A 72089-nucleotide genomic window follows, 5' to 3' on the forward strand; every position below is an offset into this window, starting at 1 on the left:
GTGTATTTGAAGGAAGACTGTTGAGGACATATAAGTGAAAATAGATGCACATTGCAGTGCTTTTCTTTATTTTCAGCAATTCTATGATTTTTATTTTAATATTTCTTCTTCTGATAAAATTACAAGTAGATAAAATGCGCACATTATCAAATTGGAAGTCAGTGGATCAGAGATAATAAGTGAGTGCTTTAACGAAATGTCACTTAAAGCTGAAATATAAAAAAATAATAATAAAATAAGTGTAAATTATACTTGTGATAACTTAAAGTTTTATTTTAATTAAGGTTTACGCTAGTTCAACAGAACAAGTAAACAAAAAAAGAAACATTTTTTATAAAATAAAATCTGCAGTAAAGTACATTTAGTGAAGATCAGTTGATAAGTTTGTTCTAAGTTATAATATTTCAGGCATCATGCCAAATAAAGAGCACGTATATTATCAGCGAAATAAAAAAATAATAATAGAAAATAATAAACATCTATAAGCTGGAAAGCATGATGAATAATAATAATAATAATAACAAGAATACAGAAACAAAATTAAGAACCAGAATAAATTTTTATCACATGCGTAATACTTTTGCTAATTGTCATAATAGTGTTCGTCTCTCTCTCTTGAAATCCAGTTATGACGAAAATTGAAATACCTTTGTGGCTTGTAGCATTTCCTATACCATTTTACTCTAAAAACCTTTTATACACTTTCCTGATTGTAGTACACATTCTCAAACTAAAAGCAAATACGCTTTTCAAAGCTTCAACTGCAGCTAGAAATTCCGAAGCGACCTCTGGTGTATAATCTTTGTATATACGAAAATATCTCACATTATAAACTCTTCTAGGTCAATAAATTAGGCTGTAAAAATCACATATTCCTAATTATTTTGACCTTCATGTTGCGTGTGCAGTTTTATAAAATCGCACAAAACGAAAGAAAGGAATAAGGAGAAGATTCTATTGTCGAAGTTTACTAAAAAACCTATAATTTATCTTCCTTTTCGTTGGACAATCGACGAACACAAGCCTTCTATTTCAGCAATAAATAAAATGTAAAAGAACGAAATGTATGAATAGTACGCATTTATAATTTCCCCCATGTCTATATAAAGTGGCACTAAGAAAGTGAGATTTGCCAGAAAAATACACTTTTACATCTACATAAATAAATGAACATGTATACAGATACACATATACTGCACTTGTTTATATTCTACATATATATATTTAATATATATGCATAGGCCCAGAGATTACTGCGTTTGCATTACCACAGACTGATAATCCGGATAATGAATAAGGATAAATATACAGTTATATCTAAATAAGAGAAATTTAAAACCACATTCAACGAGATTACGGTTGGTAGCTTCAGGAGCAATTGAAATTAGAAGCTTTCTCCAATTTTAGTAAGGGAAGTCCTGAACTGACAGGATACGAGATTCATCCACTTTTTGTGACAGCCCATACTGAAAGCGTAAATAAGAAAAACTGATAAATATTTTATTATCATAAGCAACTAGTTAATATATTTATGCATTACAGTAAAAAAGTTACTTGCAACAATTTGTTCTAAGCAGATAAAATAATACGTTTATAGCCACATGCAGTGATTGCATTGGCTACATCTCGAAACTTTTTAAATTTTATTAATGGACGTAATGTATAAATATTTTGTACACCTTGCATGCAAAATATTTACATACTACACCTTTTAGCAGTCCTCACGAGTAGCACAGTGGATATAAACGCTATCCTCCACATACCGAGTTGAAGAGGCCCGGATTCGAATCCTATCAATGATGTAAGGAACTTTTATGGGCTTTTTTCATTCCATGGGTGAGTTAATCGGTGTCTGGCGTGGAGATGGGCAGGTAAGATAGCTCTTGGGTAGCCCTAGTATGATTTTTTTTACATTCTTGAGCATTACAAAGAAATTTAAGAAAGTGTAACATAGTAAACATAAAATGAAAAGAAGTTAATTTTTATTTCACCTTCGTGTATTCATTATTCAAAACCCAAATGCATTGCCAAATCCTGGTCTTATTTCAATGTGGAATTACTGAACATTGGGATAAAGTATTATTTATCCTGCGATATCCTTTTTATCCTTCAAATATAAAATATAGAATAGTTCTAAATATATTTATCAGTTTTAAGAAGTACATGATATTTTTAAGCTTCTACTTTTTGATTGTTCTAAGAGGGATTGGAACATAAGCCTTTTCTACACAGCATAGAAGGATTAACCTCTGTCCTGAGATGATTAAATGAACTCAAAAAAGTTGAATGTAGACAATAGATATGTTTTAACAACTAACAAACTATTTGAGATTTGAAACAGCTAACAGAATATTTATTTGAGACTATTTGAAAAGAAAAAGAATAGATGACCACTAACTTAAGCAATATCTAACAACGCAACAACACGTCGTGTAACCTATAGAAATAATACATATTTAAAAAAAATAATAATAATCTTTGTTACACGACGTGTTGTTGGATATTATGCTCAGAATAATCGCCCGAGAGGGCATAAATTCAAATCGAGGAAAGACAGTTGTACGATAGATGTGCAGAAGTTTGCTTTTAGCCAGCGTGTGGTTGATTGCTGGAACAAATTTCCATCTGTCGTTGTAGAAGTTGATAGCTTAAATAGATTCAAGGCAGAACTGGACACACATTTGGAGCGAGTGGATGGGTGAAATGAGAAGGGTCTGTGTGTGTGTTTTTTTTTGGCTGATGCTATATAAGCTTTCTTTCTTGCATCATGTGCCCTTGCTAATGCTAATGCTAACATTGCTAGTATTGCGCTGCTCATACTGCCCTCCATATTCTGTTTTTATTTTCTGTTATCAATTTCATTCCTTCTTTGTTTGGCTGTAGTCTAGTCTAGCAGTGAGTGGTTAAACTTTTCTGTTCTTACTGTTGCTGCATTAGGGTCTCCGTGATGTGATTTTATTGCTTCGGCGAGCTGACGCTTTACTTTAGTTAATGTCTGTCTTCGTCAGTTGCAGTAATTTGCACCACGTTTGAAATTCAGTAATTTTCACGACTCTTGTATCCAGGGCCCTCTGACGAGATTGGATGCAACGGTCGTCTGTGCTTGTTCCTTGCTGTTGAGTTTAACGACACATAGGCTGCTAGGGCCATATTGTGTCTTTCTAATGGTGAATATGAAATAATAACTATATTTTATGATATATTCCTATCCGATTTAGGAAAGGTTCCTTGCTGTGTTTATCTTATATCTATTTTCTTTTGTGGTTGGTTTCTTGTTCCATTTTAGTGATATTATTAGTGACACATATATATGTGTGTGTATTTATATATATCTAATAACGTATGGATGTAAATGTGCATTAATTAACGATGGCCATAAACAAATGATAAGTAATTGATTATTTGGATAATCGAAATAATTGATAATCAAAAACAATATGTTAAAAAATGAGAATGGAATAAATAACGTCAGTTTTAATCCTTCCACTATCATTTTCTTTATATACGTATATAAACAATGTGTATACTGTACGTTTATATACTTTATATACTGTATATAAACAAAAAACATATATTCTGTTTGTTTGCTGTAGAATTTTAGAGCATAAGCAACTTAGGCCATATTGTGCTGTATATATTATGTCTGTAAATTGCGTGTGTTTTGTGGTTAGTTTTCTCTTTGCTAGACGAAAAACCGAGTTTCCCAAAGATAAAGCCACACTACTCTCGCCCAAAACTTGGCCATGTTGTGAAAAAGCTCATAAAAATTCCTAAAGTTATCCACGAGATTCGAACTTTTCCTGCCCGATGTGGGGTGGAAATCGAGTACTAACTGTGCTACCCGCGAGGGCCATGTATCTTCTAGCTCTTCTGAAAGTAATAAACAGTCAACGTTAGAAACACATATCTATTAAGCAATAAAGGAGAATATAAGTTTTGAAAGTAATCGAAATAAATATTTTTAATTTGCATTTGTTTTTATTTATTTGTGAATAATTGAACATAGGATAATCTTTCTACTGTTATCTTCCACTCAAATTATGATTTCGATTATTATTATTATTATTTTCAAATTATTATTTTCAAATCTTGAGACTCGAACATACAGAGGAATTGATAAATATATCGAGAAACTGCATCTAGTATTTCTTTAAATAATTAAGGAACATTAGCAAATGATATTAGATGCAGGATAACACATTAAACTGTTCTCGACTAAATTCTCCTATGCTCTTTTGTTTAAGACACTTACCAATTATTACGACTATTACCACTAATCCTATTCCAATCATTATGGCCAACATCTGAAAAATAAAAGACAAAATATTATGGACAAAATTACACTTATGAATTACACTTTTTCTATAACTAGTAAGCAAATATTGATAAAAATTAAATGCTTTCAATAATAAAAAATACATTAAAATTATTGCTAGGTGATGTGTGTGTGTGTGTTAAGTGCCAAAGCGAGTAAGGCTATAAGGCGTCAGTATATTGTGTTTGTAATTGCGTATATTCTTAGGATAGTTTGCGTGTCAGTTTCGGATTAGAGTTAATTTTATTTTATTTCTTAAGGGGACTTACAGGCGAAAGCTTGTGTTCTTTATGTTTTATCTACATTTTCACGATTACAACTTTTATGATATTCGTTCAGAGCAGAAACATGTAAAGCTTTAATATCAATATAATTATTTGTGCAGTGAATTGATCCACAAATTAAGGTGAGCGAGTGCTTTTTCAGTTTTCAGAGTACTTTTATTTAAAAAAATCATAACAGAATATATTGGTGAATATTAGACATATATTGATCAAACCATGGTTAGGTTTGATCAATATATTCAAGTGGACATCTATAGGCATTCAACGTTAGTCGGGAAAAATAATGGACATAATAAGTTTAGATTGTAGCTCGATAAAAGCAATTTTTCATTAGACAGCCCAAAGACTAGAACAGTGGCCACGACTGCTTGTCTGTGGAGGAGGGCTGTATCAGTTTCTTTCTCCTGGAAAATCGGGTTATTTATTCCATAAAACAGGTAGGAATTGTGACCACTGTTCTATCCTGATTTGACTATTCTTCCATTAGGATGTTTGTCAGCTGTTGTATGGGGGTCGGTAGAGAACTGCGAAGCCGAACTGTCTTTTCCAACATATACAGACATTCCCAACTGGATTCAGATCAGGAGAATTAGGCGAGAAGGATAGATGTTGGAAATCTCGGGAATGTTTCTCGAACCATTCAGATGCAATGTTTGTACAGTCGCGTTCTCATCTTGAAAGAATCCATCGCAATCCGGATAAAAGTGAAGCATTGCAAAGTAAAGTTGGTTCGATACGACAGAAATATATATTTTATTTTTTGTTTTTATTTTTATGATTTACGTTTTTATTTTATTAAACCGCCTTCTTCAATAATGCTTTTGTTAAAGAAGGCGATCCCAGTCAGCTTTCCTGCCAACCTCACCTAACCATCTTTTGCAATACTATACAGGTAATTTATAGCAACATATACTACCACTAGTTGGTTATCATTCCTGGCAAATGGACATTGCCAAGGATCGTTCGCCAGCGAACGGATGATATCAAATGCAGCATCAACCGTCTGCCAGCGTTGATAACATCATATACAGCATCAACGTAATACCTCCAATTTTGAGGATATATCAGTTCAATACGATATATCAGTTCGACTTTGCATTCACTACATAAAATCACAATCAGGAAAAGTCAAGAACTTTGTAACCACAACAACATATGCAACTGTTGTAACCAGCATACAGCAATGTTGAAGTGTATATATATACTGTAGGTAACACGACCTTCTTACAATATGAATAGGCCAAGTCCGTACCTACAGAACATGTCCCATGCCATGATGTCTTCCCATTCCAGTAGGCTGAGTGGTCGTTACCAGACAGTCTGGATGCATTATTTCAAGAAATTCAAGCCGCACTTTCCCCATACTATTGTTGAAAAAAGGTGTAAATCGAGACTTGTTAGACCGCATGATCTTTTTTCACTGTTCCACAGTACAATCGTGCCGTAGACGAGAAAAACTTTCTTATAGGTGCTCTTGAACTCCTGCTGCATAGTTCAGGAGTTTAAGTTTTTCAGTCTGCTGCACACTGGACCTTCTATTCTGAAGCATAATTCGCTTTAAATTCGTACGGTATCGTTTTTCGAGTGCCGACTCTTTCCTGTATTTTTTCCTCTTTGAGCTGCATTTACCTTTTGTTTTCCACTCATTGTATGATTTTGATATGGCTTCTTTCGACACACCAGTAATTCCTTTGTTTTCTTAATTGTGTTCCTGTTAAACGTGCTCCAACAATATTACCTTTGTGAAAATTGGAAAGATCGCTTGTCTTCCACACCGGTTCGACTAAGAAGCCTCAGTATTTATCTGACACCAAGAAATTTATGATCATACCATGTGGCAACTTACATTTGCGTACTGTACGTTTAATTATTCTTTATAATTTGTTTAAAATGATAATGGTATGCATTATTATCCAAAGTTAATCACTTGATTGAACAGCTGTTAGCTCATAACTGGAGAATTGCTCTTAATCTGAGGTGAATGATGTTACTCTGGAAATTAAGAATTAAATGAATTAAAAACTCGCTATCACTTGAGCAAAATAAGCAGTAATATTGCCACAGGGAATATCCATGATGAATGATCATATTTTAGAAAGCCAAACGTCAGAAGACAGCACCAAGGAATCTTGACAATTTTAGCCTATAATGATGAGCATCGTAGTGTTGCTCATCATTATTCGAGTGACCTAAAATGGATGACCCGGAAAAAGGATAAGAAAAAAGAATATCTTAACGTACCTTGCAGTTCTTCCACCAAAATTTTCTTTTCAGTTTCCCAGTTTTCTTTCCAAATTCGGATGCTTCTTCTTCTAAGGCTTCTGCAGAAGATAGAGAGATATTAAGTAAGCATACTAAAGGGCAGATGGAAGCAGAAATTCATTAGAAACGCTAAAATTTACAGAAAAATACATCTGTATCTTGGAAATTACAGAGAACATATTGACATAAGTCGTGTAAATCAAAGAAAGCGTATTAAATTAAAGTACAAAATACAATAAGGAAAGCTATTGAAAGAATACAATAATACGAGAAATAAAAAAAAAAAATTAATAATAATTACTTTTTATTATCATCTCTTTTTTTATTCTCTTTAATTCGCCTGACCAACAGTTCCTGACAGTTGTATTATATTTAAGATTTAATGTGTAAGAAGAATTCTTTAATTTTAAAGTCTATTCAAAAAGAACAAAAAAACTGGCACATTTTAAAAGCCTTCTTGAACGCGTATTCTTTATATACAAGCTATGCTGACACATTACGATTTGAGCTACCTTAGTGCTAACCAAACAATATTCAACTCTGCAAATGGTTATAGCTTGACCAGTTGCAGGTTACTACTCCTAAAGGAGTCAATGAAACTTCCTATTCATCAAAATTAAATAGAATGTGATGACAACAAACCAACAGATATTTATTTATAAAAATCAAATGTACACAAAGGAGAAAACCCCATACAGAAAGAATGATCAGCAAACACGACAATGCAAGAATCTGATATAAATAAAAGCAATGCAACTACTGCAAAAGCTAAAAGAAATCAATCAGAAGAAGACTCTTTTCAGTCGGATGTGAAAGCCTCAACTGAAGAGGAAGCGAAATGAATGACCTATTAGCTGTCTTGTTAGAGATGAATTTTCTTGAGGAGCAAAAAAAAGGCCTTAAAGAGACCTGTTGAAAGGTCAAGCTGATACTGGATGACAAAAGATGGATTGGTTAATAAAGAAGAATATTTTGACATCTAATTTAGTAGCCGGAATGCGAAACTTAAGCATTTGTTTGGTGAATAAAGAGGAACACGAAAGGCCAGTAGGTCAAGAAGTTGAGGGCCATTGAGGCCATTGAGGTTTGGCTAGCAATGATCTTGTTGAGAAATTTTAAATCAAACATTGATCGATGGTAGTGAAAATGTTTGCAAAGCTGATGGTAAAATATAGTTCTGTGGAACATAGGCTTTTTGAAGTTGACAACTTTATGAAATTTTTCAACGCAGGAAAGCATATTGCTGGACGTTTTTTTTTTTTATGTAAAACAAGAAATCCTGGTAATACTGTATAAGACAACAACAAAACTAGAAATGCAAACATACTAATAAAGCGAAACATTGGAAGAAAAAAATAAATAAAGATGGATAAAAAAAGTCAATAGATAAATATATAACAAATAAAAGTTAAAAATTTAAATAAGAATGAATGAAAGTGTCAGCGTCCATAAAGGGAACCAAGACCAGATCGTTAATAAGAGTCAATATTGTAATAAGAGGATTAAATATACTCTAGTTAGTTCTAAAAGAGATGAAAAAGATCCTAGAGACAAGGCTGTCTGTTAGGAACGTGTAAAGGGATAAGGAAAATAATTGTATTGGGGTTAAAGAAGACGCCTAGATCTTTAAATCTAATAACCCTTGAAATTTAACAACTATTAATAGTGTATAGTTAAGATGTGAAGTACAAAAACATGAAAAAGACTCACATAGCATTTTGAATACTGACTGAGAATTTATTGTTGCAGCCATGCACTAAAAGAAGTCGAGATCTAGGTTGTAGAACTGAACCGTTTAAAATTTGAGCCATCCTATAACATTTTAATTCCTGAAAACACTAAAGATTTTGCCTCGAGGCTATTGAGCAACAATGTTGAATCACTAATATATAGAGTAAACAAGAGTGGGCCAAGTGAGGAGCCTAGAGGAACTCCACCTTTGATATGAAAGAGGGAGAATCCGAACTGTTTTTTTTTTAGGACTCTGCAAGATTATTAAGAAATATAACTGCGAATCCATTTTCACGTGGTTTAAGTCTTTCTTAGTATCATTATAATCTTTTAATGAAACCAATTTCATTGTTTTTATTATGCGATGGTTTTATTAGTAATTAGATTTATTTTTTAAGATTGTAACCTTTCTATTTTAATACTGAAGTACTAAAGGCAAGTTTTTTGCTTCTGTTGTTTTTATCTACCGTACCCTATCATGGAAGAAAATAAAACGTATTCTCCACTTTACTCATGGCGTATACAACCAGAAAAATTCGCCAAATGCACATACACACGCAATCTTACAGACTCAATAAATATAGAACGCTGGCAAATGGAGAAATTCGCAAATACTCAACAGTAAGAAACAAATATTATAATTAAAAAAAAAGAACTTTTAAGAGGTTCTTTATTGCAGAAGAAGGAAACCAATAACAGGATGACTTTACCGTAGTACTACTAAAAATACACATTGGGTATGCTGCTATAATAAGAACACGAACAAAGGAACCGAAGAAGCACTTGAGAATTATCGAAGCGAATAGCGTAGGACGTATTGACAGATACTTGAAAGCGCTCTGTGTCGAAGTGATTTATGTACAGTAAACATGGTATTTTAAAGGCAATCATAAGACATTTCTCAGAAAGAGCTGAAATCCCAGCGAAGTCCTAAGCATATTACGTCCAAAGATATTTGAAGAAGACGGATGGGTTGTCATCTTTCAGATAAAAATATTCTGATGCCAAAAATAAAATTTTATATACGAAGGTTCAGCTAAAAGCCAACAAACTTGACTTTCATTTTGCTTTGTAATGAAACAGTTAAGAGTGGGAAATAATGAAATGCATAATTTACGAGATATTTTGGGCAGTCATTGGGGGATAATATTCAAAGTTAGTGCTATTAAGTTGAGAAATACTTCCCTCGAAGACGGTAGAAGCTTTCATGGGCTCCATTTTCACACGGACTGAGTTGGTCATCTCCAGCGAGGGTTGCGTGAGTTTTTAGTCTGGAAATTCGGGTTTTTATCCCTCAAAACAGTAAATTGGACAATAGAATACACGCATACTTATTCTTCATATCGGTAGTTGCTTGGGCGTAAAATATCAAACGACAACTCTGATTTTTCACACCACAGATATCAAAAACGATTGGTGAACACCCACAATTCCAACTTAGGAGGGCGAGGTGTATGATGAATCTAACGCAGCTTCTGAAGCAAGGCAGAAATGGATATTTGTGTATCAAAAATCATTAGATAATTAGGCTAGCGAGCCGACAGTAGCAAAAAAGATTAATAATTTGCACTCGGTAGTGACCGAACGTGTCGCTGTTGGACTGAAGAGAGGGAATGTTATCGATGGAACACATTAGCACGACAAAGCGGTAAACATGTCAAACATAACGTGACATACAAACTGTCGCCGTAGTTCAATGTGATAAGCATTTATCATTGATGAATTGGACTTCGATCTTTCTAGGTTCCTAGTTGGATGATGGATTGGGTTTTCAAAGGTGATGGAGTGTGTCCCTGCGGCTACTCATATATCACTGTGTTGAAATATATTTAGTCACAGTGACCAAAGCTTCTGCTGCGTGAAAGATAAAACCATATCTCGAGAAAGAGAGGCTGATTTACAGTCTTTTCATATACTTCAAAATAGACTATATGAACACAGCTTCGAAGTGTTAAAGTGAACTAGTATTACAAGAAATATTTCAGTCAAGCGTGTTTCTAGAGTGTAATAGAACACGTTTTTCCGTTACATTGTAACACAACAGTCGGAATGGAGGAAAAAAGTCATTAAAGAAAACTTTGATTTCATTGGTATGTATAGGTCAGTTTCTAAATTAATCAATTGTCTTTCTTTTCTAAGTCTATATACATATGTTTTTTTTGTATGAAAACCCCAAACACGAGAGGTATTAGAACCTATAGTACTTAGTACCGTGCATGGGTTGCAGGTTGAGAAGACAAAAGAAGATATTTGTTGATATTAGACTTGAACTTCGGTACACTGTAATTTTCAGGAAATACATATGAAGGAAGGTTGTTCTAGAAAACGGCAGTTGAATGAATAAACGAGGAAGATGAAAAGTTGGTTCTGTGGGTTTGAAGTTGGACAGTAAATGGATGTTGGCTGGTGGCGGCACGTGTTCGGACTGTTTTGAAAGAGAGAGCGGGAATTATAGAAGTTAATTCAGAAGAACAATACCCATGGAAGTATCTGTAGAAAAGGCATGCAGCAGAAACAGTACGTGTATGAGACAGCGAGTGGAGAGACTCTGTTAGAGATGAATCATCAATTAACCTAACTGCTCTCTTCCGAATGGAATCTAGAAGCCTGGGAGAGGTTTTGTGGGCACTACCCCAATTCTGGGAACAATATTCCATGGTAGGGCAGATTTGCGATTTGTACAGAGTGAGCAGCTGTTTGGAAGAAAAGTAACGCCCAGAGCAAAAGAGAAAACCAAAACCAAGTTTTTTAGATGCAGAGGAAGCAATATTTGTAATGTGCTTGTACCAAGAGAGATTAGAAGTCAGGGTAATCCCCAAAACAGATATACCTCATTCTGTCAAATTCATCTGTGGTCTCTACCGTTCTCCCAACTCCACTAATCACTTGGAACACTTTGACTTCCCTTCTTTGTAACTTAACTTTCTCAAGACCAACTTTCCTAACAGTAAAGTAATTTTCCTTGGTTATTTTAATGTTCACAACTCCAGTTGGCTTCTGTTTTCCAGTCACACAGAATCAGCTTGTCGAAATGCTGTGGCTTTGCAATTACTAATGATCTCGCACAGATTGTTCATTTACCTACCAAACTACCGGCCAATTCTAACCATACGGCCAACAAACACATTTGATATTTTTCTCACAAACAACCATTCTAAGTACACGGTCGAAGTGAGTGGTCCTTTAGGCACCTCAGATCACAACTTGGTGATTGTCTCTTCTCCAATGGAGCCTATATCTCATGGCTATTCCCAACCTCGTGTTGTTTGGCATTACAAGAATGCAAAATGGAATGACCTGCGAGATTTCTTTTCCTTGGTCGGATTACTGTTTCAAAACTTTTGACGTCAACATTTGCTCCGATCGTGTCAGTAAAATTATTCTTGTAGGAATGGAATCCTTTATTCCACATTCCACCTTAAAATCTCGTCCTTTATCTAAACCTTGGTTTCCAATAAATATTCCAATATTTATAGCAATGGTGATGGTTTGTGTTAAGTGCCAAAGCCACTAAGGCAGTGGGCATTAATTTTTCATGTGTGTAATTGAGGGTGTTCTTCGGTCAGTTGCTGGATGAAAAAACCAAATTTATGGAAGTAATAAACCACGCAGTCTTGCCTGAGGCCTACTAGCTCAGCTACATTGTGTAAAAAGACTATAAAAATTCCTTGCGTCGTTGATAGGATTCTAAGGCTTTCTTCCACCCGTGTGAGGAGGACGGTGATTATAACCATTAGTGCCCTATGAGGGTTATATTTATGAACCATAGAGGTAAATTATACGGGAGATCAGTCAATAAATAAAATAAATTTCACTGCCAAAATTATATCAAAATTATAGTTTGGACATAAATTTGGTAAAAAATTATTATATCCAGTAATTATAGTCAAAAGTTGGTTAAATAGCGTTTAGTCAACTTTTGGCTATAATTACTGTTTCAATCGTCCTGGAAGTCTTTCCACTAATTTTTGGTTTAAAGACGGTAGTATTGTCTCACAACTTTTAAAGATTTTTGTGAACTCCATCAATGAAGAGGACCGTATTGGTCCTCTTCATTGATGGAGTTTACCATAATTTTGCATTCCAGTTCATTCCAGAGATGCTCAGTTGGGTTGAGGTCGCAGATCTGTGCCGGTCATTGTTACACATACACAGTTCTCGCTTAACCCGTTGACCGGACACAGAAGAAATGGACTCTCGTACGCTTCACTGATGAATCCAGATACGGTCTTCAACCGAATTCTTGATGCACTTCTGTCGGAAGGGAACAGGAACTCAGATTCCAAGCCACTATCATTGCGTGAACAGAAACGTCTGGAGTGGTAAAACAGCACGATCTGCAATCACTGTCAATGACGTGTAGATTTCAATGTTTCCAAGTTCTAGAGAAACCTCACAGAGTTGTAAGATATCGAGATTTGATCCTTGAACCTTATGTTCATTCGTTGCAGTAGTAATTGGTCCAGACTTTCTTTTCGTGGAAGATAAATCATGTTTCCACAGCATTCTCATAGCGAACCCTTACCTTTAAAACGACAGTATAGCTGGTATGGATTGGCTAGCCACATCCCTGGACTTCAGTCCAGTAGTGAATTCCTAATGTCTTCTACTGAGGGGATGAAGATTCAATCACTGACCCTGTCCAAAATCTCCATTGCTTCAGCCCTTACTCAAGAATGGGAATTGATATCTCCAGTCTCGTTCTCAGCACGAGTAATCTATTGACCGAAGGTTATAATTTTGGATTGCAATTCGTCCAGTCTATGCGCATTGTTAAGGTACTTTAAAACGAATGAGTTATGAATTTTGACATAAACTAATAAACGATGTTTATTTGAAAATACACATTTGCGTATTTGCGTTTGTTTCTTAACTTTTTAGCACTAGTGTACGTACAGTTAAAATCAAATATCGGGAAAACTTTAATAAAGGCCAATAAAAAAAAAAAACAGTTGAAAGAGAAGTCAGAGATTAATTTAATGGTAAATTAATCTTAAAACTAAAGTTCCAAATATTCATAACTAATTAAAAATCGAATAATCCTCGTGAGGACATTGACATAATTTTTTACCAGGTTTTATTCATTTCATGCTTCTCTAAAATATACTATGGAAATGGGGGGAAAAAAATCACATACGCAGGAAATTATTTAAATAATGATAGAAATCAGTCTTTTACAACCAAGAATTAAATACTTTTCTCTACAAGTCCAAAAATACTTAGATGGAGAACTTGAGCTCATATAAAACATGTTTATAAAAAAACGTAAATATCTTGGAACTTTAATTCATGGCACTATCAAATAAGTGGAGAACAGAATTACCTTAATGTGTTTTAGGTTACTCATTGTCAATTCGCTGGCTAGTTGCCAAAGATTTCTAGGAACAGAGATATCATCTTAAACGTTTACTTCATATGAAAGTTTAGGAGTTATGTTAAAAAGAATCAAGTTAGTTAATGTACGCAGTGCGTTAAATTTCGGTCACTTTAAGAAATAGTAATAATCCATGATTTATTACTACTTACAAACCGAGAACATTTCGTTTCTACGCATCCATCATTTTGTCCATCCATTCCGCCAACCAACTCATGGCAACAAACAATATGTGGTGCTCCAACTACAACGTGAGGTGTGGATGAAATATAATAAAAAAAGTAATAATAACAGCCGGATTTCTGTTGGTCCGATTTTAATAAAATTTGGGGTGGCTCGATAAATCTTTCTAAAAGGCCCAAATATAAAATTTAATGAAAATCCACCTACTGGGAGTCGAATTTTAACATGTGGACCATGGTGAAGATAATAAGCACATTATGCATATACAGGGTGATTCAGGAGGAATAGTAAATATTTTGGGAGGTTATAGTCGCGATTATTCTGAGTGAAAAAGTTCATGTAAACATGTGTCCAATTCTCAATGGATACGGAGATACAGCTGTTTGAAACTGGCGCGCACAGCTCCCTGAATCAGATGTGACCAAGAAGCAGTTATCCTCATGCTGTTTGGTGTTAGAAGTGTTGTTAAGAATGCCGCACATCTTCACACATGTTGAATATGCCGGTATGTTGTTTGTCTACGGTTTTTGGGATCGAAGTGCTACTGCTGCTTGTAGAGAATACCATCGACGGTTTCCTAACCGCAGATTACCGGATTCAAGAGCTTTTACACCAAACTGCGTGAGACTGGTACAGTTCCCAGTGCTCATATTTCTGAACGTGCAAATGAACAAAATGTGGATGAAATATAACACATTCTTCAGTCGGTAGAACGTAGTCCTATTAGCACGGCTTGTAGCCATTCTACATACAACTAATCGAATATTAATTCCATTAATACAGTTCAGCGATGAAACTACTTTCACCCATGACGGTAACAACAACATCCAATAGGTGGTCAGACAAAAATCCACATGTCACTGTAGAAACAAATTTTCAACATCGCTTCTTTGAGGTGCCGTCGATAATCAGTTCATTGGGTCTGTTGTGTTACAAAATCGTCTTACAGGGCCGCAAAACGAACTTCCACTACTAGTATTAGCATTAGCAAAGGTACATGATGCAAGAAAGCAAGCTTATATAGCATCAGCCAAAAAAAAAAAAAAAAAAAACCAACCCTTATTTCACCCATCCGCTCGCTCCAAATGTTTGTCAGGTTCTGCCTTGAATCTATTTAAGCTATCAACTTCTACAACGACAGATGGAAGTTTGTTCCAGCAATCAACCACCCGCTAGCTAAAGGCAAACTTCCGCACATCTATCCTACATCTGTCTTTCCTCAATTTGAATTTATGCCCTCTCAGGTGATTATTATGCGCAAGAGGAAGACTTCCATCCTCATTGAGCATGCCCAGACCATTCAAGACTTTATACACCTCAATCAGATCACCTCGCAGGTGCCTAGCCTCTAGACACTGTAATTTGCAAAATTTAAGCCTTTCTTCGTAAGAGCAACCCTTTGTTCCATTCACTAATCTTGTTGCACTTCTCTGTACTCGTTCCAACAGCTCTACATACTTCTTGAAATGAGGCCTCCAGACCTGCATACAGTACTCAAAATGTGGCCTGACAATTGCCTTTTCAAGGGGATAATCACCTCCTTATTATTGCTAGAAAAATTCCTGTATATCATTGAAAAGACACCATGAGCTACCCTTGAAGAACGTCTGCACTGCTCAGAAAACTTCATATCTGGCTACACAATTACTCCCAGGTCCTTTTTATTCTCTACTACTGTCAGTGTTGTACCACAGAGTTGATACGGTACTCTGGGATTACTGCTTCCCATATGTAGTACTTTACATTTGTCAATGCTAAACTTCATTTGTCACCTCTCAGCCCATCTGCTGAACTTTTCTAGATCCTGTTGCAGCAGTGTACTGTCATTAGTGTCATTAACAACCCTGCCAATCTTCGTATCGTCTGCAAACTTGGACATTAAGCCTGATATACCATCATAAATATCATTTATAAATACAGAAAACAGCAATGGACCCAATACTGAACCCTGAGGGACTCCACTAATAACATTAGTCCACGAAGATCAGTGTCCATTGATTACTACTCTCTGTCTTCTCCCACTCAACCATCCCTTTATCCATAGCAGCAGTTTGCCTCCAATGCCACACTGCTCCAATTTGTTTAGCAGTCTTCCATGTGGAACAATATCAAAGTCCTTTCTAAGATCCAAATATATGATATCAAAGTTATTCTTTGCAACCAGTTCCTTTGTGACTACATCATAGTATCCAATCAAATTTGTCAGACAAGACTTTCTCTTAACAAACCCATGCTGTGTCCGAGCTATAACTGAAGTCTTGTCTAGATGATTCTTTAACCAGTGCCTCCATTAATTTTCCTGGAACAGAAGTTAAACTCACAGGTCTGTAATTACTTGTGTCAGCCTTTGATCCTCCTTTGTGGATTGGGGTCACATACAGGCCTGACGTAGCCCAGTGGTCAGGAGCGAGAGTGCATAGCACGCGTTCCTTGAGTGGACCGGGGTTCAAGCCCGTGACTACTAAATACGATAAATATTTGTATTGACGATTTATTGTAAACTCCACTGACTTGGTTGTCGTGCCGGAGTATAAACAGAAAATTTGCACATCTCCAATCAATGAGTACCTCCACTGAGTACAGGGAAGCTCTCATAATTATGGCTAAGGGTTTGCTTACTTCCTTTGCCACCTCTTTTAATATAACTGGATAGATTCCATCCACCCTAGGTGCCTTTTGTTATGTTTATCTTCAACAATTTCTCCTCAACTTTACTCTCAGTTATTACAAGATTATCTAGCTTACTGCCAGAGTTTAATTTACCTCTGGCATTCCCCTCCCTGAATAACTCCTCATGTGTGAATGTTGATTTAAAATACTCGTTTAGTTTGTTAGCTACCTGAGCAGGATCATCAACAGTTGAACCATCGATATCAAGTGGACCAATCAGATTCATCCCCTTCCTTCTAGAGTTTACATAAGTAAAGAACTCTTTGCTGTTTTTCTTCGCATCCCTTGCCAAAGGTTTTTCGCAATCTGCTTTCGCCTGCGTAACCTCCTTTGTAACTTGGTTACAGATCAACTTGTATCTATCATAGGCTTCTGTGTCACATGTTAATTTATATGTATCCCATGCATTTTCCTTCTCTGTCACATGTCTAATTAAACATACCAACAAAAAATATTGTTCAGAGGCTGAACAATATTTCTTTGTTGGTATGTAAAGCTTCCAAGATTAACTCTTTGGATGCTTCCCATTTTGAATTTGCTGTTGGTAACATCATCATTTGGTCCCACAGTATAGAATTTAAATGCTGTCTCAGACCACCGTAATCGCCTTTGCTTTCGTAAAGGCAAAAAATCGCCTTCATCAGGGGTAAAGCCCTTCCCTTTACCCCTGATGGTAGTTACCTCTTTGAGTAAATCCCACTTCAGCACACTGTGATCACTGCCACCTAGTGGTTCCTTTATCTGCAGATTCTTAATGCATGAAGAATCACTACTGATAATCAGATCAAGAGTATTACTCCCTCTAGTTGCCTCCCGAACATGCTGATGTAGAAAACAATCATCCAATAAATCCACAAAATCCTTCCGAGTGTGCAAGTGACCAACCCACAAATTCCAGTCAATATCCGGGAAATTAAAATCCCTCATTATAAGACACTCCGATTTACTGGCCCATTCTATTTCACTGTACAGTTTCTTATTATACTCATCAGAGTCATTAGGCCTATAGCACACTCCTGCTCTCATTTTTCCTTTCCCAGTGCTTATGTCACACCAAACAGACTCAACATTGCATTGTCCACCCACATCAATTGGATGCACTTCCTTAGATTTTATGTTTTTCTTAACTAACAGCATAACCCCTCCTCCTTTCCTATCCTCTCTATCCTTCCTATATATATTGTACTCCCCAAATTCCAACTCTGCACTGCCTATATTTGTGTGACACCACGTCTCTGGTATCACAACAATATCTGCCTTTGATGTCTTGACTAGCACTTCAAGCTCATCGAATTTATTAACTATACTCCTAGCATTGGTGTACATGCAAGTATACATGCACCTGTTTCTACTCTTAGTTACCCTAACACAGCCCATGTATTTACTTGTTCCACTACGACTCCCAGCAGTCATGGAAATTCCCATTGCTTTGCTTTCCAGGCTGCTGCTGAATTGCATTTCAATAGAAGTTTCAATACTATTGGACGATGTTCCCTTGGCTACAAGGATTGGTATGTACTTTCAGCATGACGGAGCTCCTGCGCATTACACCCGTCTGATGATACAATATCTAAATCTAACTTTCCATGAACGATGGATCGGCCGCGTTGGTCCTGTTCATTAGCCACCAAGGTCTCCAGACCTCACCCAGTTAGATTTTTGTTTGTGGAGCTGGATGAAAAGAGCAGTATACAAAGAAAAGGAAAACACAAGAGACGAATTGCTCTCTAGAATTTTGGATACTGCTGCCCTCATAAAGGAACGCCAATACGACCTCAGAAGAACAACACGTCATATTGTCATATTACCACAAGAGTTCCAAATTGCATTGAGGTTGGCGATGGAATTTTCGAACATTTATTGTGAATTGTAAAAAAAAAGTCAATTATTTGTGTTTTGTATCATTCAAAACTATAATTATATGTATCACCTGAATGATTCATCCATTCAGGTGATACATATATATTTAATTCAGTTCGATTTAAATATATTCAGTAGATGTTAAAGATAACTGAAAAATATTTTACTCTCATTTATTAATGAAAACACGTACACTTTACAATATAGCTGCCAAAGGGAGCAGCTTTAACATTTTTTGAAGAAACAGAAACGACAGAGTAAGGAATATCACGACGTTTCATTTATTATAGATTAGTAATGCTCTGAAAATGATGGAAAATGGAAAATCCATATTGAGTCATAAAGTAGCTGTTCGTTTTCAACAGTACCTTGCCTTTTTTATCAGAAACTTGCTGGAACGAGGTGATATTCGCGGAAAATATCGTCACGAAAACGATATAGCACTATCTCCTGAAAAAGATTTGATGACAATTTCGGCTGTGTAAGATAGTTGGAGAAAAATCTGGTAAATTTATCTTTTTATCAGCAGCGCAGTTCCTTGCGAGACTGTCGAATTATCTGATGGAATTTCGTACATACCAGTTTCAGTGATGTTCTTTTTCCAATTACGAAACGGGTGATATCTTTTTAGCCTTCTATAGAAACTGAAAGAATAGATTAAATACAAAGAATAAAGTGTGGTCTCTTATCTGTTCAGAACCTATACGAGTTAACGAATCAGAGACCCAAAGTTGTTCATATAATTTGGCCTTTTCATCCATATAAACATAGGAGAAGGATTAAGGGCTTGATTGGATAAAAAATTTTGATCCCAGAGAAAATTTTGATTACGATTTAGTGTTATTCAAAAAAAGTGATTAGGATTTTAGTTTTTTCTAAACATTATCATGAGAATTCCATTTATTGCAGCAGTTTTTAACTTTCTATAGAAACTATAAGATAATTTGTTAAAGATAAATCTTTCGTATATATTAATAAAACTGAAATGAACTCCATAATATATTTAACTTCCAGCAGCCACCCAATAAAAATTATTCTATCCACGTGTAATTTCTTGGAGTAACCTGACTACACGTTTTATTAACCCTGGAATCGTTGAGGCTGCCGTCACTTCCATCATGCATGAGATCATGGAACAATGGAGTCTGTACAAAAGATGCAAACTACTAGAAAGTCTTTACATTAAGCTCCTAATACATAATCTCATAAAAGCCTAGTAATATTGTTCGCGGCGGTGGGTAAAGGGTTCATAAACTTATAACAAAGGAAAAGGTGAAATAGTGGTGTGGCAGAAAAAAGATCTGTGAATACAGAAGCACGCGAGGAATTTCGGCTTTGGCCAGTAAAGTCAGCAGTTTCGTATCCCAGATGCTGTAAATATTGCTCAAGTAGTTGGGCTTAACTTTTATACATTACAGTATTATTTGATTAAAGAGAAACACACGTTAAAGTAGATTTTTGATTTCTATGGACCTTTATGTCCTGTTTAACTCCAACGATTACTTATGTTGACTGTTCAAAGAAAGCCACTTTTAATTCTGTTCACTCCTAGAATTTAATCTTAGGTATAAAACATGTTAGTTTTGTTAAGTACTATCAAACATACTATTTTTAAGTTGAAAATTAAAGTGGGTTTTAAGATTACCTGCTCGATCATCTAGATCAGAAAGTTTTTCATCCCTCTGTAGCACTTTATCCACATTGGTACGCATTATATTAACCACCTGCAATTAGATATGAGCAGCAACACAAAAAGTAATGTAATCGATTATTAAATATTTAAAAGGAATATTTTTGAACACAAAAATCAGCTTGTTTGGGAAATATTCTGTTATAAGAGTAAGTAGATAAATAAGGTGAATATCGTTTAGCCTAAAAATGTAGTACATTAATTCAAAAATTTCTGATTTTAAATCTAACCATCTCACATCTATAAAAATTTGTCAGAGATTCACAAATTTCTGATTCTCGGAGAAGAAAGTATAAAGAGTGTACCCTGCCAAAATAAGAAGGAAAAAGCGTGTAGGAAAGATGTGGTAAGATCTCGAATTTCAATTATTGAATAGATTTCGGGGATGGTCTGTGGTTGGGCAAGCATTATTCTTCATCCAGATGACACCTCTTTTGAGAGAGTTTTGTCAGTGAGAAATGAATATTCACCTTATTTTATGAATCGCCCTTATACAGACATTACTTAGGAATATTTTAATGTACAATAATAATGACAACACATGCGCAGTTCAATCTCATTAGAACTGTTTCATCCTATTAACAAGTTCTGCATTATTTACACAGATTAGAAATAGTAATTTTAAAATTCCACCATTTAGAATATAATATACTGGTATGCAAAACTTAAGGACCAATACTATTTCTAAAGGTTACAACCACAAAATATTTACTGATGAGAGTAGATTCAGTCTCAGCAGTGATTCTGGACGTCAGCTAATCTGGCAAGAGGTTGGCACACGGATCACCTCTCAAACATCACTGGAAGGGATCGATATGGCGGTCGAGGTGTTCTCGTCTGGGGAGGCGTTATCTTGGATGAACGTACACAACTCCAGATACTGGAAGGCGGTACTGTAACCGGTGCACGCTACTGTACTGAGGTAATCCTTCCCCATGTGCATCTGTTCCGAGGTGCCATTGGCCCCGAGTTCGTGTTTATGGATGATAACGCCACGCCCCATCGCACTGCAGCTATCGATATGCTTTTGGAAAGTGAGGACATTATTCGTATGGATTGGCCTGCCCGTTCAGCCGACCGATCTAAATCCCATCGAACGCACATGGGGCGCTCTGGGGAAACACTAGCGGCACGTCCACACCCACCAGAAAATGTTCACCAGCTGAAGATGGCGCTGACAGAGGAATGGACGATGTCACCGCAAGAACTTATCAACAACATTGTTCTAAGTATGGACAGGCACTGCAAAACCTGCATCGACATTAGGGGTGGCCATATCTCCTACTGAGGGCCACCTCTTTCTTTTATTCCATCTTTGGCAGTGATGCATCTGTATCATGGCAGCCAGTGCTATGTCCCTCTGTACCTACCGTTTTGTTTCCGTTGTTGTTTCCTTCATCATTTTGTACCTCACTAGGTTTTTTGGTATGCTTTTCCCATATCCAGGCCACTCCTAGGAGAAGCTACAGGTGAAAACTTTACTGGTCCTTAAATTTTGCACACCAGTGTAACCTTTAACTCAGTGAATATTTGTACTGAATTAAATCTCAATTTTAGAAATTATGTACGAAATATTTTCTTTTATTAAACACAGATTTTAATGGCTTTCTTAAATAAAGGTAATGGTCTTTTATGTATCTATTATACCTATTTTACTGTTGCCAGCCAGACTTCCTAATTACAGCTCTTCATTAAAGAAGCATAGATAAGAGGGGATTAAAGCACGATTAGTGAAGTAGAGCAAGATTTCAACGGTTTTTTAGTATATTGTAAAGTTTGTTTTAATACGTTTTTTCCCCGTAATAGTTTGATTTATTTTTTATATTATAAATATCATTTTTTGAAAGTTTCTTTTATTAATAATTAGTAAATTTGATGATGGTTATTCGTCAAAGGGTACCATGACTCATACGGAAATAGCCGATGGCGATTTCTGGGTGAGTTATGATTTTATCCTTTGCAGAACCTGTGGCATGTATTCCAAGGTCAACCTAGTGGATAATCCTAGCTCAATTGGAGATTATTTTCTTTGTCACCATTGTAAGAATTGCACCGATCTTAAGTTACAATTTGGTGAATTGCTAGAACAATTTGAGTCACTGAAAAAACGGGTGCTTGCCCTCGAGAATAATGGAAATGGGAGCTCGTCAGCGACTCAAGACTTTAGCAACCTACCAAGTGATGCACTCCCGATTCGGGCCCCAGTACAAGTGCAAACTACTCTGGTTCAGAAGGACGTAGTTCTATTAGGAGACTCCATTGTCAGGGAAACGGGAAATATTTTTTTTTTAATAAGGATAGGTGGACTAGAACCAGGGTATGTCTCTGCCGGGAGCAACTATTAATGATGTCACCAACAGACTGTCAGATTTTAAGGGGGGGAAAGAGAATATTATTATTCATGCGGGGACTAATGGCATTAAGCTTACACGATCTGACGATTTGTTAGACAAATATAGGACCATGCTGAAGAAATGCCGCGAATTAGGTCACAATGTATATGTGTGTGCAATTTTCCAGACCTGATCATGACCCATGAACCAGATGACATAATAGGCTGACAGTACAGAACCAGTAGCAGGAAGTGATCACGGAGTTCTACGGTGGACGACGAAGGGAGAGGTAGCAGCAGTGAAAGGCAAAGGAATTTCAGGAAAGGAAATTACGACGACTTAAGACGTTGTATGGCCTCTATTATCTGGGTAGATATCTCACAGGGAGCGAATACAATTGAACTATGGTATACCTTTAAAACATTAATCACAGAAGCCGCGAATGCTTATATACCATTAAAAAAATACTCCACGAGGACGATTCCAAGTTGGATGAATAATAAAGTTTCCAAATTACATGAGCAGACAAAGACGGCATGGAAAAGTTAGAGAGAAATAGAAAGTACCGAAGCCTATAACAGCTACAAATCGATCTATAATAGTGCCACAGAAAAGGTTAGGCTGGCAAAGGCAGATTATGAGAAATCGCTGGCAAAAAGATCACGGGGATGGAATAAGGAATTCTTCACATATATAAATGCAAGAAGAGAAGAACAAACCAGATCGGACGCTTATGTAATAGATGTGGGATAGTATTAGATACCCCAGCTGAAGTTGCAGATGAACTCAACAGTTACTTTGCATCGATATTTACAGAAGAAAACCCCTTTATGTCAATGAGAAATTATGGAAGTTAAGTTGAAAAAAAATGGAATTAATGATGTCGGAATTTCACATGTTTATTTAATGAAAAAGCTTTCCAGCCTACAGGACGGTAAGGCTCCTAGGGTTGATGGCATATACCCTATAATCTTATAGGAGGCGGCAAGTGAGTGCATTGAACCATTGAGGCTAATTATGCCAGCATCACTAGACTCGGGAGTGATTACGTTGGATTGGAAAAGTGCTAGTGTATCTCCAATACATAAGGACAGTTCTAAGAGTGAAGTGGGAAATTACCGGCCCCTTAGTCCATCAGTAGTAGGGAAAATCATGGAGACAATGATCAAAGTTGGAATTCAGGATCATTTCGATAGAAATGGTATTCTGAAGGATACTCAGCATGCTTTTGTAAAGAGAAAATCATGTTTAACTAATCTGGTCAGCTATTTCGACAGGGTCACTCAAGAGCTGGACTTTGGGAATAATTTCGACGTTGTTTATTTGGATTTCAGCAAAATGTTTGACTCAATCCCACATGAGTGGTTACTTTATAAGTTGGAACAGGTTGGAATCACAGGGAAAATCCTTAGATGGATAGCTGGATGGCTTCAGGGCAGGAGGCAGAGGATTGTGATAAATGGTTATTCCTCAGATAGGGTTGATGTAAGAATTGGGATTCCCCAAGGATCAGTATTAGGACCACTGTTGTTTTCGATTTTCATATTTGACATCGATGAAGGGGTAGAGCGCGCGATGTCTAAATTTGCAGATGATGTAAAGATTGGTAGGGTAGTTAATGATTGCCGCCAAGCAGCGCTTCTTCAGAATGACCTAGATAGATTTCAGAGATGGTCAGAAATATGGCAGCTATGCTTTAATACAGCAAAGTGTAAGGTATTGCACCTGGAGAACAATAACCCCAAAATAACTTATACACGTGGAGGAGTTGAACTAAAGCCGGTAGTGGAAGAAAGGGGCTTGGGTGTTACGATACGGTCAGATATCAAGTTCTCTGAGCATTGCAGACTGGTTGCAAAAAAAAAGCCCACTAAAGGTTCTCGATGACGCGAGAACCTTTAGTGGACTTTTTTCACTCCGTGGTTGGATTAGTCGGTCTCAGGCGTAGATAGCAAGGTTTTTCCCTCAGAAACTGGGATTTTTTTCGTCCAACAAAATCGGCAAATCGACCAGAGAACACACGCAATTTACAGACACGAATACGGGTTTATGTAATCATTTACGCGTAACCCTAATATAATATATATTTTTTTTGGTTGCAAAAGAGGGCCCATAGTGTCCTATCCATGGTTTATCGAACAATCGCTAGTCGACATAAGGATGTCAGAATCCCATTATACAAGGCTATTAGACCACACTTGGAACACTGCGTTCAAGCATGGAGACCGCACCTAAAGAAAGACATTGTTCTTCTTGAAAGGGTCCAAAGAAGGGTAATTTGCCTGGTGAGGTCAGTAAAAGGGCGTCCATATGAGAAAAGACTGATTATATGGGTTGCAGAGCTTGGAAACTAGGCACCTTAGAGGAGACTTGATTGAGGTGTTTAAGGCTCTGAGAGGCGTAAGCAAAATGAATAAGGACGAAATTCTCACAGTTATAAATGATTATAGAACTAGTGGCCATAATTTCAAGTTACGAGAGGAGTTGCTTAGACTGGATTGCAGGAAGTTTTATTTTAGCCAGCGAGTTGTAAATTACTGGGATAAGTTCCCTACATGTGTGGTAGAGGCTGACAGTCTGGGGAAATTCAAAGGTCAGATAGATAATTACCTAAAGGAGGAGGGAAATGCATAGGTTTTCCATTTCCTTTTCTCTTATTAATTCATTTTTCTTTCTTATTATTATATTATTTTATTTTATTATTATTATTTTTTTGTTATTTTTATTTTTTTGGCTGGTGCAGCATAAGCACCATGTGGCTTCCTTGCACCATGTGGCCATTGCTAATACTAATACTGTTTATTTAATTGTTTTATTTCAATTTTTCTTTTCTCAGAGATCTTTGAAAGGTCTCCTTTTTAAATCTAATTTCTAAATATTCTAAATATAAATTCTAAATATTGCAAACTATTTATAAAAATATTATTTTTTTGCCCTTTTAACATTATCCTGGGTTTCCTTATTTTTAATTAGGCCTGATGATAGGATTTAACATGGAATCCGCAAACGTCTCCAGTTATTAATTAATACTAGTTTAGCTGACTAATAATAAAGATAATAATACAGAATAGTAAACTGTATTCCACTGCAAGAAATAAAATTCACTTTATAAAAATTCAAAATGCTCTTTCCAGCATATCCGACACAATCTCAATAGGATTGAGGTCGGGTGAATATACGCACCAGGAAAAACGATGAAAATCCTTGCATGTTTTATGTTCTCCGAACCATTCTTAGACGTAGATAGCAAGGTTGTTGCATTGTCATCCATAAAGTGGCCATCACCTTATGTGTAACATTACATGGCGCAGTATATCTGATACAAAATTTAGGTACTCCGTGGATGATATTCGACCTTCCACCGGTATCAACGGACACAGGCGTGTCAACAAAACATGCCCCATACCACGATACCACCTCAAGATGCTTTAGTGTCTTAACAAGGCAGCAGGGTCCATCGCTACGTGAGGACCGGAGGACGCTACGTGAGGATCCATCTACACCTTTGAGATGTGGAGATACCGCTTGCTTTCCATTCATTAGAAACATTAGAGATGGATGCTTTTGAGAAACCAGATGTGTCTCTCGTTTCTTGAATCGTGGCCACTGCTAAACGTACACCCACGATAAGATCTTTTTCAAAGTAGTAGTAGTAGTAGTAGTAGTGGCACATGATGCAAGAAAGCAAGTGTAGGAGCTTATGCAGCATCAGCCAAAAAAAAAAAAAAAAAAAAAAAAAAAAAAAAAATCACACCATTCCCTCCAAATGCCTGTCCAGTTCCTCCTTAAATTTATTTAACCTATCAACTTCTACAACGACAGATGGAAGTTTGTTCCAGCAATTAACCACCCGCTGGCTAAAGGCAAATTTCCGCACATCTATTCTACATCTGTCCTTTCTTAATTTGAACTTATGTCCCCGTAGGTTGGTAATCTGACCAAGTGGAAGGATCCCATCAGAATTCAGCGTGCTCAACCCATTCAAGGCCTTATAGACCTCAATCAGATCACCGCGCAGGTGCCTAGTCTCCAGCCACTGCAATTTGCAGAACTTAAGCCTCTCTTGGTAAGAGAATCCCTTCATTCCCCTCACCAATCGTGTTGCTCTTCTCTGTACACGCTCAAGCAAATCTACATCCTTCCTAAAATGAGGCCTCCAGACCTGTACGCAGTACTCAAGGCGTGGCCTGACCATTGCCTTATACAGAGGGACAATCACCTCCTTTTCCCTGCTAGCAAAATTCCTATATATCATTGACAAAACCCCATGACCCGCCCTAGCAGCCTGTCTGCACTGCTCAGAAAACTTCATATCTGACTGCACAATTACTCCCAGGTCTTTTTCATTTTCTACCACCTTAAGTGTAATACCACACAGTTGGTACGTTTCTCTGGGGTTATTTCTACCCATATGCAGTACTTTGCATTTGTCAAGGTTAAACTTCAGTTGCCACTTCTTAGCCCATCTGCCCAAATTATCTAGATCCTGTTGCAGTAGCACACTGCCATTACTGTCATTAACAACCCTGCCAACCTTTGTGTCATCTGCAAACTTCGACATTAAGCCTGATATACCTTCATCAATATCATTGATAAATATACAAAACAACAGTGGACCCAACACCGAACCCTGTGGGACTCCACTAATAACATTAGTCCACGAAGAGCAGCACCCATTGATTACCACCCTCTGTCTTCTCCCACTTAACCATCCTTTTATCCATTGTAGCAACTTACCCTTAATACCATTCTGCTCCAATTTGTACAGTAGTCTTCCATGCGCAACAGTGTCAAAAGCTTTCCTGAAATCCAAGTATATGATATCAAAATTATTTTTTGCATCCAGTTCCTTTGTGACCACATCATAATAACCAATCAAATTTGTCAGACAAGACTTTCCCTTAACAAACCCATGCTGTGTTTGAGTTATCGCTGCAGTCTTGTCTAGATGATCCTGCAATGCATCTTTAACCAGCAACTCCATTATTTTACCCGGAACAGAAGTTAAACTAACTGGTCTGTAATTACTCGTGTCACCCTTCGATCCACCTTTGTGAATTGGGGACACATTTGCACATCTCCAGTCCGTGGGAACCTCCCCTGAGTCCAAGGATGCTCTCATAATTATGGCTAAGGGTTTGCTTAGTTGCTTTGCCGCCTCCTTTAAAATAACTGGATAGATCCCATCCACCCCAGGTGCCTTTCTTATGTTTAACTTCAACAATTTCTCCTCCACTTTGCTCTCAGTTATTACAAAATCATTAAGCACACTGCTACAATTTGATAACCTTCTTCCATTTTCAATCTGTAATAATTCCTCACGTGTGAATGTAGATGCAAAATACTCATTCAGTTTGTTTGCTATCTGAGCAGGATCATCAACAGTCGAACCATCGATGTCAAGTGGTCCAATCATATTCATCCCCTTCCTTTTAGAGTTTATATAAGTAAAGAAATCCTTGCTGTTTTTCTTAGCATCTTTTGCCAAAGATTTCTCGTAATCCGCCTTCGCCTGCCGAACCTCCTTTGTGACCTGATTACAGACTAGCTTATATCTGCCACAGGCTTCTGCGTCACCTGATAATTTATATGCATCCCATGCATTTTTCTTCTCTGTCACGAGTCTCATTAGTTCATTTGATAACCATTTAGGCCTAAACCTTGAACAATATTTCTTAATAGGTATGAAAAGTCTAGTAGCTTCCACGATTAATTCTTTGAATGCTTCCCACTTAGAATTTACTGTTTGTAACATCGTCAGTCGATCCCACTGTACAGAATTTAAAAACTGTCTGAGACCACTGTACTCCCCTTTACGGAAGCAAAAACCCTTTCCTTTACCCCTGACGGTAGTTACCTCTTTGAGTAAATCCCACTTCAGCACACTGTGATCACTGCCACCTAGTGGTTCCTTTATCTACAAATTCTTAATACACGAATGATCACTGCTGATAACCAGATCAAGAGTGTTACTTTCTCTGGTTGCCTCTCGAACATGCTGCTGCAGAAAACAATCATCCAATAAATCCACAAAAGTTTGACTGGTGTGTGAGTGACCAACCCACAAGTTCCAGTCAATATCTGGGAAGTTAAAATCCCCCATTATAAGACATTCTGATTTACTGGCCCACTCTATTTCTCTGTACAATTGTTCATTGTACTCATTCGAGTCATTAGGCCTATAACACACTCCTACTCTTATTTTTCCTTTCGCAGTGCTTATCTCACACCAAACTGACTCAAGAGTGCACTGTTCATCTATATTAACTGGGTGCACTTCCTTTGATTTTATGTTTTTCTTAATTAACAGCATAACACCCCCTCCCTTTCTGTCCTGTCTATCCTTTCTGTACACATTGTACTCCCCAAATTCCAGTTCTGCATTCCTTATATCTTTGTGACACCACGTCTCTGCTATCCCAACAATATCCGCCTTTGATGTTTTGACCAACACTTCAAATTCATCAAATTTATTTACTATACTTCTAGCATTGGTATACATGCAAGCATACATGCTCCTATGCCTATTCCCTGTTACCCTGATATATGAAACGTTTTCCCCATTCTGCCTTCAGATTACGTCAGTAAAACAGCCTGTGCAGTCTTTATACTCGATGAGGCAACACGTCACAGTTCTCTTTGCATATATTTGAATTTCTTCTGTCTGTGACTGTCTTAATACAAAGGTTCGTATGCATATAATTTTTTATGCATCTCATATCATATTTGTTTAAGAGAGATATTTCCTTTACAACAAAGCAGACATAATCATTATTAAGAATATCAAAATTTTCGTCAACTCATATATGGTGCTAAAGTACTATAAGGGGTGGATAAAATAATGGGAACACCTATGATAAAAGTTACAATTATTCACTAATATGGCGTTGGACCATCCTTTGCTTTTAAAGAGCGTGCATTTTACGTGGAATAGAGTCCAATAAATCTTGAACAATTTAAAGAAGGGCCATTGAACTGTTTTAATACTGGACCATTCTTCATGGAGGAACGCTCTTTTTGTGATGAAGGTAGAGGAAATCTGCTTCTCACTTTCCTCTCCAAATATGCCCACAGAGGCTCCATAATGTTTAAGCCTGATGTTTATTTAGGCTATGGGAGATTCATTAGCCTTAGTTCCATGTTCCTTAATAAACCAAGATGGACACATCTGGCTATGCGTATTGGAGCATTATCATCTTGAAACATGGAATCGTTTGTGGGAAACAATTTTTGTGCCATGGGATGAACCTGGTCACTCAGAATATTATGGTTAATCAGTGGCAGTACTTTGTCCTTTCGGGGTGATGATATGATCTAAAGAATATCAAAATATTGCTGCCCAACACATTGTTGATCCTCCTCCATATTTAACGGTTGACACAAGACAGTCAGGCTGGTGCAATTCTTTTGGCATTCGGCAAAGGTAAAGTCTCCGTTATGTTGGGATCTCCGCGATCTCTCAAAGTGAATGATGATTCGTCTGAAAATACGACGTTTCCAACCATAAAGTGTCGAGCTTTTTTGTGCTCCTTACACTATTGCATCCTCTTTCAGTAACGAGTGGCTTGGCAATAATGGTTCTTCAATAAATTTCAGCTTTATGACGTTCTCACCCAACTGTTTTTCTAGAAAATGGATTGCAGAGACTTTACATTACATTAATTTATTACATTAAGTTCTGCAGTTATGTTTGAGGCAGTAGTTTTATGTTTTCGGGCTATAATCCCTTTTCAGTGTGTGTGTGGTAGTCTCTTTCAGTCAGCTTCGGTTTCCTGCCATTCCATTATTTTGTCTACCCCTTGTGTCTATTTAGTGTCACCATAAAAATAACTTTACAATTTTTATTTCTTAAATCGATTCCCACTATGAAAAGAGGAAATGTGTCCTCATCATGAAATTTACTCACTTTTCCTTGACAAAAAAAGGAAGCCAACTTAATGCAAAAAAGGTCCAATCCCTTAAAATGGTTTTGCAACCCTTTTAGTATTAGTATTAGTAATGGCCGCATGGTGCAAGAAAGCCTATGGCTTATGCTGCACCAGCCAAAAAAAAAAAAAAAAACAAAACAAAACCCGCGAATAGAACAATGATAAAAAATAAATAAATATATAAATAATAATAATTAATAAAAGAAAAGGAAATTAAACCAATCATCCTATGCGCTTCCCTGACCCGAAGGTACTATCCAGATGACATTTGAATTTCCCCAAACTGTCAGCCTCTACCACCCATGTAGGCAACTTATTCCAGTAATTTATAACTCGCTGGCTAAAATAAAACTTCCTGCAGTCCAATCTAAACATTTCCCCCGTTACTTGAATTTATGTCACCTAGTTCATTTAAAGATCATTTATAATCTTGAAAATTTTGTCCTCATTCATTTTACTGATGCCTCTCAGAGCCTTAAACACCTCAATCAAATCTCCTCTAAAGTGTCTAGCTTCCAAACTCTGCAACACACATATTCGAAGTCTTTCTTCATATGGACGCCCTTTTGCAGATCTCACCAGGCGAGTTACCCTTCTTTGCACCCTTTCAAGAAGCTCGATGTCTTTCTTTAGGTGCGGTCTCCATACTTGAACACAGGATTCCAAGTATGGTCTAACATAAGCCGTGATAATGGGATTATCACGTCCCTATCTCTACTTTCAAAAGTTCGATAGATCATCGATAGGACACCATGGGCCTTCCTTGCAACCTGTTTACAATGCTCAGAGAATTTCATGTCTGACCGTATCGTAACACCCAAGTCCCTTTCCTCCAGTACTGGGTTTAGTTGAACTCCACCAAGTGAATACGTTTTTTTTGGGATTACTGTTTCCCAGGTGTAATACCTTACACTTTGTTGGATTAAAGCATAGCTGCCATTTTTCTGACATTCCTGAAGTCTATCTAGGTCTCTCTGAAGAAGCTCAGCTTGACAGTGATCATTAACTACTCTACCAATTTTAACATCATCTGCAAATTTAGACATCACGCCCTCTATCCCTTCATCGATGTCGTTTATGAAAATTAAAAACAACAGTGGTCCTAATACCGATCCTTGGGGAACCCCACTTCTTACATCAACCCAATCTGAGGAATAGCCATTTATCACAACCCTCTGCCTCCTGCCCTGAAGCCATCCTGCTATCCATCCAAGGATTTTCCCAGTGATTCCAACCTGTTCCACCTTATAAAGCAACCGCTCATGTGGGACTGAGTCAAAAGCTTTGCTGAAATCTAAATAAACAATGTCGAAATTATTCCCTAAATCCAGCTCGTGAGTGACCCTTTCGAAATAGCGAACCAGATTTGTTAAACATGATTTTCCCTTTACAAAACCATGCGGAGTATCCTTGAGAATTTCGATCCAAATGATCCTGAATTCCACCCTTGATCATTGCCTCCATGATTTTCCCTACCGCTGAAGTCAGACTGACAGGTCGATAATTTTCCACTTCACTCTTAGAGCCACCCTTATGTACGGAAGATACATGGGCACTTTTCCAATCCAAGGGAGTCTCCCCAGAGTCTAGTGATGCTCGCATAATTAGCCTCAATGGTTCAATGCACTCGCTTGCCGCCTCTCTTAAGAGTATTGGGTATATTCCATCAACTCCAGGAGCCTTACTGGTCTGTAGGCTCGAAAGTTTTTTCATTAAATAATCTTGCGAAATTTCAACATCCTGAATTACACATTTTTCAACTTCGCTCCCACAATTTCCCATCGCCACAAAAGGCTTTTCATTTGTAAATATCGATGCAAAGTAACTGTTGAGTTCATCTGCAACGGCAGCTGATGTATTTATTACTATCCCCTTTCCCTTACGTAAAGGTCCGATCTGGTTTGTCCTGCTCCTCTTGGCATTTATATATGTGAAGAATTCCTTATCCCCCCTCTTTGCTCTGTTTGCTAGTGCTTTCTCATAAACTGCCTTTGCCTGTCGAACCTTTTCTGTGGCTCTATTACACATCACCTTGTAGCTGTTATAGGCGTCAGTACTTTTTATTGCTCTGTAACCTTTCCAGGCCACCTTTTTCTGCTCAAGTAATGTGGCAACTTCTCTATTCAACCAACTTGGAACCCTCCTCGTGGAGTATTTTTTAATGGTATATACGCATTCAAGGCATCTGTGATTAATGTTTTAAAAGCGTACCACAGTTCAATTGTATTCATTCTCTGCGCGATGTCTACCCAGTTAATAGAGGCCATGTACTACCTTAAGGCATCGTAATTTCCTTTTCTGAAATTAAAACCCATTCCTTTGCCTTTTACTTCTGCTACCTCTCTCATCATCATCATCCACCGTAGAACTCCGTGATCACTTTCTGCTACCGGTTCCTCTACTGTCAGTCCTGTTATGTCTTCTGATTCATGTGTGATGATGAGGTCTAGGATATTCTTTTCTCTAGTGACATGTTGATAGAAATAACAGTCATCTAGTTGATTTAAAAATTTTGTTCCCCATGTCGAGTTTCCTTCCCATTTACTCCAATAAATTAGAGGCAAATTGAAATCATAATAATAATCACAATAATTTTAAGGCATTAAGCACCCTAATCAGATCCTCATGTGCAAGTCTAGTTTTCAAACCCTGCAGCCTACACAACTGGATTCTCTTCTCGTAAGAATATCTCCTTTTATCCACAACTAGACTTCTTGCCTTTTCTACCAAGCTGATTGATATCGTTCCTGAAATAAGTCTTCCATACTGTATACAGTATTAATAATATTATAAGCACCATCCTCTCAATTATAAATCTTATGCTTACAGTTCGATTTAAAAAAAAATTGATTTGCAGTATCTATGAGCACAGGAGTATTTTATAGCACAAATAATGAAATTAACTCATTTAATATCCATGTTATTTCAAACTGGAATAATTCTGGGAGCATATTTTACAGCTAAAATAGAAAAACATTCCCATAAAATGTGCTTCGAAGGTATTTATTTTCGAGATATCAAATATTAATCATAAATTACGAAACCGTGTAAAAATAGCAATGGTCAAATGGACATTTAATGGTCAAATTTATGTCATAAAAATATGACAGTGTAAAACTGGCTTTAAAGAATATAAAGTTCCAACACCAGCTTTAAACAATATAAAGTTCCAATCCCGGCTTTAAACAATATAAAGTTCCAATCCCGGCTTTAAACAATATAAAGTTCCAACACCGACATGAATAATATTGTTCTACTGCATGAATCGTACAATTACTGTCTTGTGCTGTGATTCTACGCGTATTATGACCCAAATCGAGTTGAGAAATCATATTTTGGAGGAACTTTCCTTTCTTAATTTTAGCTGTAGAATATGCTCTTGCATTTTTCAGTGCAATTTTGAAAGGCCCTTGCATGGATATCTTTCGCTGAAGTTCTAACGTGCCTACCTGCTCAACTTGGGCCTGCTGTTGTTGAAACCTTTTATGCGCGGTTTGATGTTGAGGGTTGGGTTCCTGTGGTTGGAGTTGAGCATCTTCTCCCTCTGACGCTGACCTGGAAAGTAAAAGAAAAGCAAGTTAATAATGCCACCCTTAGAAATGGCTATTTGTTTAAACTGCTTTCATTGCGTATTTCAACTGCTCTTTTAAGATTATAGAATTTATAAAAAGAATTTAGACCTCAAAAAAAAGGAGATCGTGGATATTTTTCCTGAGGAGGGAGCGTAAAATAATTTCCCACGATACAAATTTAATCTTTTATACTGAAATTGGCTGATTTCATCAAGGACATGAACTGTCCTTGAGAGACCGAAAACATTAATTACAAAATCGGCTTTAGAAATCCGTCTTTCATCTAAAGTTTGATTTTCCAACAAACATTCGAGACCGGCTCTTCGGTACAAGGATATATACACTATCTAACATAAGTATTTTCATCAGTTTCGTACTCAATCACAAAAGAGATTGCAAACGGTTTTTTAATAAATATAAAATTGAGTTTGAAAAGTTTAACAGAGGAAACTCTCCTCTTACTTTAATGATAAGGTCAGATGGCATCTTACTGGTTTTACTGCGACTACTTCTAAAGTAATAGAAAAATCCATCGAATGTGAACTTGTAAACTATTCTAAAAATTTCCTGTTTCTCAGTGATTAATGGTCGTCCAACCATCCTTTTAAAACGGTAAATTATGATAAGGACGTGGGTTATAATATGAAAAATCCATCATGCTATCCTAAAATGTCATCTAATAGTTTTAATTGGTACAAAATATAGCTTCATTTCACGAGAGCGTGAATGTGACGAATTTAAACTTCTGCATCTCTCAAATATATCTTTAAGTGGTCCAAACATGCAAAAAATCAAGCAGTGTTAAGAATTTTATAACATACATAGTAAGGGTTTTAAGTTTTAATTCCTAAATGCTTCGTTGCCAGCCTAGCAATAAGATCTCTTTTAATGCGGAATTATTCCTGCTGTTAGACAGCCACCCCTTCTTGACCTCATTTCTGGTTGATATGCAATTGATCATAAACTGATAAATATTGGTGTTGCTCCTAGAGGTCCTATTGCAACAATTCGAATAACATTTGCCCTTCAACGGCGATACAATTTGAAAGAGTCGCTGCCATCTTAAAAAGTGATAACACAAATATTGATTTATTTGGATATCTACAAATGACTTACACAGAAGAGTAATGTTCTTGAAGAGACCTTAAAGCGATCCAAACAGCTGGTTTCGGAAGAACAGCATCGCATCCCCCAAATACCCCATTAAGTATAAAACCAGGAGTATATTTATATTTTTAAAAATGAAAATGAATCCTCTTCACTTAAAAACTTTCTCAAAAAACTCGAAAGATGTCATTTTTAGTTTTAAAGACTTCTCTATTTAATACATCATTTAATGCGTTGTTCCTTGTTAGCTTTTGCCTTTAACTAGTTTGGTCAGAGAAGCTCCGGACGCTCGTGCGATACAATAGAGGCACTTATCATCCCCTTTAAGTATTGTACGGAATTTTCTTACAGTTCGCTTGACGTCAGAAACCATCATTAAATTTGGTGGCGACTTTCTTAATCAAGAGCTTCTTTCTGACTCTATCGGTAAATGTGGATCATTTTGGAAGAGAGAAAACAAGATTGATGTTGCATCGGCTGCAGTCTGGTCGTTATCCACCATTGGCTGACCGTGTTCGGATCATCGTCTGCTAGAGGCATTCTTTTCTGTCTTTCTTTTTTATTTCTTTTTGTACCTTTGATTTAAGTCCCTTCAGTCGATTTTTTTATTCTGAAATATTGATTGAACAGTCAATAAAATTGTTTTCTGCATTAATGCGCTTAAGCCCAGTGAACATTTAAAATATATTCATATTTTAAATGTGAACTTTTTTTATCGAACTATTAACTTATTAATAATGGAATAAATCCCTTGGATGTATTGAATGCGATGTTAAATATTGCCTGTAAAGTAGTGCACCAGTGACTTATAGAGAGCATGATGACTCATAGATGGGATTTCAAGATTTAGCTAGAAAAGTTAGAAATAGTCAGAATGAGAGAGAAAGAAAGAGACAGAGAGAAAAGGAGAAAGAGCATATGGGCTAGCGAGCGAGAGAGAGGCAGTTGCAGAGGGAGAGAGAAAGACAGATAGAGAAAAAAGTGAGATGGATGGAAAAAGAGAATGGAAACGTGAGATAGAAAGAAACAGGATAAAATAAAACAGGGAAATAGATGGAGAGCGAAGCTGAAAGAGAAATATATGGAGAGAGAGAAAAGAGACAGAGAAAGCAAGAAGAGAAATAGATAGATAGAGAGAGAGAGACAGGGATAAAGACATTGAGAGAGAGCGCTGCAAGGATAAAGAGATGGAGAAAGAGGAAGAGAAAGAAAACAAGAGAAATAGATGGAGAGATAAAAATAAAGAGATATAGATAGAAAGGGGATGAGACGGGATTGGCATAAATTCTAAAATTAATATCAGCAAATAAAGATTTAGGAAGTTTAGTACTAAATTTGCAGTACTAATGGCTAAATGATAACTGGTAAATAAAGAAAATATGAAATACCACCAGAACAGTATAATTAATAAGAAATCTTACCAACTGTCTGCATTAAGAAGAATGGAGAATGTGGATGAAACAGAATAACAATAGATAATCGATCCAGCGTACCGTCAAACAATATGTCTATGACTAACTGGCAAAATCCTGTTGGTTACCACCTTCATTCAATCACAGAATTTTTCCGTTTTGAAGTATAACTCAAATCGTACATAACAACGATGATCTTAACTAAACTCAGATAATTAATACTAATTAAAATCTTACAGCGTGTTCATTAATTATTCCAGTAATGACGTCAAACTCAACTCGCTATCTATTAGCAACATATGGAAACTTGTTAAGCGTGTATCAACACAAACTGACAGGAAAAACTATTTCGTTCTTTCTCTCCGCCCTAAACATAAAAGGAAGCGAAAGACAGAAGATGCACTTAAATGTCACGCTGGGGTATCGTCTGCTAGAAACCACCGTGGAACACCCTCACGGCACCTTATCCGTGGCCAAGCAGCTGTCAATGCTGAAACCATAAACAAATCAGTGGAAAGAGTAAACCGGTCTAGCGAGTAACTTCACCATCACTTTGTCAGCGACCAATACCTTCAAACAAAAACAATCCGAAAAGCGTATCACAAAGCGAAAAAATGTGAACATTACTTACATTTTGTGCAAAAATCTACTTGTCTTCTGAAGGTCACAGTGTATCGACGAGACGTCACGGACGGTGGTGGTGTGCGTAGGAGGGCCGCAGCTACGTTTGCTCGTGCGCACAATAGTAACTGTAGCACGCTGGATGGTGCTATTTACTTGGCCTCACATGGTTATAAGAGATGGCGGTTTTGGATTGCTCCTCGATACGCGGACGTTGATCTGAAGCCGAACAATTGTAGCTTCGATCCGAATTGGCTATGAAAGACATTTTTTTTTCGTTTACTGAATTTGTTTTAAATTTTAGAGAAGGTTATCTTCAGCTGTTTTGCACAAAACATGCAACAGTTGACTTTTATTCTAAACAGTAGATTCGTTGCCCCTTGAAATGTTGCTTCTTTGCATAGCAGCAGAGCCTTACACGTTTTTTTGAGCTTCACAATTGTATGGATATAATGAGAAAATCAATATCTACTGCATGAATAATTAATTCGACAAATTGCTAAACGCAGCTGTTATGGAATACGAGTTTCTATTGTTCTCCTAATATAACTGAGCAGGTGCAGATAGCTTAATATTAGCTTCCCATTCGGTATTCCAACCAACGTTAGGTATTCGTTGGTTGGAATAGCCAGGGAATAGCCAGTTGCATATGGATCATGACATTATAGTTACTGATAAAGCGTGTTCAGAGCATCATTTTATTGTAATGGGCGTTTATGTTTCGTTAAAGTTAGCATCTGCTTAAAGTAATCTATCACCGACTGCGCGAGCTACGTTTATTCTAATGTAGTATGCGGACATCTGTTAAATGAAGTGAAATGTTCAGGCTGAATATATTAAGGTTAATACCACGAGGCATTAAAATTCTGTGTGTTAAACTACCGAGTACCGAACAGTTCTATTTTATCATTCGTCACGTGCATCACATGGTTTTTTTTCTGTTATATACACTGCCCAGAAAAAAGTACAAGATTTATATAGGGTTATCGATTAATAATACATCGTATTTGAGAAGTAAAGCAGCATATATTAGTGCGGTGTGTAATATGGATTTTTCTCGAAGAGAAGGCGTATGCAGACAACTCACATATTCTGTATGAAGTGAACAAAACACTGAGCTGCATTCGACCACAGATGAATCCATCCATTCTTAATTGAGTTGCGCCAAATAGGTTACAAAGAGTAATATGAGAAAGGTTGACACTTTGAGCACATTCCCTAACATTTTTAATTAACTTCTTTGTTCATTTTAGTATTACAAATTGGGCACATTTTGACTGGATTAGTACAAATGGGTTGCATTAAATTTTCACTGGGTTATTGCAAGCTGGATTGCATTTTAACTGGATTATTGAAAATTATGTTACATTTTGATTTGATTACAGCAAACTAGGTTTCATTTTAAATAGATTACCGAAAACTGGGTGGTATTTTAATTCTATTATTGCAAACGGTGTTACATTGATTGAATTGTTGCTCTTGCGGTATAGGAGCATCAGCGACTAAGGACAGTATATACAGAGCAATAGCTCTGTATATACTGTCCTCAACTTTCTGGATGAAAAACTCCAGTTTCCGGGAGAAAAAAAACCACGCTAGCCTCGCCTGACACCGACTAACTCAGTCACGATGTGAAAAAGGCCCATAAAAAGTTCCTCACATCATCGACGGGACTCGAACTAAGGTCCTTTCCTCGGGAGGTGGAATGGACAGCGATTCTACCAACTCTTCTACTCACGAGGACATTGGATTGTTGTAAAGTAAGTTGCAATTTAATTGGATCATCACAAAACCGCTGGTATTTTATTTGTATAACTCTGAGCAATGCATTTTTGTAAGATGTTGAGGTCATATGGCTTAAGATAGGTTTTGATGTATTGAAAATTGTCGTAAGGGTACATATCCAGTTCCTGATTGTTGACATTATATACAACAAATTATAATCATTCTTAATAGATACTAACAGAGAAAAGCCCAATCGTGTTTTCCAAGTTCTTAACCTTCAATCCATCCCTACGGTTTTCCAACAGACTTTGAAATTACCATAATGAATGAGGGCAATTTTACAACAGTTTTATTTTGATCACTACTGCAGCTCCATCTTTGGAGGCTTTGTAAACTTTGATGAGGCTTTGTGATTAATTGTGCATAAATCTCGAAGACTAAATAAATGAAAAAAAATTCCACAATTCTGCTTTATCCTAGAAAAATCATATTTAAGTGTAAAGAATCTATTTAGATATAAAAATGAAGTTTGAATCTTGCGGAAAAGAATGCCTTAAAGATGTACATTATTTTCTAGTTCAAATTTAAGAGAACAGATAATACAGAAGAGGTAATAATACAGAACAGGAATATATAGAGAGCGACAGCCTGAGGGGCAATTCTTAGTCGTCTGAAAATTAAAGGAAAACCATGTTTCCTATTCCTGATATGACAATGTCATATCTGCATAAGATTCAATAAAGATAAGGCACGTCTTCCAAGAAAGAGTATTTGAAACGCATTTAGTTTGGGTTAAGGCACACTAGGGAACTACAGAGGCTATTTATATTAAGAGGAGACGTTATGAAAGTACCTTGAGGAGAATAAAAAGAAAACTGTTATCTACAATGTACGGTTTGACAAATGATGATGCATTCGTGGATGTTTTTTTTTTCTTAAGAAAGAAGGAAGTTTAGAAAATTAATAATCGCTATATATTTTTCTGCAGCGAGTGATCTCTGTACATTAGCAATAAGTGCTTACAGCATGAATTACTTTTCTATTTCAGATTTTTATAATCGAATTCCATCTTCTCCTTCTTTAAATTACATGTTTCTTTCTCTGGATCTAAATATCTTCAACCTCTGCAAGAGTAGGAAGGAGTTTATTCTAGCAGTCAATCACTCTTTGACTAAAGGAAAATTTTCGAACATCTAGTGTACAGTTATCCCATCTTAATTTAAAGATGGGATAACTGTACACTATCCTGAAAAGACCTGCGTTCGAATCTCATTAATGACGCGAAGAATTTTTATGAACCTTTTCTCCACGTGGCTGAGTTAGCCGGTCTCAGGCGACGAGGGTAGCATGGTTTTTGTTCCCTAATGTCTAAGTCTTTTTGAAGTAGCACACCACGATTAGTAATTAACCACCCTGCCCATCTACATCAACATCATTAATGAATATGTAGGGCCTTGCAAATGGGGGGAGGGTACATTGGATGCCCCGCACCACGGCCCCTGATATAGAGGGACTCCAATCGAGGGAGCCATCAAAGTCTCCACATAAATAAACGAGGCCCATTAACCCCTTTTGCATCTGTGCTCTCAGGTACCTTTGCAAGGCCCTGTGAATATGCCAAGAAATCAGCCCCGTGAGATCCCACACGTAACATTAGTATATGAAGTTCAGAACTACTGTCTTCTATCACTAAAACATCCCTTTATGCACAGTTTAAGTTGCCCATAATGCCACATTGCTGTGTTTCATGATTTTAAAGTTATTCTTTATGATAAGTTCTTTTCTGATAACCTCATAGCAGTCAATTTGGTAAACTAAACACGGACTATCCTTAAAGCCATGCTGTGACTCCATTATAATTCCACATCTGTGCAGGATGATCTTGTATTGTACCACTAAAAAAAGGACTCCATAATGTTTTCTGCTTTGTTTTCTGTTCCTCTGGAATAGAAAACAAGTTTGTAGGTCTGTAGTTGAGATCATTTCGCCCTTTGAGCTAACTTTGTGAATAGGAGAGATGTTTGCACATCTCCAGTCTATAGGGAGATTGCCTGAATGCAAGGATGCTTTCATTATAACAATTAAAGATTTGTTTATATAATTTGCTGCTTTCTTCAGTATAAATGGACAGATGCCACAGACTCCAGGTTGCCTTGTCCAATTTTAATTGTAATAATTTTGTTTCTAGTATTTTTGCTGTTATCGTAAAATCATTCTACTTACAATTAATACTTGTAGATTACTTGTATCCTCAACTATGAAACTTACTGACATCTGAATATACACTGAGTGATCACTGAATTATGACCACCCACCCCTATGAAAACTGAATGTGACCCGCTGAACACGTGAGATACGAGAGGGCGGAGTTAGTCGACCTACATAGCATAGATAAGGCGTCGGTGGTTCAGTAGGTAGTAAAATTCCGAGTGTGATGGTAAAAGGAAGGATTTATCGGACTTTGATAAAGGATAGATTGTGGGTGCTCGACGAGCTGGTAATTCGATTTCCCAAACGGCTGAACTGGTGGGGTGTTCGAGAGCAGCCGTATTTAAAGTGTACCAGGACTGGCATCAAAATGGTTAAACAACGACCCGACGGCAAATCTGCAAAGGTCAGCGAAAGGTTGATGTTAGAGGTGAGCAGGGGGTCCGATGACTAGTACAGGCGAACGAACGTAGCGCTGTTCAAGAGTTGACTATCCAATACAACATGGGCATACCCAGAACAATATCTGGCATTACCATGCGTCGCACGCACGCACGCACGTATGGGCTATACCAGCAGACGACCCCAACGGCATCCTATCATAACCAAGGTTCATCGGCGTAAAAGACTCGCCTGGTACAAAGAGCATGCAAGTTGGACGTTAGAAGACTGGAAGAGGTGTTCTGATCGGATGAGCCACGTTATTTACTCCACGCCGTGGATCGTGTACGGATTTGGCGTCAACAACATGAGGATCTTCATTCATCATGCATGGTATCAAAAGTGCAGGCCGATGGAGGCGGTTGTATGGTGTGGGGCATGTTTCACTGGCAGGAACTTGGACCCCTGGTGCATGTGGAACAACGTATCAGTGGTCTCCGCTATCGTCAACTGCTTGCTGACTGTGTACACCCCGTTATTTTACACTTTTTCCCGAATGGCGATGGTGTCTTCCAAGATGACAATGCGCCGAGCCATCGCGAATGATTTGAGGAACACAATTCTGGCTTCTAACATATCGATTGGCCTCCCAATTCCGCTCGATATCAATCCCATAGAGCACTTGTGGGACACTATGGAAAGGCATATCAGGCGTCTGGATACACTAATCACCTCTATATCTGCATTGCTGACCGCATTACAGCAAGCATGGTTGGCCATCTCTCCCGAACGCGTCCGACATTTTGTTGAATCAATGCCACTTCGGATAGCTGCTGTACTGAGGGCAAAAGGAGGACCTACGAAATATTAGGTAGGTGGTCATAATTTAGTGATCACTCATGTATACTGCCCAGTCAAAACATTCTGAGCAACTCCCCAGTATTTTAACAATCGACTGTTCCTCCCCGCCTAGTGGCACAAGTATCGGGGTGAGGACCAGTAAAATGATACAGCAGATGAGATGCGTGCTGACCATGGAACTTAAACATGGGACGACTAGCAGTGTTTCCAAGTCAACTATCCAAAGAACCCTCCTCCTTGACTGGGAGGCTATTCTTGAGGAGCAGGCACCCAGTCAAAGTACCATTCTTACGGCCACCCATCGCAAACGACGCCTAAAGTTTGAATCTGAACGACATCATTGGGCTATTGAGGACTGGAAAAAAGTTGCCTTTTCCAATGAATAACGTTTCCTACTGTGCCTTGTAGACGAATGACAAACTGTGGAGAGTAATAACTCCCCTCCGCAGTTTGAGCCTTCATACCCCTAAACCTCATTATGAATACTAAAAACTACCTGTTCATTGTGGCTGACTATCTTCCCGTATGGCACAGGTTGTTTCAACAGGATGCGCCTTTCCATGTTTCTGGGTATTGTTTGGGAGTGGTTAGCCGAAAACGAAATTGATTTCCAGAGCCTTTATCCCCAAATTGACCGGTTATGAATCCCATAGAAGGTCTTCGGGATTGTGTGGATCAACGGAGCCGGCGTTTGGATCTTGCACGGACTATTGCAGATCTACCCATAGAGCCTTGGTTGTTTGGTTGGTATATGGTTTTAGCGGCATGAGCAACTTATGCCATATTGTCTGTAAATTTTGCGTGTTGTCTGGTCGATTTTCTGTCTGCTGGACGAAAGACCAGAGTTTCAGGGAGATAAATCCATGCTATCCTCGCTTGAATCGACCACATTTGGAATTTTGTGTTCGATATGGAGACTCATCTGAAAAAAATACATTGGGATTCTTGAAAGGGTACAAAGACAGGCAAGTCGCATGGTGAGATCGGGAAAAGGGCGACCATATGAAGAAAGACTCCATATATGTAGGCTACAGAGCTTGGCAATGAGGCACCTCATAGGTGACCTGATTGAGGTTTATAAGTCTCTGAGGGGAGGGGAGGGTTAGTAAAATGAATGAAGGTGAAAATTCCACTGTTATAAAGAATTTCAGAATTAGGGGCCATAGATTTAAATTACACGGGATGAGGTTTAGACTAGATTGTAGGAAGTTTTCTTTTAGTCACAGTTGTTGATTGATGGAACAAGTTGCCTTCACAGGTAGCTGAGGCTGACAGTTTGAATGAATTCAAAGGCCAACTTGCACTGTATGGCGAATACTATTACTATAAATCAACCACGTTGGGAAAAGAACCCATAAAAATTCTCTGTAATAAAGATAGATGGAACAGAATCAGCGTATGTCTGTCGGATGCAAAAATTGATGATGGACTAAGCAGTTATTAGTTTTCTAGGATACTAAAGGGTGTACAGTGTAATATATTTTAAGTTATCAGTGCTACGTGAGCACTCATAACTTAAAACATAAATCAGGTGATTTAGCCAAGAAATATAAGGTCATTTTGTAAAAAATGTCAGGAAATGACAAAAAATGTTCTTGTGGAAAGAACCGTAGTTCTTTCCACAAGAACAGTAGGATTCCACAGGATCCACATGATTTTGCAGAGAAGATTGTGGACAAGGCGTTGAACTGCACAGGATTCATTCTAAGGTCCGAGGGTTTGCAGAAACACCCCAGATGTCAGGCCAATCCATTTGGCTACATAGCAATTGGGCCACAGTGTGTAGATTCCCCTCTTTGACGATGGTTCCCAGGATTACATGCTAAGGTTTGCACAGAGCACGCTCCTAGAGATGATGAAAGGGTAGCCCATCTCAGGAGCTAATATTTAACCCGCAGAAATCTCTTTAGTTGAGTAGAGGAGACGCCTGACCAGATTGCTGAAGCGTAGAGCGTTAGGGGTGTTAAATTTCTTCGGGTGTATTTCAAAAGGAACTCTCGAGGCCTAAGACCGACGAACTCCTGCCGGTTGCCCAGAACGCCTCAAACGTTTTTAGCCTCGCCATCTTGAGGTGGTCTTTGAAAGTAAGCCCGTCATCCCACTTCAACCCCAAATCCGTGTGGGAGCGAACCTTTTTAATGGCGGTCCCATTTATTATTATTATTGTTGCTCTGTTATTATTTCTCCCTGATTCGGGGATTTCACTCCGTGACGGGTATTGCTACCAAGTACACAGGGTGGTTGCAATGTCTGGTGTTACTGTTGGTTGAGGAACTCTCTGACTATCCTACAGGTGTTCAGAATTGCGATTTTCTGGAGTTCCTTGCAGGTGTTCTCTGGGAGACCTATTGCTACTAGGCTACTATGTAGGGTCTTTGGCACCATATCGGTGGTTGACACGATGATGGAGATAGTCGTTACTTCTTGCATATGCCACAACTCCTTGACCTCATGTCTCAGGTTCGTGTAATTCCTAATTTTTTCCTCATGGGTTTTGTGGACATTGCTAGTGTTCGGCACCGCTATGTCAATCAGGTAGGAAGACTTTTCCATCTTGTCCACAAGGGTTATGTCCGGTCTGTTGTGGGGGATGGTCTTATCCGTTATCTTATCCGTTTGGGATCTCTGGTACTGCCTGGGGTTCGTACTTGTAGTATGGTACACTTTCTTTGGTCAACTTGTATTTCCTCACTAGCTTCTGATGTATTATCCTGGGTACCTGGTCGTGTCTATGAGTGTACTCAGTCTGGGTGATCACCTTGAATTCCACTGTGATGTGATGGATCATTTCTGAGGCCAGGTGGCATCGTCGACATGTGTCATCTGACATTCCGGGCTCCTTTGCGATGTATTTTTTTAGAGTTTCTGGTGTTGATTACCTGGTCTTGGATGACCAGCATGAATCCTTCGGTCTTGGGGGAAGAGAGTCCCGCTTATGAGCTATGCATTGGAAGCAATGTTATCGATGTGATCATGATGGAGGTCATTATACTGTCTGCAATGGAGTGTCTTCTTTGCTCATCTTTCTAGCTTCGCTTCTTGTGCCGTCTGGGCGGAAGGGGACTCCTCGCTTAGGTTGAGTGGGGGTATACCACTTATCCATCTTCCTTATGGCCTGGTGGAGTGGTGCTGTGTTGTTCTCGAAGTAATCCTTCAGGTTAACTATTGCTGTTTTCTGTTGCCCCATCAGGTCCATCAGGCCCCTTCCTCCTTGTTTCCGAGCTATTGTTAGTCTCTCCACTGCTGACTTCGGGTGGTATTGGCGACTCTTGGTCATCATTGTCCTTGTCTTTCATATGATATCCTCTAGCTCGGTGTTAGTCCAATCTATGACCCAAAGGAGTATGTTAGTACTGGAGCTGCATAGGTGTTTATGGCCTTAACTGTGTTCCTTCCATTCAATTTTGCTTTCAGCAGGCTTCTGAGTCTCTGATGATATTTTTCTGTCAGGCACTTCTTGAAAATCCTTCTGCTGTAATTGCTGAGCCTGCATCATCCCTAGGTATTTGTAGGTCTCTCCTTCTGTCATCGCTTCGATCTCTTTACCAGTCAACAGCCGGTAGTTCCGACTGACTAATTTTCCCTGTTTCAGTGTGTGGGTCTTACATTTGTCTAGACCAAATTCCATCCTGATGTCCTTGCTGAATTCTTGGGTGATCCGGAGTAGTTACTGGAGCTTTTCGGTTGCCGCGTAGAGCTTGATGTCATCCATGCACATCAGGTGGGTGAGGGTGTACGGGTTCTTTCTTTCTTCTTTGAGGTTATGTCCATATTTGCTGCCGTTAAGCATGGTGGATTGCGGGTTGAGTGCTTGACAGAACGACCGTGGGCTCACAGCATCTCCCTGAAAGATTACTCTTCTGATGGGGATTGGTCTGGTTGTAATGTTCTCGACCTTAATGGTGGTACTCAGATTCGCCATTGTTGTTCTAGGAAGTTTGTCACTATCGGATTGACCCTGTAGATCTTCAGGGTCTCTATTAGCTAGCTATGAGGTACGGAGTCGAAGGCCTTGCGGTAATCGATGTAGGCCGTATATAGGTTGCAGTGCTTCTTGTAGGCTTGTTCCATAACTGTGGCATCTATGGTTAATTGCTCCTTGCATCCTTTTGCTCCTCCACTTGCATCATTTCTGCTGTTCGGCCATTATGTTCTAACTCTCTAAATGGTCTGATATCTTCTTGGTTACGCAGCTGGTCAGGATCTTGTACATCGTTGGGAGGCAGGTTATTGGCCTGTATTTCGCCGAGTTTCATGTATCTTCGTCTTTAGGCCTCAGATATCTGACTTCTTCAGTGAGAAACTTTGGGATTGTCTCCGGTTACCCTTATCATTCGAGTGAACTGCTCTGCTAGGTGCTTGTGTGTGCAGGTGAGCTTATTGTACCAGTAGTTGTGGATGTTATCAATTCCTGGGGTTCGCCAGTTGTCGATGTTCATGATCGACTGTTTTACTTCTTCTTCTAGAATTTCACACTCTCTCATCTCTTGCACGTTCTTGGTTTTCTTCCTTTCTACTTCTATCAAAGGGTGCTCTGCTATTATGTCTTACTTCACTGCTCCAGATATTTCCCCAGAACTCCTCGATCATCTTCTTCTCGGGTGGTCCGTTTCCGGTTTTCTCATCTTCTCCCAGTTTCCTGTAGAAGGCGCTTTGGTTTTCATCGAAGATTCGGTGGTTTAGTTTCCTCTGGGAGCTCTCTTTGTACCGGCGTAGTCTCTTGCTGAGTGCAAGGTGGTTCTGCTTCAGTTTGTCCAAGTATTCTCCTATTCTCGATTTCTGATCTCATGTTTGCTGTGGACACTATCTGTCTGCGTGGGCAGCACAGTGGTATCGACGCCGTCCTCCCCACACCGGGTGGAAAAGGCCCGGGTTCGAATCCCGTCGATGACGCGAGGAACTTTAGTGGGCTTTTTTCACTCCGTGGCTGAGTTAGTCGGTCTCAGACGTAGATAGCAAGGTTTTTACCCCCAAGAAACTGGGGTTTTTCGTCCAGCAAGAGAGAGAGAGAGAGAGAGATATCCAGCTCGTGAGCATAATCTCATTAACAGTACTTCTTTTTGTGAAAGTCATCTGAGCTGCTTTCTGAGGATTAAATTTAAGTCGCAGACGTCGTAGATAATCCTGGAGTTCAAACAGTACTATATGATTTTCATAGGCGATTGCCTCAGCTTTTGCTGGATCATCGGATGTGACCAGCATCTTAAGATCATCAGCATATCAAATGAAGTTTGGGTGTTTCGCAAGGAAGGGCTCTAGTGCTGCTGCAAAAAACCATGATGAAAGAGAACTTCCCCTTGTAGGATGCCGACAGAGATCGTGGTGGTCCTCTCTAATCTATGGCCATATTTAATAAAGATTTGCCTGTTGATGAGGAGTTGATGGAGGATAGTGAGACGATTACCTTCGATTCTGAAATAATGCTTCAAAATTTTAACTAGCTCTGTTGTGCTGAATGTGTCAGAAGCTGCTTGTATGTTTAGGAATAAGATTTCAAGTTGTTTCTTAGAGTTAAGGGCTTTTTTGGATTGCCCAGCTGGTCATTAATAGATTTGAAAGCGTAGACCTCCTAGGAATAACAGTATGAAGATGGTGTGGACGCCCATTGAAGCAGTGATCGACTAAGATGGACTATCGCTTTTTAGAACACCTTTAGTAGTCCACAGGAAATAGAGATTGCTCTGTAGCCTCTCGGATCTTTTGGTTTATTAGTTTTTGGAACCGGTAAAGCATGGTAGACATTCCAAATTGTCAGTGTGATACCAGTCTCGAGGATACGGTTGATGGTGTGCTGTAACAGGTCAATCACATGGAAGCTGCATATTTTGAGAATAAAGAGGGGAAATCCGTCGGGACCAACTGTAGATTTATTGGAAAGGCTGCTTATTGCTTTCATAATCATTTCCCTTGAGATCTTAACATGCGCAAGCTCGGTCCTGGCCTTATCTGTGATGGCCGCTACAGGGAGGAGCGGATGTTTTTCCTGGTCAGGGTGGAAGGTTGACTGTGTCCACAGTTTTATCCTATCTTCATCCATTTGCACCTGATGACCAACCACGTGTGGAAACAATACGCTTGGAATGTCTAAGTCTTCTCTGGATATACTTACGATGTGCCTTCTTCTGAACACGCAGGAAATTCGCTCTTTGTTTGTTGTAAGCGACGTGATCTAGCATGGAGCTAGACTTTTTCCAGGTTCTGTAGGCTTTTTGCTTTAGATTAAAAGCCTGTTTTGTTTCGGAGTTGAACCACCACTTGGTGTTTGAGGAGATTTTAATTGTCTTCGATGCACCAATGAGAGCAGTGTGTTTCAATTCATTAGAAATGGCATTAATTACCTCTTCCACTGGTTTGAAGCAGAAATTATTCCAATTAAATGCTTTAAGTTCAGTGAGGATAACATTTGGCCTGACTAGGTCGGTTGAAAACGTGGTTACTGTATGCACCAGGTCCGCATATTTGGTACGGGCGACTGAGGTTGCAGGTGCCTGTGCAATTTAAAACACTACTGGGAGGTGGTCCTACACGAATTTGGAGTTATAGGGAATGATTTGTATTTGTTCCAAATTGTGGTAGACGCTGTCCAGAACTTGATTTCCTCTGTTCGGTGGTGTATTCAGTGGGATGAGCCCCCAGGTCTGCATGGTATCTTCCATGTCTTGCTTTGCATCCTTGTACCTTGGCAGAGGCAGGTTGAAATCTCCTAAAATGGTTGTTTGGATATCGGGGCGTAGATGAGCAGACATCCGTGAGATAAGATCCTTTACAATTTATGGAGTGTGTCCTGGTGGGAGACACACAAGGCAGATTTGAATCCTTTTTTTCATTCTTAGTGAAAATTGCAGTGATTGCTTCATAGTTTGGTGTTTTACTGCTGTAGACATGTATCTGCCTGAAAGAGGTCTTGTAAAAGATGACAATACCACCTCCTCTCTTATTCTTCCTGGAATCTGCAATATATTGATAATGAGTGGGCGAGAGGAGCAATCCAAGTTGTTTTCCCTCATCAACCCATGTGGGATACCTGGCCCCCACACATACCCCATAGACCGCGAACTGTCAGCTGCATCTGCCAATCACCAAACCGGTTAACTAAAACAGGGATTGGCGATTTCTGTGTTCTGTGGTCGTTTTCTGTTTGCTAGACAAAAAATCCGAGTTTCCGGGAGAAAAAATCATGCCTCCTTCACATGAGACCGACAAATTCAGCCACGTTGTGAAAAAGGCTCATAACAATTCCTCATGTAATCAACAGAACTCGAACAACTGAGGTCTTTTCAAACCGGTGTGTGGGTGGAGGGGAAGACGGTGATTCTACCAACTGTGCTATCCACTAGGGCTGTGGTAAAGGAAAGACGACGGTTGGAGCACGTTTCAGACCAGACAGTTCTGATGAATATGATAAAAGTCTTTCTTGAAACAAATTGAATGGGCAACTAAGTGTGATTTTCTCATTATAAGCGATTTCAACCTGACTGTATATTTAAAATTGTGAACTGACAGTATGTCATGGGAAAGCACATATTTGAATCGTCTGGATGATTGTTATTTATTACGATATACTGTATTAGAAAAAGTATGAGAAGCTCTAATACCATCGATTTTGATCCTCACAGAGGATCCAAACCACATCCAGAATTTCACATTGCAGGAAATAATAACGAGCAGTGACAACAATGTCATAAATGTCCAAAGAGATTTCTGTGGTTTGAAGAAAAGGTGGAGCTTCAATTTCAAGAGAAGGGACTATAGTGGATTGAAATATTTCTTTCATTCAATTGTGGACTGGCAATACACCATGGGAAAGTAATAAATGACGATTATCCAGACGGCTCAAACATGTGCTTTCAATTACAAGGTTTATTCAAATATGCACTTTAAAGTATTCAAGAGATTTATCCTGGAAGTTACAAATGCATTTGTTCTGAGAAGTTCTGGGAAAGAAAGATGCCACAGCGGATGACCAGAGAGGTTAAGGTTTTAATTGAGCAAACGAAAAAAAGCCTGTGACGGCTACAGACTATTGTGAGATTCGGATTTTTACAAATTTTATAAGCATATATGTAACAAAACCACTGATGGGAAAAGAGAAGCGAAAGTTAAACAGGAACTCACTAGCCAAGGGAGAAAAAAATGGGAGGCAAATAGTTCTTTATGTACTGAACACAAGAAAGAAGTGAATAAATCAAATAGGCCTTGTACTTGATCGAAGTGAAATGGTCATAAAAACAACTGTCTTTACTTTTGTAAAGATCTTTTCAGTAGAGACACCGTTTGAACTACGAGAGAACAGCGACAAGGAGGCAGCCCTTGATGTACAATTGGATGAATGGCTTTCTAAAAGGTAAGAGAAAAAGAGTAGTTTTAAATGGTTATTCCTTAGAGCGGATCAGCGTAGCAAGTGGAGTCCCTCAGGGACCAGGAAAATAAAGCAACATTTCATTTGCATTTTCACCCCAAATTTAAAATGTTGGCGAGTGCCACAAGGCTGGATCTCATGAAGTTTGCCTTCGGGTAACACCTTGTAGTTTACCACGGTCGTTGAAGTGGAGAGTCTGGTATAGTTCCAAGCGGAATTGGACAGCCAATTTTTGGAAATGGATGAGTAATTTGGAATTTTCCTTTTATTTCTTTTTTCTTTTCTTTTCTGTTTTTTTTTTTTTTTTTTTTTGGCATTTGCAGAAAACGTCTGCTTCTTTGCATAATTTAGACATTCTAATATTAATACTAATACAAATTGGAAAATTTCCTTATTTTAAGGAAAATAAGTTCCAACTATAAATATAACTTCTAACTACTGTATAAATACTGCTTCTCTTATGGGGAATGATAGAATTTATTTCAGTCTTGTTTCAGGATGAAGGATTGAAATAAATACAGCCCAATTGGGATGAGATGTCCTCTGGCTCGCTTAATACATTAATTTTGTTTGGATCGACCTTGAAACGCAAACGTTATGAAGAGGAGGAAACGAACATTCACAAGATGATTTCATCTACTTGATTTCCACTGTTGGAAAATAGGCTAATTTCAAATTGGACGTAAGTACAAGAACTGTTCAGAAACGCAAAGAAATGTAGGTTAGTCAGGTGAAGATTTTCTTCAGTAGCAGGTTAGTAGTCTCGTCGAATCTCCTTGATGACTGGAGGAATTATTGACCACTTCATCAATCAAGACTGTAGTTGGCCAATGTCCTGCGGAGAAAGTGGAGTTTTAACTCCTATGAGCTATTCTAGGTTTTTCAGCCCGCACCACATGCAAATTAGCCTGCCAATACATCAACTGTGCTACCCATCAGGCTGCCAACACACATTTGTACAAACATAATAGACACACAGGCGCAATATGGTGCACGTTGCTGATGCCTCTGAGACTTGTTGTAACAACGACTTCCGATTAATTATTAGGATGATAAAATACTGTATAGACTGTACAACGTTTTGAGAAGGCTTCTGCTCTCCTGACCACGAAAAAACTGAATGCCTTCTCATTCTTATTTATTATTTTAATATTTTCATAATATTTTTACAAATGAAAACTCCATAACCATTTATGAAATTCAAACAGCCATAGTTTACTCAAAATATTTACCTTTATAATACCAGATGGAAGTTTGTTCCAACAATCAATTACTCTCTGGTTGAAAGCAAATTTTCGCACATCAATCTATACTTTTTCAACATAAGTTTATGTCCTCTTAGGTGTATTTTTTGAGAAAGAGCAAAGATGCTGTATTCACTTTACTCAGTCAACTTAAAGCCTTGAATACTTCAGTGAAGTCTCCTCGAAGGTGCGTAGTTTCCAAGCACAGCACTTTGCAGAACTCAAGTTTTTTTATGGCAAGACTAGTCTTTTGTAGTGTTGACTAATTTGGTTGAACTTCTCTGTACCCGTACCAAGAGATCTACATCCTTCTTAAAATCAGGCTTCGAGACCTGTATTTAAGATGAGCCCTGCCCATTATCTTATAAAACGCATTAATAATCTTGTCCTTGCTGTAAAAATTCCTGTATATTATTAGCGGAACGCCATCAGCTATCTCTCTCTGCACTGCTCAGAGAATTTCATGTAGGAGTGTATAATTACCCTTAGATCTCTTTTTTTCTCCATCACCTCTGCGATGGTGGTTCGGTCCAGTTGGTAATTTATTCAGGAATTACGGCTGCGCATATGCAGTACCTTCCATTTATCAATTTTAAACTGTAATTTCCACTTTTTAGCCCATCCACTTCTTAGGCAAGGTTAATGTCTAAGTTTATCATCAATAAACTTAGACTTTAACCTTGGGGTGTCTCCATCAATATCGTAAATAAACATTGAAAACAGTAAGGGGTCCAGCACTGAACCCTGAGGGAATCCACCGATAACACTAGTCCAAGAAGGGCAGTACCCATTAAAAGCCACTTCTGTCTTCTGCCACTCAACTATCTTTTTATTCATAGTAGTAGACAATTGTACAATTGTCTTTCATATGGAAAAGTGTAAAACGTTTTGTTGAAACCTAAGTGACAAAATTATTATAATTTTTCTTTTGCATTCAGTTCTTTTGTTACAGCGTCATAGTAGCTGGTCAGATTGGTCAGACAAGATCGCAAATTTAGAAATCCATACTGTGATTTCCGTATAACTGCATTCCTCTTAATAGAGTTCCCAATTGCTTGTTTAACCATTTACTCCATTAATTTCCCAGATACAGGTGTCAAGCTTACAGACCTGTAATTACTCACCCACCTCACGGACCTCAATTTGTAAATTGGGAGCGCCGATATGCACTTCTCCAATCCAATGCACCACCCATGAATCAAAGGTTTGGATCAATGACGGCCAAAGGTTTGCTTACCTCTTTTGCTGCTTCTTTCGATATGATTAGATAGATCCCATAATCCTGGGGTTTCTTATTTATTTTAGCTTCGACCATTTCTTTTCCACTTTGTTCTCAGTTTTAGCTGCCAGTTATAACTTGATATACTTTGGTTTTCCCATCATTAAAAGCTTCGTGCATGAATGTAGATGCAAAATATATATTCAATTTTACACCAACCAGAAATAATCAATAGTTATGCCATTAATATCCAGTAAGCCAATGTGGTTTATCCCTTTCCTTCTGGTGTTAACAAAGCTTCAGGTTCCAGAAACGTATCCCAAATAATCTACTGAAACCCATATATCTCAAAAATTTCATGTAATATTCATAAATCAGTGTACTTTATTGAGGAAGTGCGGTCGAGTTTTTATGAAACGTATTTTTTGTTGAAGAAAGAAAAAAATGTAAAAGTCTGTTGTTCAATGGCACCAGCAGTTTGATTGCTTTTGCAGCTATTCTGGATTTGTAAAACAGAATCTCAGAAGTTCACGTTTCGGACTACAAAATAAAAGTTATCGAATAAACATTTCTTTTCCATCGGTCACTCTCCTGTACTGCAATGAAAAGTGTGGAAGCGCGAAATCAATACGTCTGGTTTAGAATCCTACTGGATTCTTACACAGAGTTTATTTTAGTAGGGCTACGCCGAATTGCAGGTCATTTTTAGCTGAGAAAATCAGATGTTCCTTCCGGGTTATTATCACAAACAAACCATCTTCAGAACATACAATTGACTGCTTTGGGGGCTATAGAGTCTGGTGACTTTTTGAAATACTATTTTTTCGTAAACCTGACTTGAAATTCTCACTGAAGATTAAAAGAATTCTTCGGGGAACTCCCGGTTTCTTGCCATTATCAGCTTAAAGATCGTCTAGACAGATTGTTATTGCTCTTTTATTTCCTGGTCCAGTATTTTACGATAGCAAACTGGGAACGTTAGCAGTTTATAGGCATAGGTAATGGCCTTCTTGCGTCATGCCAGCAGAATGCTGGTTCAACTGCAAAAGCGAACAGAGACTGGGTTTATGGCACGGAATAGTGACATTGGGTAAATTGCCTGGAAGTTTAGCGTTCGCTGAATTGCATAATTGCTAGAAATTAATTTCCATTTTTGTTTTAACTCAAATTAAAATCCTTTACATCAGAAGCTATTAGCGTTTTCTTTTATTTTGACTGCGTAGAAGAGTAATTGTTTATCAGAGAGACAAAATTTATTATAATGAGCTAAAACGCTGAATGTTAGTTCCCTTGAACTGAATTTACAAATTGAAATGTTCTGAAACATAACAGTGTCCTTATTAAAGATATTGCAAGGTATCAGAAACTGATGTTATTGTTTATTTTTGTCAGTACAGTTAATAGGTTGTTAATCATGGAAAAATCAAACTTGAAACCGATTTAAAAGAAATGCACCATCCATGAAATAGATGAAGGAGAGCCAATAAGTAAGTCACAAAGTATGTTACTGCGTTTGGTGGTTATGTTGAAAAACAAGCTCATTGTTCAGCTCAGTATATGGAAAACCGAGATTTGCAGAAAGTTGGAAAGGAAAATTGATGGATAGTGATTGCTGAACTCTGAAGAATGTGATTATATTAACCTAAAGATGTCCTTACAACATGTGACTTTGGAGTTCCAGCTGTTAACGGGGCTTTTTATTTGTTTTGTTTTTTTATTTCTTAAGTTAGAGCGATCCCAAGCTATTCTATGGGAAACCACCACGTGTGGATGGTTACATCCACACGACCTATCCATTCAGGTCATCCTGTGTAGTGTTACAAATACATATTCTACTCCATAGAAAACTTGTCCACACACTGTATAAATCATACATAACTTAGTAAAGTCCATACTCAGTATATAAAGTCTTGTTTTCCAATTCATCGATGATATCCATGACTTCTGGCTCTATGCACAGTACTAGGAACTACAGCACTTAAAACTCAGGAATAAATGAATACACATCAATGAATTAAGACTGTAGCACTCATTCACCATGGTGAGCTACATCAAAAACTAGTTGAAGCATTGCAGCACAAGGAACTGCATCATAATCGATTACCACCCGTTATCAATATGCACAGCACAATGAACTTACATCGTATGACAACTACACTGCCCTACCATTAATATCCTGACACCCCTACATGGATGAGGAAACAGGTCCTATGCATGCAACACGTCACAGAATCTGCTATGCACACTGGGCTTCGAACAGACAATTGCAAAAGTGGGCATGCAAGATGGCACATTCAACAGAATTACCTCAACAGTTCAACAGAATTGATCACCTGAACAAATGAGACTCCGATTAACATGGTGTAAGGAGTTTGAATCCTGGACTGTAGAGTAGTGGAAAACAGTCCTATGGACAGACGAGTCAAGGTTCGCACTCTACCAGTCTGATGTTCGTTCCTGCGTGTGGCGAATGCCAGGGGAACAGTTCCTTCGTGGTTATATCCTCTAAAAGATGAAGTTTGGTGGAGGAAGTGTCATGGTACGAGGCTCTTTTCATGGTTTGGCTTAGGCCCATTAGTCGTTATCGACAAAATCATGAATGCTGTGCAATACCAGGATAGCCTGGACAATTATGCACTTCCAACATTATGACAATTCTTCGGGGAAGGCCCATACCTGTATCAGCAAGGCAACGCGCCATGCCATACTGCTCGGGTCGTAACAAAGTAGTTTGAGGACATTGGCGTGGAAAAGTTGGATTGGCCAGCCCAGAGTCTGATCTGAACCCTATCGAGTATCTTTTGGATCGTCGGGTACGTGCACGTCGAGATCGCCCAAAGAACAAGGGCATGAATTAAAGTTGAGGAAAGATGGTTGCAGAATGGATACGGCGAAGTTTGTCTTCAGCCAGAGGGTGGTTGGAACTGGCTTCCATCTGTTGTTGTAGAAGTGGATGGGTTGAATAAACTCAAGGAAGAACTAGATAAATTCTTGGAGGGTTCGGATGGGTGAACTGTGTATGGTTTTTTTTTTTTTTTTTTTGTTTTGGCTATGCTATACAAGCTTGTTTTCTTGCATCATTTGCCATTACTACTACAATTCACAGCACCATGAACTGCCAGTTGATAGAACCATTAGTCGTCGTATATTCTTCTGAATTTATCGCCATATATAAGAATCTACAGCATATCCGTTCAGTAGCTTGCAACTTTTCTTTCAAATGGTATTCCCAACAAAATTCTTGTGCCATTCAAAATTTTAGCTAACCTAGGCAATCTTTCGCACTCAAACAAAGCTGCCACAGGAAGCCCTCAATCCTTCTATTTAATATCACATATAGACCAGCTGGAGATACAACATGTCAATACCTTCCTGACACAATATATGCATATTTTATTCTTGAAATGGAGTAAAAAAGCCGCAGGATAAGCATCCCACCTTTTAACTCAGAACTTTACCACACATCCACTTGTCCTTCATAAACTCATTCCGTTCAAGTTTATAGTTATGCTAACTACATAAAGAAAACTTCCTGGTTTTCATTACTGATGTACAGATACTTCTTATTGTAAACTCTGAAACTGCAGCAATATTCTCCTTCTTTTGAGAATTTCAACTTCTTCACGCTGAAAACCATTGAATGCCTTTTCTGTTTTCAACACACACACACACACACACTCTTTTATGCCATCTTCCCATGTGCCGATTTCTTTAGCTGATTCTTGAAATTCCATTCTGAGATCCTCATGTTGAATACAATATTTGTTGATATTATACAGCAATTTGTGTCTTTTAATCACCGATAGATGGCAGCACTTATTTCTTTATGCCAGTGATTCTTCATTTTTCTGACGCCAGCATTTCACCTAAAATTTTTATGGGGAACACGATATCGTTTATACCTTGTTTTTTTTTTATTAAAATAAATGAAATGGAACCAATTTATTATTATTTAAGTATTATTAGCATGGATTGGGACAAATGTTGATTATGGAAATGTTTTTTTAATCAAAATAGAAAACATTAGCATTCAAGATATTAGAGGTCAGTGCCATCTCTCGGGTGATGAAACCATTCAATAATGAACTTATTTTGATTATTTGAGTATTTGAACGATATTTTTATGTATTTTCTTTTTAATTTAAAAACTTGAAATACGTTACTTAAAGTAACGCGAAGTATTGTATATAAACATTAAAATCAGGATTTAAAATCATTTAATCAGGATAAGCCTTAAATATTTTTATTTATTTATTTTTTCGTAAAGCAATATAAATTCCTTTTTCATCAATATAGTACCAGAAAAATTAAAAAAAAAAATTATGAATACCGTTCATTTTTCAATATTATGAGATGAAAAGAATTATGAATATAAAAGTGGTTTAAAACTAATAAGATCTAAAAATATTCGTATGGTATTTCAGCTGAAAAAAAATTATTTGGATTTTATTTTATTTTAATTAATTTTTTTATTTTTATTTTAAATTTTATGAAAATAAATAATACATTAGTCATGCAGTCATGTCTCAGGTGTTGGACAGCAAAACTAATAAGTAATCAGTACTTAAAAAATACGAAATTAAGAAGATTCCAACATCACGAGCTATTTTAATCTTGCCTTATTATTTTTTTATTTACATTTTATTTACTTTATTTTCATCATGTAATTATATTATATATTTAACACAAGGAACATTCCCGTTGTAGCCATTTAAACTACTTCATATATCAAAAGTCCTGCGCAGCATCTTTTAAATCCTAAAATTTTTATGGGGGAACACGATATCGTTTATACCTTGGTTTTTTATTAAAATAAATGAAATGGAACGAATTTATTATTATTTAAGTATTATTAGCATGGATTGGGACAAAAATTCCTGTAATGCGCGCCATGTGTCACTGGGTTCAACTTGATTGACGCTATATGGAACCTGTCGTCTACTGAGCTGGCTTCGACCCATTGCTGTGTTGTTATCCATTTAGTGAATCTGTAATTGTTTCTTTTAGATATGGATTCCATTAGATCAGATGTCTGGAACATCTTATTTTCCATATATGTAGCATATCTGGCAAAGTACAAATGGCATGCATCACGTGGATGATGATGATCGAATTTACTACTGCAGGCTTACCGTTATTAAGCTGAAACACAAGGTTTTCATTTATGTGGGAGTTTGGAGAAGGGATTCATGGTTAGTATTAATATTAAAATTAAATTTAGTAGTGGTAAATGACGTAAGGAATCATGGTTATACAGCATCAATCAGAATAGAAACAAAACTACCTATATCGTCTTTCCATCCCTTCTAACAATTTGACTAATCATTCTTTACATTTATTCAAACAACTCACTTTCACAACATCAGATGGAAGTTTGTTAAAACAATCAACTACACGCTATCTGAATGGAGATTTTCTCACATCTGCCTTGCATTTATCCTTTTTCAATTTAAATTTGTGTCGCTTGATGTTTACTGTTGGGTGAAAAAGTAAAGATGCCAACAGAATTTAGTTTACTCAATCCATTTAAAGTCTTAAATTCCTCAACAACGTCTCCTCGCAGGTTTATAGTTTCCAAGAGCAGAAATTTGCAGAACTCAATTCTTTTATGGTAAGAGTACCCTTTTGTGTCGTTGGCTAATCTGGTTACTGTTCTTTTCACTCGCTCCGAGGCATTTACATCCTTTGTAAAATTAGGTTTCCAAATCCGTAGCCATCGTAGATAGCACAGTGGATATAATCAGCGTCCTTCTCATACCGGGTGGAAAAGGTCTCAGTTTGAGTCTTGTAAATGGTGTTTTTATCGTTTTATTTTTTCACAATGTGCCTGCTTTCTCAGGCGGGTATTATTATATGGTTTTTTCTCCATAATACTCAGATTTTCCGTCCAGCAAAAGGCAAATAAAACATAGAATATACTCAATATTTGTACAGTCACAAAATACTAACGTTTCAAAGCCTTAGTTGATCTGGCGCTTAACAACAACGAAAGAAATATAGACCTGTATGCCTAATGTGACCTAATCATTGCCTAATACACTGGGACAACTACCTTCTTGTCCGTGCTGGCAACATTCCTGTATTACATTGATAGAACCCCCATGAGCTGCCCTAGCAGTCTGTCTGCACTGTTTAGACAACTTCACCTCAGACTATACAATTATCCCTAGGTTTTCATTGTATCCCACTACGTTCAGTGTTGCACCATCAACACTGGGATTAATTCTATTATTTTACTGGGATTACTGCTACTTATTTGTAAATGTCAAACTTCAATTTCCACTTCTTAGCCCATCTTCCTAATATTTTAAGTCTTTCCACAGTAGTATTCCTTGATTCTTGTTATTAACCATCCTGTTAACCTATAGTGGAGGACAAAAAACTGCATCACTTGTGAATTTTGAAAATAATGTGTTTTGCGCTGCATTGTAGGTTGCAGAAATGTTCGAAAAACATTTGTTAGATGGGATATATATCTCTGTGAATGAAATACAATAAAAAGACTACCGGATATACCTAAATGCCATGAATATCTTCCCAAAGGGTAAAATGTTAATTAATGGAAATATGAGAAATCATGCAAATGGCAATCATGACAACCAAACATACATTTTATTGCATTTACGTGTACAAAGTGAAATAACAAGTTAACGTAATTGTATTATGCACTGTCAATCAGTAAAATAAGTTCTCAACATTTTATTATTCCTCCTCAAGCTGCAGTTACAACCTTGCAACGACATGGCATAGAATTAATCAATTTCTGGATATATGGTTGCCCAGTTTTGTGGTACCTCACCCTTACAATGTTCTCCTGCAGCTGAATCTTACTTGTTGACTTCTGAGCAATTTTAGACATTATGTGCCAGTAATTTTCAATATTTGAAATCTGACTGTTGCCGTGCCAGTCCAACACTGTAATGTCAGAATTTCTGAGGTATGACTGCACCTTAAGGGAGAAAAACGAGGGAAAACATTGGTGTAAGTTTTAAGTCTTGTGAGACAAGAAGGCAAACTCATCATTAAATCTAAATAGCATAAAACTTACCAATTTTGCTGCGTGGCAAGGTGCTGAGTCCTGTTGAAAAATGCAGTTTTGGACTTCTGTGTGGTGATCCCTAATAACGGGTTTCAGGCACTTCTCCAAGATAGCAGTGTATTTCTGCATTTACCGTTCCGTTAATAAACTTAATTCGCCTCACCCCTTTGCTTGTTTTGCATCCCCAGACCATCTGAGCGGCGGGGAACTTTACAGTCGGTGTTATGCAGTCAGGATGGTATGCCTCCGATATTCGTCTTCTGACATATTGCTTCCCATCCGAGCCATGTATATTTCACCACTAGTTTTTGATTTTTTTCCTACAGGTTGGACAACCTGTGGGATAGAATGCATCCGCTGGTATTGCACTACCTCCAATGGATGCGAACTTGGTGCATATAAGCACTAAATAGCAGTACTAGTCCCATCTAACCGCGCCTAGAGACGGGTGCAAGGAAGCGACTGACCAGGTGTTTGTTATGCTTGTGTTTGTTTACAGAAACACACAGACACAGCATTCTCAGTCCCTTAGACTTACAAGGTGGAGTTTGACCTGTGTCTAAGTGCCACCCAAAACATGTGTTAGATAGATACATGCATATCGTTTATAATACATGTATATAGAATGGATACAGATATATGAGAATGTACATAAAATATATATAAATCTTCTGTATAAATGCTGTATATAAATGGATGTAAAAAAAAAAATATATATATATATATAAAAATTCTTGAGACTGTATATAAAATTGTGTGTATAATAAATTAAATGAAAATGAATACAGGTTGAATTTCGATTGGTCAGAAAAGATGGTGTCCCATTGCTCTTTTGTCCATGAAACATGCGTTTTATGGACAAAAGTCGCTTCTTCCTCATTTGTTGGGTCAACAAAGGCTTCTTCTTCTTCGGTCGATAGGCATGCAGACCACATTCCGAAAGAAGTCTTTGGATAGTTGGTGCATTTGTTTCAACATCAGAGGCCATCTCAAAGTCCAGTTTTAGATCAGGAGCAGTAGCATGGCGATTACGAAGGCATAGCCGTTTCAAATATCGATCTTGGGAAGGCGTAGTCACTCTCTTAAGGCCTGATCTAGGTCTTCTCTTCACATCACTGGTTTCACGCTTTAATTTCAGCACCCTCCGCAAAACTGGATGCTAATGAGCGTGTATACCCTTCCAATGCCTTATTTATAGAAACGGCTGATGCAATACCTTGTAATTACTGTCGATGCAATACCTTGTAATTACTGTCGATGCAATAGAAACGTTATCTGACGCAATACCTTTGCTTTGCGACAAACAAAATGACTGCAATCAAACAATATCTTATACGTTTCACTAAAAATGTTACTTTTTTAAGGTGATGCAGTTTTTTGTCCGCCACTGTATGTATCATCTGCAAACTTAGACACTAAGCTTGCTATACCTTCATCGATATCATTAATAAATATAGAAAACAACAATGGCCCAGCCCTGAACCCCCTGGGAGGCCAACTTATAACGTTAGTTCACAAAGAGCAGTTCTCATTAATAACCACTCTCTGCCTTCTCCCACTCAACGACCCCTTCTCCCTCCAGTTTGTAAACGTAAATATTTACAAACTGGAGCAAACATTTGGAAGTGCCTTTATAGAGAGATGGAAATATAATGAAACTATCATGTTGGAAACAAGAGCATTTCCAATACGATAGCTTCAAAATAAAGCAGCCAGAATTATACTGCCGACCCCCGGGATCAAACCACGGACCTTTAGATTTTCAGTCTCCCAACTGAGCTATTTCGGCAGTGAATTAATTACTTGTATGATGGCTTAAAATGTGGTTACACACATCAGTATCGTTGATAAATATTGAAAACAGTAAAGGGCCTAGCAATGAACCAAGAGGGACTCCGCAAATAATATTAATCTAAAAGAGCAGTGCCTATTGATAATCAATTTGCGTGTTCTGCTGCCCAATAGTGTGATTAAGTATTGGAATAAACTCTAACATACTTTTGTAGAGGCTGGAAGTTCATCTGCATTTGAAGAGAGAATGTACAAATACTTTAAAGAAGTAAATGAGGTGAGTAAAGTTGGTATTAATTATCTTCTGTTCCTTGTGGATAACGAGGAATATCGGCGATATACTAATTTGCTACAGCGAAATATTCAAACAAAAATTAGTCAATGTGTGGATGTTGAAGTTATTCTGCAAACCAGAATAGAACAATAATGTTGGGTTGTTTGAAAGCACAATAAATAAGTGAATATAAGCTTACTTATTTATTAATAATAAATAAGTGAGTGCTGCCATCTATTGGAGACAATGAAGAGAGCAGACGTATTTTAAGTTGGCGCCAGGGGCTTAATTGAATTGATTAAAATCGAAAGAAATTTTTGTTTAAATTTAATTTCTGTAATTTTTAAACCTTACTTTAGTAATTTTGTAACTTTTTTATTTTAATAATTTTGTGAAATTAATTTATAAATTTTTTTATAAATTTAATCCATAACTTTCCTAAAATACTTCTGTAGCTTAATTTTAACTTCATTAGTGGGTAGAATTTTGATTAGACTTTAGTGCTAGGGAAAATCTTAGAGGCAATGATTAAGAGAGTGCATTCCAGGGACATTTAGATAGAAATGGCATTCTGAAGAGCGCGCAATATGGTCTTAAGGGAAAATGATGTTTAACTAATCTAGTATGCTGTTTTGACACCATACTCTTGAGCTGGATGTAAGGAACAATTTTGACATAGTTCATTTGGAATTTAGCAAGACATTTGATTCAGTCCCTTATGAGAGGTCACTTTAACTTGGGATTGCTGAAAGATTCTAAGTTGGATTGCAGAATGGCTGCAGGGCAGAAGGCGGAGGGTTCTGAATAATGGACATTCTTCATATTGGTATAAAGTCAGTGGTAGAGATCCCAGGGATCTGTTTTTGGACCACTGTTGTTTCTAATTTTCATAAACGACATTGACGAAGTGATAAAGGCGGTGATGTCAAAACTTGCAGACGACCTAAAGATTGGGTAAGTTGTTAATGATAATTGCCAATGAGAGCTCTTTCAGGATGACTTAAACAGGCTTCAGGTATGGTCAGAAAAGTGGTAGCTGTGTTTTAATGCAGGAAAATCTTACACTTGGGAACAGTAACCCCGAAATAAATTATACACTTGTTGGCGTTGAATTACAAACAGTAGACGAAGAAAGGCTCTGGAAGTTACGATACGGGCAGTCAGTAAACAGGGCAGTCAGGAAAGTTCACGGTGTCCTATCGATGAGTTTTCGAACAATATCTTGTAGAGATAAAGAAGCCATAATCCCACTGTACAAAGCAGTTGTAAGACTGTATTTGAAAATTTGGAAGCGTGTCCAAGTATGGAGCCCTCATTTGAAAAGAAAAAAAGAAGAAAAAAGATATTGAACTTCTTGAAAGTGTCCAAAGATGGGAAACTCGCATGAGGAGAGATTTCGATTATGTGGGCTACATAGCATTGCAATCAGGCACTTTAGAGGTGTCTGACTGCATAATTTTCACGGTTTTAAAGAATTCCATAACTAGGCGCCATAAATTCGAATTACAGGCAGTGCCGGATTAAGGCACTGGCTAGCAGGGCTCTTACCCGGGTCGCCATTCTGTAAGGGACGCCGAATTTTACAAATCATGAAAAAAAAATCATATATATATATATATATATATCCTTAGTAAAGAGGGTACCGAAATATCTTTCTGCCCGAGACACGAAAATACCTTGGTCTGGCACTGATTACAGGGGAAACGGTTTAGACTAGATTGCTGGAAGTTCTTTTAATCAGCGAGTCATTGATTTCTGGAACAGGTTGCCTTCGCAGATAGTTAAGGCTGACAGTTTGAAGAAATTCAAAGGTCAATTAGATAGTTACCTACGTGAGGAAGGAAGCACATAAATAGTCTACTTTCTTATCTATTTTTTCCGTTTGATGTGCGCCAAAAACAATATATTACATGTTTTAAATTTATAATTGTTTCTTTTTTTTATATTTATATTTGTTAGTAGAAAGAATTGAAGTTCGCAGTTAAGGATTAAATTTACAAAATAATGCAGAAATTAATTTCACAAAATCTGAAATGAGATTTAAACATTACAAAAATTAAATTTTCATAAATATAAAACAAAAATCTTCTCTACTAGATGGAGCTAAAGGAAAGCGTGTAGTTGTCAGCCGAAATAGCTCAGTTGGGAGAGCGTTAGACTGAAGATCTAAAGGTCCCGGGTTTCGGCAGTTGTTTTATCTTTTTATTTTTATATTGACTAGCCCTGGAGGTGTAGACGTCGATTGACGTTCATTATATTTACCACTGGATCAAATGAAATGCTGTAATTTCTTATTTTCAACAAAGAAACAACCAAACAGCAGCATAGAGACAGATGAAGAAAACAAAGGAAATCAGTATGTCATGGGAAAGCACATATTTGAGTGGTCTGGATGATTGTTATTTATTACGATATACTGTATTAGAAAAAGTACGAGAGGCACTAATATGATCGATTTTGGTCCTCATCAAGGAGCCAAACACATCCAAAATTTCACAGTGCAGGAAATAATAACGAGCAGTGACAACAACGTCATAAATTGGTGTTGCCCAAAGAGATTTCTGTAGTTTGTTATATAGTGTTATATAGTCCCTTCTCTTGAAATTTCCAGAAATTTCAAGAGAAGGGACTATAGTGGATTGAAATACTTCTTTCATTCAGTTGTGGACTGTCAATACACCATGGGAAAATAATAAATGACAATTATTCAGATGGCTCAAACATGTGCTTTCAATTACAAGGTTTGTTCAAATATTTAAAGTATTCAAGAGATTTATCCTGGAAGTTACAAATGCATTTGTTCTGAGAAGTTCTGGAAAAGAAATGCTACAGCGGATGACCAGAGAGGTTAAGGTTTTAATTGAGCAAACGAAAAAAAGCCTGTGACGGCTACAGACTATTGTGAGATTCGGATTTTTACAAATTTTATAAGCATATATGTAACAAAACCACTGATGGGAAAAGAGAAGCGAAAGTTAAACTGGAACACACTAGCGAAGGGAGAAAAAATGGGAGGCAAATAATTCTTTTTGTACTGTACACAAGAAAGAAGTGAATAAATCAAATAAGCCTCGTACTTGATCGAAGTGAAATGGTCATAAAAACAAAACAAAACTAAAAATATTTTTACTTTTATAACAATCTTTTCAGTAGAGACACCGTTTGAACTACGAGGGAACAGCGAGGCAGCCCTTGATGTACAATTGGATTAATGGCCTTCTAAAAGGTAAGAGAAAAAGAGTAGTCTTAAATGGTCATTCCTTAGGGCGGATCAGCATGGCAAGTGTAGTCCCTCAGGGACCAGTATCGAAGCGACATTTCTTTTGCATTTTCACCCCAAATTTAAAATGTTGGGTAGTGACACAAGGCTGGGTCTCATGAAGTTTGCCTTCGGGTAGCACGTTGTAAATTGAAATGTTTACCACGGTCGTTGAAATGGAGAGTCTGGTAAAGTTCCAAGGGGAATTGGACAGCCAATTTTTGGCAATGGATGAGTAGTTTAGAATTTTTACGATTTTTTTTCTTTTTCTTTTTTTTTTTTTTCTGGCAGTTGAAGAAAACGTCTGCTTCTTTGCATAATTTAGCCATTCTAATATTAATACTAATACAAATTGGAAAAATTCCTTATTTTAAGGAAAATAAGTTATAACTATAAATATAAATTCTAAGTACTGTATAAATACTGCTTCTATTCATGGTGAATGATAGAATTTATTTGTCTTGTTTCAGGATAAAGGATTGAAATAAACACAGCTCAATTGGGATGCGATGTCCTCTGGCTCGCTCAATACATTAATTTTGTTTGGATCGACCTTGAAACGCAAAAGTTATGAAGGGGAGGAAATAAATATAAAACAAAAATGTTCTCTATTAGACGGAGGAAAAGAAAAGAATTAAATCGTCAGCCGAAATAGCTCAGTTGGGAGAGCGTTAGACTGAAGATCTAAAGGTCCCTGGTTCGATCCCGGGTTTCGGCAGGTGCTTTTTATTTTAACGTTGACTAGCCCTGGAGGTGTAGATGTCGACTGACGTTCATTATAATTACCACTGGATCAAATGAAATGCTGTAATTTCTTATTTTAAACAAAGAAACAACCAAACAGCAGCATAGAGACAGATGAAGAAAACAAAGGAGATCAGCAGATGCTTTGTAAATGGCATTTGTTTAGCAGGAAACTGAACAAATGGACATTGTAATTTATTTTTATCAGTTACATGATATCGGAGGAAGGGGTAGATTAATGAAGTTAAACATAGATAAACAGGAGGCAAACACAAAGATAAAATAGGAAATCTGAAACACACACACACACACACAAGAATTAGAGAGAAGGAGTCTGGAGAGAGAAATTGTTCAGTTATCCATTTACTGGGTAAATGAATAAAGGGAGTAATTTTAAAATCGCAATAAATTTAAAATTACACAATGTCATAATATTAGAAATATCGGCCACATTGGTATTTACACAGTGCAAAGGAAATGTATTCAAATGACATGTACGTGTCAGCTTTAAATACCATATAATCAACAACCAAAATTCTACGTAGGCATACTTTGAACAGCTTGTGTCCTATTATGATAATTTGTTCGAATAACCCAGAAGAAAATTCAAATCCCCTTGTTAAAGTTAAGTGAAGGTAAGCCTTATCTTGAGCCGATAAAACCAGCTTAGTCATTCATAAGCTAATTTGGTGCCATCTGTCGGCATCAACTCAAACAACTGCAAATTTAAATTCTCACAGCTTTTCATATAAATGAAGTGCTTGTATTTCACTGTAAATAATATCTACATATATTACTTATTTATATACAGCCAAAATGTCCTATTAGGAGTCCATATCGACTATTTTTTTTTGTTTCTCTCTTTTTAATTTTTGTAAATCTGGTTATAACGAACTGTCGATGAATTCTTTGTTGTATTGTTTACAATAATTTAAAAAAAAATTCAAATATTATATGAAATTTCATTAAAAAATTTCTAAACTGTTTTAAATAAATTATGCACTACGTAATTTAAATTCAAGCTCAGTGGCTTTTTTTAAATTGACATTGAATTTTAAATTACATAGTACATAATTTATTTCAAAGGTTTTAGGAATTTTTAAGAGAAATTTTCTAGATTTTTTTAAATTTAAAAGTACGGAAATAGGCAAGACGAAAGATTTAAGCGACTTTAAAAGTACAATGGTAGTCGCTGTTGACGTCTACAAATTATTATTATTATTATTATTATTATTATTATTATTATTATTATTATTATTATTATTATTATTAGCCATATCGTTCAAACAAAATGTAACTTCTGATATTCCAAGTAGATGGAGCCACATTAGATAATTGTAAATGATTGTATGTGGCTCCATCTAGTTGGACTAATCAGAAGTATATCAATAAACTGTATCATGAATGTAATGAAAGTTTGTCTGCTTTGTTACTCAAACGTGACAGAAGTCGACTTTGCATGCGCATTGCTAAACTCTACAATAGGTTGTAAATTAATAAAACTAAAAGTGAGATTAAATATCAATAAATTAATATAACAAAATAAATAAAACTAAAGAGAAAAAGGGATTTCAAAATATCAAGAAAAAAGGTTTATTAAACCTTTTAAAAAGTATGCCTTTTTAAAAGTGTTATTTAAATAAAAGTGTGATTTAAAATGAATAAACACTCTTAATTTAAGACTTTTAAATGTGATTTAAAATACTGCTACCTGGTGGCGCTACTTGCTATTTAAGTTCTGCGGACTGCTTGCAACAACTATTTGAGATATACTTCTCTCTTTGCTCACTAGATGGAGCTACACTTTTAAAGGATATTTACAGAATACTACAAGATAATATTTCTCAGTGGTCCTCCAATCCCTGGGGATGGTAGAAATTTTCCAGGAGTCAGCGAATAACGTTCGAAATTTTTTTTTATTTAAAAACTAAAAAAATTACGGCACAGAAACAAATTTTTTTAAGATTGATGTAAAATTTTTCAATTTACAAACACGATATACTGATAACTCCTGGCCTTAGTTACCTATGTGCAAATTCATATAAAATAATATATTGTAAGATGTAGAACTTACAAATTAAAATAGAAATATTTGTTTTGCTAAAATAAATCCAGGAAGGACAATGGAAAGTGAGAATTAGCATTAATGCCCGTGTATTAAGTTAAAGATAGTAAGTATTAAGATTGGATATTTAGTTTTAATGTAAATGAGGTTAAAATTGGATAAACACTGGATTTAGGAGTGGACAGTTTTAGAGGTGTGATTAAAATAGTGGCTAAAGGTAAACAAGTAATTTAAATAATACAAGAGAACAAACAGAGACAGTGCATGACTAGGGAAGGAGAGACATTGGAGAACAGGCATGAAAGGGTTGCTGAGGGTAAGAACAAAAGGACCGTAAAATGGGATTATGAAGCGAAGCGTCTCTTTTGATCTAAGCCACCATTAGGAAGTAAACAGGAAATTAGTGGACGTCCAGTGTTTGCGTTAAAAGAAAATGGCGTCAGGGCGAGTAAATTTTGGATAAATTTGGGTAAGCTCGATATATTTAGCAGAGGTCTGAACACGAAAATGAGTGTTTTGGAGGTTAGCGGCAAACATGAAAGGGCCATACTGTGATGTGAAAAAAAATAAGAAATTTCTAGATAGGGGTTGGTGTGTGTGCTAGGGAGACAGCTGTGGTGCGTTGTTTTAGTAAATAGGAAGAAATGGAAAATTAAACAGTATAGGGATTGGTTGGAGTCCTTGGGGGAGGCGTTCCAAACTTGAGGGAAAGAGTAAAGTTCGGGGGAATAATTTGAGAAAGTCCATTCTGTATCTGACTTCTCTGTGGTCTAAAGAGAGAAAGTCCTGAGTTTGCGGGTTGAAGTAGAAGTAGATTTTTTGGTGGTCAGAGTTCACATCTGGTGGTAGCAAGATGAAGAAGAAAAGAAAGAAAAAACGTGAGAGAAAGAAAGCCTGGTCCAGCATCGGAAGGCAGTGATAATGGCCAGTTGTGCAGATAAGTGAGCCGAGAAGAGAAAAAAAGTCTGGTCAGGCATCAGTGTGCCCAAGAAATGGAAGAAAGCCTGTCTGCCTCGAAGGAAGCCTGAAAGCAAGGAAATTGGAAGTAGCGGCCATTCCGGAACATAAGTCTGTTCCTGTTTTTTTTCTCTCAAATCCTGAACTCAAGGACTCATAACCTAGCCGTGTAAGAAATTGAGTGATAGTCCTTTTAAAAAGGGAACATTCCTGTTGTATTAGGCAGGTTAGTTACTGAAGTTGAGATAATTTGTTATGAAGGTTAATGAGTTTTAGTGAAGATAGTGATAAAAAGTGGTAATGGCAAAGAATTATTGAGTAATCATTGAGTGATGATTATGAAATAATGTAAGGGTGGTGCAGGGGTAATGAAAATGAAGTAATAGTATAAAGGAATCATTAAAGAAATCATATTTATAGGGGGTAGTACTGTAAGGATATGTTAACCTATAACATTAATTTAGGTCAGGTGCCAACAAGAGATAACATATCAGAAGATTTTCGAGATCTCGAGGGGTAATTTCTTTTGATTCCACTTAATCAGTGACCAGGATCCTCTCGCTAAATTGTGTGAGAGAAAACTCTTAACTAGGCAAGCAAGGCTTGTGTTACCTAGAATAACAGGACTCAAAGTGAAAACAAAACATGAAATTTATTACATACACATATACAACATAATATACAACTGAATTAAAAAGCATACAGTCCTAATATACAAAGTCGACTCAGAGATTTACCTTTCTTACCATTCAGATGTACCTTTCTTCAAGGGGTCGTTACCTTTCCTGGTTCACTTAACTGTCTTTCATAACCTTTTTGCTTATCATACTTAGCCTTCCCGTTACTTTTATACTCTTAAATATTTCCCCCTTTATTGTCTCGGGCCCTTTTTGCACTCCCTACATTTCTGCACTGCCCGACTTACTTTTCTCACTCCCCACCACGATCACCCCTTTAGTCACACTCCCTCTTACTCTTTCCACTTTTCTCTTTCACACTGGCGACCTCAACTTTTTCTCCGTAGTTTGACCCTCCTTCCCCAGGACTCTCTACCAATCCCAAGAATTCACCTAATCGTTCCCTCTTTTCTATTCGTTAAAAAACTTATCATAACTATCTTCCCAGTGTGCAAACCAAGCCATTTTCTTGTTTAGTACTCAGGGTTACACAATCCTTTCATATCTGCAGTCCGTCATCATTCCATGCTATAAAGCCATAGAATGACGACGTCGTCAATATATGGCTATTGCAATATATTGACGACTCTTTATAGCCATATATTGGAATATCTTAAAATTCATATCTTATAAAAGCCTGATCTTGCTTTATGAAAACAAAACAAGGCTTTTAAGAATGTTCAAGAGCGTGTTTGAAAACGTTATTGCGCAACCAGAGACATGCAGTACAATTCGCCACTGTTTGTATGGTATACTGCACTCAAGAACAACCCTGAAACAGCAGTAATCTTTCCCATGCTGCCTTGGGCCACACAGCAGTCAAGCACGAGAACATGATCAAAGTAATTGCAGCTTTATTGGAACATGACACTTCAGAAGCAAAGTAATGTAAGCTTGTAAGAACAGTTTTTTCCACCGTTGTGGACAGTATCTGCACGAAGAAGGACTCGATTATGGTGTCTGGTCTCTGGAAACCGCCAGGCATGTTTTTTTTTTACCAGCAATGCCCAATAAGATTAAGCTATTGATCAGTTAATGTGATATTCTTGCCTTCGACAACAAAACTGGAAATAATGATATGATTGAAAAAGTCACCTAAGACTTTCTCAACTATCACTCATTATTATTTGTTTCTTCGCAGATATTGTCCATCAATTCTTTATATACAAAAGAAAGCCATCATCATGGCCCCAATTAGGCTGACTATTTTATTCTTCTCTAAATTCATTTAAGCTTGAAATAATTTTAGAGTAGTAAAAGAGACATACCGCCTCACTAGCATTTAGAGTTTTCCTCTTTCTTTTGATTATTACGAGTATGTGATATTTGAGTGGACTTTATTTATTTCCTTAAATTTTGGTATGTTGGTGTTTAAGTCAGACTATTAGTATGCTGTCACTGTTGAATCTTTCATGGTTTATTTTTGTTTGGCAGTGCTGATTGTCACTGGACAGTCCAATGAGCTGCAATATCGTTTCCTGCCTCATTAATAGTATCCATGATACTATTAATGAGCTCTGCCTTATTGCATTGAGCGTAATGGATTGAATGAATTCTTCTGTTGAAGCGCTAGCAACTTTCTGGACGAAAAACCAGAGTTTCCAGGAGACAAAACCATGTTACCCTCGCCTGAGACCAACTAACTCGGCCACGTTGTGAAAAAGACCCATAAAAATTCCTCGTGCCATCCATGGGACTCGAACTCAGGTCTTTTCCACGCCGTGTGGAGAGGACGTCGATTCTATTAACTGTGCTGCTCACGAGGGGTTCAAGAAATGGATCCTACTCCTTTGCGATAATGCTCTGCCCCGCACTGACAATAAGACCATTCAACACTCTTATTTGTAAATCTGTACAATCTTCTTTACAGTGCAGATAGTTCGGAATTGTACCATTCCAAACTGTTAAAAGAACTTTTCCAAGGATAGAAATTTGACAGCTTTC

General features: G+C 37.4%; 1 protein-coding gene and 1 non-coding gene across 2 annotated transcripts; one reads left to right on the forward strand and one right to left on the reverse strand.

Annotated features, from left to right (window-relative positions):
- Positions 1 to 590: 590 nt before the first annotated feature.
- LOC150085317 (vesicle-associated membrane protein 3-like) lies at positions 591 to 37461 on the reverse strand. Its single transcript, XM_090373151.1, has 6 exons — positions 37353 to 37461; positions 34080 to 34185; positions 20325 to 20403; positions 6841 to 6920; positions 4253 to 4304; positions 591 to 1466 (listed from the first exon to the last, which is right to left on the reverse strand). Coding segments are annotated over exons 1-6 (345 nt in total). The 5' UTR covers positions 37355 to 37461; the 3' UTR covers positions 591 to 1440.
- A 28886-nt stretch (positions 37462 to 66347) lies between these two features.
- On the forward strand, positions 66348 to 66420 carry TRNAF-GAA (transfer RNA phenylalanine (anticodon GAA)). Its single transcript has one exon. It is a non-coding gene; the product is annotated as a tRNA-Phe (tRNA).
- The last annotated feature ends 5669 nt before the right edge of the window (positions 66421 to 72089 follow it).

Source organism: Mastigoproctus giganteus, chromosome 5 (assembly GCF_048544385.1).
Source record: "Mastigoproctus giganteus isolate SK-2022 chromosome 5, ASM4854438v1, whole genome shotgun sequence".
Taxonomy (NCBI): Eukaryota; Metazoa; Arthropoda; class Arachnida; order Uropygi; family Thelyphonidae; genus Mastigoproctus; species Mastigoproctus giganteus.

Coding starts and splice junctions, on each gene's coding strand:
- LOC150085317 (XM_090373151.1), bottom strand. Junction 20,404..34,079: donor AGCAGGCCCAAGTTGAGCAG/GTAGGCACGTTA, acceptor ATCTAATTGCAG/GTGGTTAATATAATGCGTAC. Junction 1,467..4,252: donor GGTAATAGTCGTAATAATTG/GTAAGTGTCTTA, acceptor TTACGCTTTCAG/TATGGGCTGTCACAAAAAGT.